General features: G+C 43.2%; 1 protein-coding gene across 6 annotated transcripts; it reads right to left on the bottom strand.

The window, feature by feature from the left end:
* EMCN (endomucin) lies at positions 9,354-52,902 on the bottom strand. Of its 6 annotated transcripts, none has more exons than XR_002438178.1 (14): positions 52,687-52,897; positions 40,358-40,417; positions 38,481-38,585; positions 38,001-38,117; positions 33,849-33,971; positions 27,142-27,204; positions 24,729-24,794; positions 23,304-23,399; positions 21,829-21,853; positions 20,713-20,774; positions 16,346-16,468; positions 16,188-16,248; positions 12,082-12,149; positions 9,354-10,935 (listed from the first exon to the last, which is right to left on the bottom strand). XR_002438178.1 is itself a non-coding variant. In XM_021395430.1 (12 exons), the coding sequence occupies exons 1-12, from the start codon at positions 52,745-52,747 to the stop codon at positions 10,930-10,932; spliced, it is 849 nt and encodes a 282-aa protein (XP_021251105.1). In that variant the 5' UTR covers positions 52,748-52,902; the 3' UTR covers positions 9,354-10,929. The 6 variants fall into 6 exon arrangements, 4 of the variants coding, with proteins under 4 accessions (XP_021251105.1, XP_021251104.1, XP_021251103.1 ...); XR_002438177.1 differs by having other exon boundaries at positions 16,339-16,468; XM_021395430.1 differs by lacking the exons at positions 16,188-16,248; positions 16,346-16,468 and having other exon boundaries at positions 38,001-38,114; positions 52,687-52,902.

The raw sequence follows: 54,703 nt of genomic DNA on the forward strand, positions 1-54,703 counted from the left end.
CCATCCCACGGTAGTGCAGCAGACAGCCTCTGCAAGCAATACCTTGTTTGAATGCATTGCTTGGCATTAAAACCACCATGGATGCAAAACCCAAGGTGAGCTACAATTGCCCGACTCCAGCAAGCCAAACTCAAGTACCAGGGAGGTGCTGCAAGCCAGCAACTCTATAAGCCCTCAAGAGCCATGAGTATTATACACACCGTCTGTCTCTCACGCTGCTTAATTAAAAAATGAAATAAAATTAACCATAGATAAAAAATAAAAAGACTAACAAGATAGGTGCAGGAGGCTGAAACACTTGCACTGACATGTTAATGCAGTTGTGGTGTCTGATACTGAAGAAGTTTCATGAAGACCTGAATATCAACACGAGGTGACTCTGTTAGTCTTTGCTCAGAAGAAGGACATCTGCCTCATCCAGCCAGGGAAAAGATGCTCTCAAAGCAGCATATTTCCTTTTGGGTCTGGTCTCAAAGGAAGTAACAGAAGAACAGCGTTTGCTGTTCTGTTTTTTTCCCCTGCAAGAGAAACCCAACAGTGAGAGTCACGCTGTTCCCTGGTGGGGCTCAGGGACACCATGCACCCAGAGCAGACACTCAGCTCAGTGGGGTTTCAGTCAGAGAGGTCAATGGGGCTCTAGGGGAGAATGGGACATTTTCCTGTATCCTGAACCACAGCTAAGCTGTGATTCCCTCCCAGAAGCTCAGCCTGGCCTCACTGAATGGCATCAGGGAATTAATTAAAGCAGGGAATTAATTGCAAAGAGCAGGAAGACACTCTGCTCAAGCCCCTGGGTGAGGATGCATTGGGTTGAGAATGATTTCCCAGCCGGTGGCAGTGGACCCCACCACGCCACATACCTCTGAAGTGCCCTGCACTGAGCTACACTTCAGCTGATTAAACTAATTATCACTGCAGACTTAATGAAGTCATTTGCCACTCCACTGCATTATAGCCACTATGAAGTATTTCTCTTCTCTCTATTTCCACCTGAGGAATTCATGGCACTGGTGAGGGTTGGGTCTCTGTATTCTTCTGGATTGCTGAAAGGAAAGCACCTCACGCTCTTCAGACAGGGACACTTTCAAAAGCAGATCAGAGGGGGTTAAACCAGCCCAGATAAGCCACATAATTTCATCTTACCTGCCGGAGGGAAGAAACACCCAGAGCTTTGCAGAAGCAAAGCTGTGTTATTGGGAAATCCAAGCAGCTGTTTTCTGCTCCAGTAGAAGCAAGCCATTTTAACAAGGAAAAAAAAAGAAAACCCAGAGTAAAAGCCATGAAGATAAAGCACACAGATGGCATCACCATCACCCTGCAGCCATGGCTCCCTATACCCTGCCATTCTCCTTACCCACCTGCACCAGTCCTCCCCACCCCATCTATCCTTACATCTAAAGCTTTCCCTGCTGTTTCTGCTCTGGGAGGGATTTGGGGCATCAGGGATTTAGGGGGATAGAGGTCCTCTGGGCTTTCCATGGCAGAGGAGGAGGAGGAAGGGAGGCCCTGGGTTAATTAATTAAAACTTCCTCTGCACCTTGAGTCATTTGGGGCGATGGAGCAACTCCAAAGGAATACAAACGATTAGTCTCTGGCTCATTAACCTTACTGATTACTCCTAATCTGGCGGCCTCCCCAGCACAGGAGCCTGCTTCCCCTCACCAGGAAAAATAAACCCCTCATTTTAGACACTAAAAAGGCTTTCCAGGGTGTGCTGCTAGAATAATTGTGGCCACTGAGCAGTAAATCCATTTCCAAGAGAAAGCATTTGGTTGTCTATGGGGATGCATGACTGTATCACAGAAAAATAAGCCAAAAAAAATAATGATGTCGAAAACTACAGGTTTTGGGAAGATAAACATTTGTTCTGTCTCCCAATTGGAAAGCATAAAATAAGATACACTTAGGCAATCAAATCTATTACTATTTACATAAAACACGGCACATATTTGCTCTGTGGTGTGTTAGCCGAAGGATAAATAGGTTGTAGCCCAAAAAATGAAACGCAGGGGTGAGTGCCAGAGATCCTGCTAACAAACTCTTGGCTTCCCAGCCCTGAGCAGACCCAAAGCGGAGAGGAAGCAATGAGGCCATGCTGGTGCTACTTGAAAATAGTTAATATAATCTAATAAAAAATGCAATTTTCTCCTCCACAAAGCGGTGTGGGGCTGAAGCCTATGAGAGCCAGCTGGAGCAGGTCACCTCCTCACGAGCCCAGTTTTGCTCCCATTGAATTTGGGAAGCCCTTTTGAACTCCTAAGCAGTTTCATCAGAGCCAGAGTTTCATTTGGAGCTCTACGTTTCTGTTATTTATTTCGACAGCTCTTAAAGGCAATGATTTCAATGCCATCTCTCCTCATGGTCCAGTGGTCACCAAGGTTTCCACGCATGACCTTGGTGCAGGGAGCAGAAGGGAAGGGCACAAGCTGAAGGAAATTCTTCAGCAGCTGCCAGTCAGTAACTGGATGGGAGTTCTTATTTCATGGGTTTCACATCTATAACTCATCATGACTGGTCTTGGGATGTGGGACAACTAGTGACAAAGCATGAGCTTTTAGAAGAACATATTTATCTTCTTGTTTCCCCTTTCTAAGGACACAAAGCATTCCTGGAGTTTCTCTGAAGTATTTCAGAAGCTGGAGTCTTTGACCACGATTTCTGGCAGTCTACTCAAAGCAGTCTCTCTGTGTGAAGTGCTGCATTACTGAATTATAATAAAAGGCAATGCCTTTGGGAGCAATAAAAATAACTCAAATATGCGACAGAAAATGAATTATAATTCAGAATAATTCTTGGTAGGCAGCATACATTTTTTAATTACAATCATAACTGCTTTTTGATTCTGAGATAAGAAGTGGTTACCATAGTGACCTGATCCTTAAAAATATTTTTTGCCCAATGCTGTGTAAACCACTGTATGACACCTGCCTTCAGAGAAAGCAATTTAGGAAAATGAGTTTTCCAAACACTAGGTTTTGTGTATGAAAAAGCAATGTAAACATTACAGAAAAATAATATGATTTTGGTTAGTGCCCAAAGAACCTTAAACGCACATTTCCCCGCAAGTGTACTCATAGATGTTTCCTCATGTTTGGTGCATGCTACAGAACTCACAAAGCTTTCAAGCCCATGCAGGAGAGCTTTGAGTTCCTGTGGAGAATTAGAAAAAAAAAAAAGAAGAGATCAGAGATATAACTGCCCTGCAGACCAATTGACCCATTATTGCCTACAATCAGAAGGCTTTTAAAATGTTTCATTTTACTTTAATTGTTCTTAAAATGGGCTGCTGAATGTTGGCCATGCACCATTAATGGATGGCAAAGGGAATACAGAAATGTGAGATGAACATAGCAGAATTTGACCCAAGAATGATCTTTTGACTTGAACTGTTGAATACTAGAGGAAGGCCAAAATGAACAAAATTAACAAACAAACAAACAAACAAAGATTTGAAGGAGGGTACTATCTTCTGCCTATGAGTTTTCCCCATGGGGAGGGAGCTGCCTCATCCTAGCCCCAGGAGATATGGCTGACACCTTTCACTATTGGTGTTGTAAATCTTCCATACACACAGGCACGTACCATTGCAATGTTATTGATGGAGATCCCCATTGCTGCGATTTCCAGATTCTGTCATCAGGCACACAAGTCATTTTGATTCAAAGAAGTCCTACAAGAGACGCTGTGCCAAATAATTGGAGATGAAAATTGCATTCACTTAAGTTCACGTTACAAAAGAGACAGCTTTTAAATATATTTGTTCATCTACTTGGATGTTTAATGAAGCTGTCCTCTCCTTAACATGGTTGGAATGGAGGCAGTTCTCCCTCTGTGTCTTGCTTAAGATAGCGTAAGGTCTTTTAGTATAGTCCTTTTTCATTTATTTTCTGCAGTGTGAGATACAGCATCATAAATGTAGTGCTTGGCTCCAAGTAAGACATTTTTTTCTAATTGCCTTGCAGGCAACACATATCTGAAAGCGACAACAGTAACATAAATCAGAATAAGCATGGTCAAAATGTGTGAGCATCAGCTGAGCCAGTGCTGCAGAGTCTGGACTTGGGGGGTAGAGGGCAGAGCAAACAGGAGAACTGCTCCAGCTGAGATGTGCCAGCTGAAGATGGCAAATGCAAAATAAGATGCATTTGTTGGAAAAGCCTCTGATTCTGACCATTTCCCAAAATTCTTGAAAATGTTCAAATTTTGCCCAGAACATATTTTCTCTTAAAGTATGGGCTCTTTGGTAACTGGTTATTTTTTAGTTTGCCTTCAATCACCAGGAAGCCACACCATGACCAATTCTGGTAAATCCATTTGGACTTAATCTCAGCCCAAAGACTTTTATTTTCCAAAAATGTTGAGTGTAAAGGGCAGAGGCTTAGCTAAGAAAATTCCTAAAGGAGATTTAATTTGCGATATAAAAATGCTGAAGTGCTGGAAGAAGTCCAAATAGATGTTTAATATATTAATAACTAAGTACCTCATACTCAACAGTCTTCAGGCACTGAACCTGAGAAATAAAGGTATGAATGTGATAGTTAAAACAAGATTTTGTTTCTGTTCCCACACCTAGGGAAGAGAGTCAGCTCCACCTGTCCTTAAATCATAGAATCATAGAATGGCCTGGGTTGAAAAGGACCATAACGATCATTGAGTTTCAACCCCCCTGCTGTATGCAGGGTCGCCAAACACTAGACCAGGCTGCCCAGAGCCATGTCCAGCCTGGCCTTGAATGCCTTCAGGGACGGGGCATCCACAACCTCCTTGGGCAACCTGTTCCAGCGTGCCACCACCCTCTGTGTGAAAAACAGAGTGTTAATATCTAACCTAAACCTCTTGTTTATACACTCCCTTTAAATATTTGAAGGCCACAATGAGGTCAATAGTTTGCCAGTTAACTAAGAGCGATGTTAATAACAATGGAGAAATTTGTGAGAAACTGTCCTCACTCTGTAGAGCGGGAGCTGATAATATCCTCATGCTGAAAGCAGAGCAGAATCAATTCCCACCATCCTCCCCATACACCGAGCCCCAGTGATTGCTGATTGTTCACCAGGGCAGGAAATGAGCTCCTAAAACCACTGAGCGCCAATTACAGTGTATTATATTAAAATATTTGTTTTGTGTCATAGTGAACCAAGCCACTGCAGGTCACAAGTAGCCATGTGAGGATTTTCACAATACTTCCTCCCACCCTATATGACGTCTAAAGGGTAACATCAGCCTGAACACACACATTTCTGGGTTGAGGGTCTTTGGTGACAATCTCTTGCCCCATTTTTCTGACGCAGGAATAAGTGTCACCTGCAGCTCTCTAGTAGCAGGCTGCTGGCTGGCTCATCCTCAGCACCACTACCAGCACCTTTATCTACCTCTCCTGGTGAAAAAGAATTATTTCCAGAGCAAACAAGGAGCCAGCAGGAGCTCTGAGACCCAGGGTGCCATCGTGTGCTGGCAGCAAGCTGTCCCATCAGTCACAGGAGGTACGTGGTGCTTTGGGAGCAAAAGCCAACTACATTGACTGCTCCATATTCTTATAAGGAAGTATTGTTGTGCTGAAAGCAGAGGTCTAATTGCCTGCAGGGCTAAGCAAGACCCATTCTTCTTACAGGATCTGTTTTCACTGCCTGTGAACATCTCCATCTGCCAGCTGGCTAAGGTGCTTCACGCCTCAGGGGCGGTAGCTGCCGAAATAGCTGCCCTGTCCAGGAGCCTCCACACCTACTTCACGTTTTTCCTCCTTTAATTTTTTTTCTGTTTTTTTCAATAGGGTTTTCATGTACTGGGGAGGTAATGGGGAAAAAAAAAGCAGGAATTGGGAAAAAAGCAAAGCAGCATGGCTAGTTATGCCTCAAGAGTTAAGCAACAGAGTGGTTCTTAGCTGTGTATTATGTGTTGCTTAACACTCAATGCATCATTAAGAAAATCAACCTGAATGAGAGCTCAGACCTGGTGAGCTGGGGGCTCACGTGCAAGTTTGGGCCATTGGCAGATGCTGATGGGGAAGTGTTTTTCCCATGCAAGTCTAAATAGGTCTTCGTCCCTAAACACCACCTTGAATACCTGGAATGCTCTCTCCAGTAATTACATCCATTAACTTTTCCTTATTTTGCTCTGTCAGATATATTGTTTATAATCCTCATGAATTCCCACTACTTCCAACACACATGGGCAAAATAACTAATTTTATATGTCAGACACAGCTACAGAAAATAATTAAAAAAAACCAAAACATATGTGCCTAATGACTGAGGCGCAGCTACAGTTAGTGTACTGCCTCAGCATTGCAGCAGAATCCTAATGATCGTGTTCCTAAAACTGGCACAGGAAACCAGCTGGTTAGGTGCCCTCATTTAATTAAAAAAAAATATATTTTTTTATCAAATGTTTCTGGTTCTAGAAATCACCTTCATTCTGCAGTTCACGGCAAGCTTCAGAAAGTTGGAGTTTTGGGGACAATTTTTTTTTGCAAGTGCAGGAAAACAGGGCCATTCCTTGCCTTCGCCCCCCAGCGCGCTGCTGACACTGCAGACTGAAGCAGGCCCCGCCTGCACGGTGCCCACTTGAGAGTGGCTGTAGGGAGTCCCATGTGCTGCCTATCACAACCAGCTCATCTCAGCCCACAGATTTCATGGGTGTTTGAGAGAGAGGCTGTCTTTCCTTCCTTGTAACCCAGTTCTTTTTTCAGACAGAGAAAGCAGACCACCAGAGGGAGCAGAGGAAAACAGCAGCTCTCAAAACGAGGAAGCAAGAACACAGCGTAATAACATTTTTTTCCTTCAATCTCTGCAGTTATTCTATGAGGTGCCCCATCAGTGTGCTGGAAGCACCAGGTGTCAGTCTGCAGCCCAGCCATTGGTGCCCAGGGCCCCAGCGGGCAAGGCAGCATTAGGAACTGGTTAATTCAGACCTGCAGTGAACCTGAAGAGGATCTCTTTGAAGAGTAACAGATCCATCCACTGGCTGGAAGAAACATTTCTAATCTGGGCCCCCTGGTCACATCCAGGCTTTGAGGGAATAGAAGAAACACCAAAACCCCCACCCTTTGCAAATAGTGGCTCTTGTTGCCACAAAGGAGTGTGCAAAGTAACAGCTGCAGGAAACCTGCCTGGGAGGGAGGGCAATACACTGGGGCCATATGCCCGGTGGTGCCACCGCAGAGGCTTCTAAAGGACAGGCACAGAGTGTTGAGGGTCTGGAACAGGGCAGCAGAGCTCAGCTCTGGCCCCAGTCATCCCCTAGCTAGATGGGCTGCGCTCGGCACGCTCCACCTCACCTTCTTCCCTTGCTTCACCAGTTGCAGCCAGATGGTGTACTTGTGTATAAAGTTCTCAGAACAACCTGCACGTAGAGCAGCGAGAAGAGGCCTGAAGAGCAAAGCTGGCAGCCTTGAGGAGACCATCCAGCCCATCTGTGTGTCCATGTACGAAGCAAATGTGCCTTGGCCTTGCTGGGAACCATGGCACATGCAGAAGGCTCCATTGTTGCTCCTTCAAAAAGCTGAATTATCTCCTGGAGCTGGAGGCTGACAATTGCACAGGTTCCACGGCATTATGCACGGTTGGATTTTTGCTGGTTTGTTCTCTGCTGTGCTGTGCTGCCTGTAATCGTGTTGCATTTTAGTTATTTAACGTTGTCCAAACAGCAGCCCTGGGGCAGTGGAGGTGGCAAAGGCTTAGTGCTGCTGATGGAGCATACAGATGGAAAGTGGAGAGGGGAGGGACAGAATAAGCTGCTCTGGAGAGAAGAACAGCGACTCCAGGCAGGGAGGTGTCCTGCTGGTGCACTAGGAAATCTGGAAGTTGATAATAGTAATAAAGGGCAAAAGAACACAGCTGTTCTTCTACCAGAAAGCACCACACCTGGGAGAACTTAAAGTGCTGTGGAATGGGCGATGAAAAGCATCAGTACTCCTGTCCTCCCTTCTGGTTTTATGTAGTTACTGGGGGGTGAAGTTTTTGAGTGGTCGTTGCACTGCCTGGTGCTGCTCTGGGAGTGCTCTGATGAGGTCCCAGCAGTGGGTGTCTGCCCTGCTGCCTGCAGTAGTGAGGAGGGCTTTGCCAGCCATGTGTTTGTTTTTGCCCTCAGCCTGCCCAAGGTCCTGACCCTAAGTGGGGAGGCATGGCTGGGTGAGCTTCTGCTGCTGAAAGAAATGGGATTTACCCTCTGTATGTGGCTTTTTGTCCTGAAGTGCATCTTGGCACTGTTCTGCTCTTCTTGGGGCTAGTGAGCTTGCAGGATGGGTGGGTGGGGAGCTGAGAAGACCCTTCAGCCATATTTCAAGAGCATCGGTGTTTCATATCCGCTGCATGCACTGGGGTTAATTAAAGTCTGTGCTTTATGGGTTACCCTTGGCTGTAAATGGAAAAAAATCTGACCCAATTGAGAACTGTCAGAGTAATCTTTAAGCTTGCTTATTTTATTAGAGTTCTATTGGAAGTAATTGAAGAGCCATAATTGATGGTGCTGCGGAGGTCCTTAGTGCTCTTTGCCCATGGCTGCAGAGTATTGGAGGGGACATGGGGCCAAACCTTGCCCATCGCTCAGCCTGGGCAGCACAGAGATCTCTGGGTGATATCTGTGTGTTTGATCACCTTTCTGAGTCGTGCCATAGCAGCCTGCACATCGCTGTGTCCACAGACATGGGGTGTCGAGTCTCACAGAGCAGCAAGCGGAACAGTGAACAGAATGGCCAGTGCTTGTGTGGGCATCTGCCCAGCGTACCAAAATGAGCTGCTTGTGGGATTTTTAGAGCACCTAATACCTACTGAAGCCCACAGACCACAGTGGGCAGTGGTCAGGCTGGGAGCAGGAAGGCTGGGATTCTCCCTTCAAACTCTTTCCACTGCTCATATGTTCCCACTGGAATAATCCATGATGTAACAGACAACTCTGCTGATGTTTCACAGGGGCAGTACAGGCCCCGTGGACATGATTTTGGCCATGCTAGTGACTAGAAAGGGTCAAGCAAGTGTTTTGGACGAGTACTACAGATACTGATTTGCAGCAAGCCTTTTTCTCTCCCCTCACCATTAACAAGGAGGAGTAGTTTTCTGCACTCCTCAGCACATCTGCAGGACCTGGTTCTCCCCTGCCCGCAATGCCCGGAGCACCTGATGCCTGAGCTCACAGCAATGTGCTCAGCTCACTCTGTGCCACAGCAGTGCAGCACAGTGGCCAACTCTGGTGCTAGGCACAGGTAATGAACTGCATTTCTGCAAAGAGAAAAAGAAGAGCCTTTTAATTAAAGATAATAACTTTTAATAGGAAGTTGTTTTCTCTTCTTGACACATCGTGGAAGTACTGAACAAATTTTACACATACACATATTTTTTCATAATGTTTCTCTGCTCTTTTCTACTGTCCTCTCAGTAGTATGCAACATGCTACAAAAATATTTTTCTAAAATCAACATGAAAATGCACAATGATTGCCTTCTTTTTTCATTGGAAACTTCAGCAATCAGGAATCTGAGTAGGTGCAGATGATATCTGGTGTATTTTAGGCAACCTGACCTTCCTAAAGCAGGTACACAGCTCTGCTCTGGAGCAACCCAAGTGATCCAGGGGCACCCGAACAGACCATAGATGTTCAGCTGCAGCATGGAGCGCCCTTGTTCATTCCTCAACTTTTACAAAACTTCATCAGAATTTCTCTTGGCGCTACTAAGACACAGGATTAGATCCATCACAGATGAAATAAGAGCAATGGTCAAAAGTAGGGAAATGAATGCTTTATCTTTGTGTATAAATATGAACTAAAAAATCCATTCAATCTCTTGCCATACTGCTAGTTAAGTTTTCTTACCCCACAGAGGGAAATTGGAGAGAGAAGTTTCCTCATGAGCATTGTATCAATGGTATCACAACTCAAATTGCTGGCCTGGCTCTCAGCCCCACACTTACACCAATTGTCTCCTTTCCTTTCCCCCTTACAACGATGGAGCTTCTCAGCACACTGCCGGACTGAGGATGAGCAGATGCTCACATTAATAAAATTTTCTAGCATTTACAGTTCTAGCAGAGTAGGATACATGTAGGTAGAAGCACTACTTGATATTTTTGCAGCATCAGCTCTGTACAAATTAAGCATCTGTAATCATCACTTGAAACACTCCTTAAACTTCCAGAGTTATTCGGTAGCCAACAGGAATCCCGTGTAGTACTCCAAATATAGGGTTCAGCTGCAGAATTGCTTTTCCTGCTGATCCCCACCATGCACCTCAGCTTGCAGACGAGTCATTCACAGCATGCACAATGCAGTGGTTAGCCAAGAAACAGGAGAAAATTAACTGTGTTGCCTGCCACATTACAAAGACCATATTCAGCAATTTATAGAACTTCAAAAAACAAAACAAAACCACCAACCTCAGTGCAAGGCATATTCCCCCAATTCACAGAAATAAAGCACACGCTTCAGCATTTCACCCAGGCATCCCATCCTGTAAACATTTATGACAAGTAAAGCATATGCTACAGTAAGGAGTCTCCAGGAAATCACTGAATTAACTTTCATAGTGGCAGTTGGCCCAGTACTGTTTCAAGGATCAGGCCATGTTTGTATTTTGCTACATACAATTAAAAGAACCCTAAATACCGTAAGTTTAACAAAGTATGCTAACACATTCCTTCCTGTATGTGCAGAAAATTCTTGTAATAATGACTACGCAAACACGTTCTTCAACCTTCTTGAGAGTTTTCCTGCTTCTACTATATGAGAACATAATAAATACATATGATATACCAGTTATTAAGCCATCAAAAAAGCACATCATTCCAGAAGGCACAGGAAGCACTTAAGGCTTAGGAGTCAAGGGCTGGTCATTAGCACAAGTGTCCTGCCTGGCAAAAAGCTTCAGCTGCTCCACAGTTCCCGTGGCATTGCAACCTTGGTGGGATGTTCCTGCACGTTGTGTTAAACCAGGATGCTTCACATCTGAAATGACAACAATATCTCAAGATTATTGTTCCAAGTAAGACTGCTCAGGAATGTAATAGCGGCAGTGAGCAATACAGAGTAAATCCAACATGGAGCAAATAACAGGCACTAAATCCATCATCCAGGAAACTGTCCTGCATCCACACAGAGTCAGCTCTGGGTTTTCAGTAATGTAGGCAACATTACATTCTGATGTTCTAATTCAAGGGACAAGTTCACTTATTTAATCATTGCTGTTGGCATCAGGAAAGCTCAGTTTGGGCACTCCGTGGGGAAATGAGAACAAGCCAGAAAATTCAAAGATGTCTCTTTGTGTTTCTGGTCAATCAGATCTCTCTCAGTGGAGGATGATGGCACATGTTCTAGGGGACTCCATCCTGTGACGGTGTGAGGTTGGGCTTCATCTGGGCCCAACACAGTTGCCTTTGCCCACTCCCTCCCATGATATGCTCTGACACCTATTTTCTCAGGACATCTTTCCCCTTTTCTTCCCCTTTAAGATAGCAACTGTATGGGATACAGACAGACTGTGGTGCTTGGGAAAGCTTCATGCATGAGGGAAAATGCAGCACCCCTATCTTAAACAGCGGATTTCATAGGTGCTCTGATGGTCCTTGCCCTTGTACATGTAACAACTTTGTCCAGCACCTGCCAGTTCTGCATTTTGGCAGTCAAGAAGTTTAAGGCACAATAAAGCATTTCAATAAGAGTACTTGCTTTTGCACAATGTGGAACAGCTACAGCCTTGTCATGAAATCAAAGGCGCTGAATGTATTAGTTCCTTTCTTGTGGACAACTGCCTTAAAAAATCTCCTGCTTCTTTTTGTAATTTCCTTTACAATTTCTAGGAAATTACAACCAGGAAATGAACAGTTAAAGCCAGTCCATGCTAAATCCGTAAAGGTCTACCTGTGCGTGGTGGCAGCTTCTTCAGCTGCCATGGACTTCTGCAGCCTCGGTTTGCCTGGGACTCTTGGTCTGGATGGATTGTGCAAGCTGAGCTTTGTTTAAGACATTTCTCACTTTGTTTTGTATTTTTAACCCTTTTGTTTAGTTATATGGCACAATACTGAGACCAGCAACTGTTACCCAGACTAACAGGTACTATCATTACAGAACATGAGACAAAAGTAAGAAACTTACGTATTTACTGCTGAAGTTTGAAGAGGAATCATCACACTGTCGAGTTTTATTCTTCCCCTGATTCTCTCCTAAGAAAGAGAAAATATGTTTTGCATCAGTTAAACATACAGGGAGAGGACAAAATGAGTCCAGCAGCAGCACATCACTGGCCACTGCATTCACCAGCCTGTCTCCCTGTCAGGCTTAGGCAGCAAAAATTGTCACACAATAGATCCTCATTGCTCCCTGGGTGCTATATAGTGTATTCTCCCTACAGTATGGTCTCAGTGGTGTGTTACTACCACAATAAACTTCACCGAGAAGCACTGAATATTGTTCAACAATAATGTTCTGGAATGTGCTCACTTCCCAAGTGTTCAATTTTGGATAAAATTATTTCAAAACACATTATAAAGTGCTGCTAAGTTAGTGCTTCAGAAGTTCTAATGGTATTAAATTTCAATTAAAAAGGCCTTCAGCAACTACTTCAATAATTCATAGGAAATTTTAAGAGAACAGGAAATTATAAGTTTCTGGTAGAAAGAAAAAAGAAACATTTCAACAAGATTGATATATTTTACCATGGGGAAGATAATATTCACTAGTTGTAATAAATATCAATACTGTGTTATCGGTTGCACTCTCAGCTGGTTGCTCTGCTGGCCTGTGAGGCAGATGTTCATGGAAGGCACATACTTTGCACAGAGCGAAAGCAACACGTCTAAGGACATCTCCCCGGATAAACACCATTGATGTCAATAGGATTTGGATCAGAGCATAAAGTGAGTGAGTCCCATGCTGCTGCAGGGTCCGTCTGGGTTTCCTGGTGCTAAACACCATGGACAGAGTGAGCTGCCATCAACTATTGCTGTGGTCAGTGTCTCCCTGTACTGTCAGTGACTGTCTGATGGGAGGCTCTGGGACTGCAAATGTGTCTGAAGGTATTTGCATTATGGTGTCTACAATAATTAGTGCCAATGAACCACTTGGTGATGAAGACAGAGTGATGATGCACTGAGGAGGAAATAATCACATAGATGTTCCCTGATCAGAAGTAACATGGGTAACAAACAGTTTTAGCTATGTGATTGCAGTATGCCTTGAGACTACACAGAGAGGCATCTAGGACAGTTTTGGAGTTTAATGGCTCAGTGCCTTAATGCTGTGCTAAATATCCAGCTGCAGCACAAAGAGCAAATTAAGAACAACATTCAGGTTAGTTGCAAGTGGGCAGATCTTTTCACTGATCTCAAAATAGCTGCAAGTGACAGAAATAAATTCCAAGGCTGCTGAAAACCAAACTTGCCACCAAAACCATCACTCACTAAAGACTATGGATTAGACCTTGTTTCCCGTGAGGGAAATGAAAACCAAACATCTGTGTTTAGTGTTTTCCTAGAACAGACGATATTTAATCTGACCAAAGGAATTATTTCCCACTCAATTGTGTGGCCAAAGGAGAAAATATGCAGCATGATGGCAGTGCTCAACCAGTGTAGATAGATTACCTGCCTGTTCTGAAGGCTATGATGAGAGAGAAAGGGTGTACAAAAATCGCCAGATACCAAAAACAGTGGAAAATTGTGTTGTATTAATTTTGGGTTATGCATCTAGTGAAGGGTGACACACACAAACTCTAGTGTTGCAAACTAGATGGAAAGTATCAAGAAAGACTTGAACCACCAGCTTGTCGCAGAATTGCTATGCAGCATCTTGCATCTAGTGTCACTTGATTCAATTTTATATGTATTATAGCAATAACTCACTTGTGGTAAGGTACTGGAACATGTTGACAAAAGAAGCTGGAGGTGTTCAGGACCAGGCTGGATGGGGCCCTGGTCTAAGTGGGAGGTGTCCCTGCCCACAGCAGATGGGTTGGAACTACTAGGTGATCTATAAGGTCCCTTCCAAGCCAAACCACTCTCTGATGCTATAACACGTTGAAAGATCACGGCATATTTATCTGTTCTGCTAAGTCGTTGAGTAACCGGGAGATGAAGGGACCCAGCAGAGACTGGATTGTACAGTGACCAAGTGGTGCTGGCTGTGCAGCTATGACTGCAACGCGACCCACGTTACCTGCAGTCCTGCCTCGACTGTGGGGCTTCTCCTGCTGGAGGAGGAGCTGTGAGCTCAGAGAGGTTGGCAGAGGGCAAGGAGAAGCCAACCTCAAATATATCCCGCACTTCTACAAAAACTGAAAAACATGATGCACAGGTTGAGAAAGAGGCCTCTGACAGAATATTTGGAAAATGAAATTAGACTAATACCGACATGTATGTTTTTATGGGCAGGTAACCAATGAATCCTTCTATCAAACCTTTACAGTCTCTCTCATCCTCCAGTGTTGCATCTGCTTGTTGATTTTTGTCTGAAACTGGATTGTAAACACAAATACATAGGCACTGCAAAGTCTTTAAACATTACTGTAATATAACAGATAGAACTGTATTTAAACTGTCTAACTTATTGCCACAGGATGCTGTAGATGCCAAAGGGGATAGGACAAATTAATGGAAGTAAAAGCCACTGAGTACCATTAGAGATACAATCTCTGGTTTAGGAGTGCCCAACTAGGTATGCATCAGTGTGCCTCTGCCCTGTTTCTCATCTTTCCTTGATATCTTGTGCCAGATATTGTCAGAAATGGGGGTTGCATACACACAGCCTCCCATGGTAGCATCCACAGGATACTTCCCCTGTAAACCCAGCTGTGGATTCCCAGAGGAAGCTGGTGGGCTCAGCTCTGGGCACAACAGAATGCACTCTGCACATATCCTACTCCAAGGAGTCACTTTTCAACAGAAGGAGGATGGGAAAGAGAGACTAGGAATTGTTTTGGTCTTTGTAGCTTCTGACTCTTCAGCGTATTTGTTCTGAATGCATGGGAAGTAGACAGCGCACAGATACTGAGGCCTCTGCAAAGCTCAAGGTTTAACCAGGAAAGTAAAAGCACTCCAATGAAAATGCAAGGCTTGCCGATGGATTAAAATTTCACTTGTACAATATTTGTTTTTTTTCTACTCTAACAAACACATTCATTTCTGACTATAATGCATTCTCATGCTAGTATATGTGATTAACTAGTGGGCGTATAGTCAGATGAAATTGCAGATTGTGTAAGATCAGTTTTGAAACCCTGAAACAAACATTTCTTTGTTTTGTCTTTGCAGCAGGCTGTTATGTTAATCCCTCTATTAAAAAAAAATTCTTATTTGATTCAGAATCTGAATATATTGTTTAGAATACACATACACTGTAGAACACAGTGATAAACGAGAGTTAACAGGTCATGTTGTCATGAGTATTAGAAAGATTTTGACCTGGGCAAAGCCAACTCTGACTTTTGTGGGAAGGCTGGAAGGAAAAAAATAAGTTGTACTGCATCTCAGATTACACTGTCTCTAAGAAAGAAATGACTTGCCATGCTATTTCACTATAATATCTGCTGCTGAGAAATCTCTTGTAAGTGGCAATCTGTTTCAAAGCAAAGAATTAAAGCTAGCTTTTCATTCTGAAGAAGAGACCTATTTTTTCATAAAAGTATAAAACTACTTCTGTAGACCCAGTAACGAAAATATTTATCTTGACTATGCAGAACTAAAAGAAAGAGAGGCAACCAGTGATGCAGGAGGGCAGTGCTGAATGGGACCCAGTGCCCAGCTGCACCCATGACCCCCAACACTACCTGCAAACTCCCTTGGCAGGACAGAGGGTGCTCCCCAGGAAAGGAACATCTCAGAAAGCAGCGTGGAAAGCTATCAGATGCTCTGCAGACACAAACATCATCACATCCTCAGCAGCCTCTGATTGTAAGGCTGCTTGGAAAACCCTTGCAAATATACACAGCTCAGAAACTGAGTTAGAAGTGCAACCACAGAAGGAGTTCATGATATTTTTTGTTTTGACTGTAATTCTGCCCCAAATTCTCAGCTGGAATATGTGCAGCCAGAGCTTTGTGGTGTGAGTAAACATACACTGAATCAAGCCATGAGAGGTAAAGAGCTGGGAAAGTTTATTCTTCTGTTTGTATAATGAAAGAAACTACAACTTCAGGTCATTATACAATACAAGGTTAAAAATGTCAAGAATGAGAAAATGAGAAAGAAGGAAAGGGAAGCAGGTACTTGCTCTAACTCTTTGATGGTGGAGTACAGTCTTCTATGAAGCAGCTTCTAGGTTTTCTACCTGATGGGAAAAAAAAAGACAGAATACTACTCATAAAAGATAAAATAAATAAATTAATATCCCCAAATTAGAAAGAACATCAGCTCTTACCACTCACAAGCATACAGCATATTGGCAGGCTGCTCTCTGCTGACCTGCTCTGCTTATCTGGCAAGGGAGATGGGGTTGCAGGGGAAGCTTCAGTAACATAGAGATACTGCTGAATGGATGCACTTGGATCCTAGACAAAATGAGAGAGACATGAAACTATCAGCAGATGCAGAGAAACCCCAGGGTGGGGTCATGCTTTGTACAGCCCAAATCCCTCTGACAGAAGCAGGTTTCCTGGGGTTGAGCCCCTAATGAGGCAAAACCAAAAGTTTCTTACCTCTTTAAAAGCCATAGTCCATGCTTGGATGTGCTCAGCATAAGAGAAACCAAAGAATAATAATCTTCTGCAACAGCTCCAGATTTGTCCCACTATACTACAGCGAAATGAATGATTTGATGTATGAGACAGCATAATTAAACATTCTCAGCCTTTGGAAATTTATGGAAAACAGAGATGAAGATGCCATTATCCGCGTCACGGCACCAAATATCAGGGGGAAGTTCTTAACCAAGAGAGTGGTGAGGTGCTGGAACAGGCTGCCCAGAGAGGTTGCGGATATCCTGTCCCTGGAGGTGTTCAAGGCAAGGATGGATGGGGCCCTGGGCAGCCTGGTTTAGTATTAGATGTGGAGGTTGGCGGCCCTGCCTGTGGCAGGGGGGTTGGAGACTGATGATCCTTGAGGTCCCTTCCAACCCAAGACATTCTATGATTCTATGATCATTCAGCCTCATCATCTCAGAATACCACAGGATTTTCCGCCTCCAAACCCCAACAACACAGTGGGATGTCTCATCACATGCTGAACTTCTTGTGCATTTCCGTGGCCAAAACAATTTCTTCTGCTGAACAAGAATAGGGTTTTTTAACTTGTTCTGTGATGATTTCAGTGCTCAGCCACCATCTGCTGCGATGGCTGGTTAGGAAGAAGTAGCTTTCGGAAGAGGTGCTGATCACATAGGAATGCTAGTTGATCTAAATCCTTGGTTCATTCTATTTTGCGCTGCACTTTCATCAGAGTGCACCTCTACAGATTGATTGATTGCCTTCTCCGGAGTGATTACAATAAGCCAAAGGTCTTTTGCATGCGACAGGCCAGGCCTCTTCTCAAGTATTCATGCTTTCCTGGAATATTTTCTCAGCTTTGCTTATTAGCAACTCTTGAATTTTCGTTTGTGCCCACAGTTGGTGTCTTGGGAAGTCCTAATGCTTCTAAGTACACTGCAAGGACCCTACTCGAGCCACCTTTCATTCCAGGCAGATCACCAAAATATAAGCCACATCAACTTTGGCATGCTTTTAATATCCTCCCACAACATTCGACGCAGAACAGACAACACCTCTGAAAACCAAGAAAGGTATGTCCTAACCTGCTGTCGCAAACAGGCACACATGGATTAGAAAATGCCCTAATGGGTCACCCTATGCTTAGGCACCAAGACTACTCCTAACAACTCCAAAATATTGTCACCTACCACATTCCTGTGAGACCTGATACTGAATAATGAACCAGTGTACTGCACTTAATACATTTTATAATGGGTACTCCAGTCAAAGGCCAGAAAATAAACTTGTCAAATCATTACTCAGGTATCCATATTTCTATCACATATCATTCATATATGTGGAGTAGCTTTACTCCAATTTCTGTTCCTCAGCCTTTCTGTTATTAAGAAATTTCTGTCCCCCAGTATTTTTTGTCATCAATACCTATGCCGGTTTTCAGTGAAATATGCAAACAGGTATGCTTTCAAGATAGGCAATACTTTATCACTAGCACCATGTATGATGGTATTGAGCTCTCAGTCATCACACAAAATCCTTCATCTTATATTAGTAGCAATTTATCTACCACTTGCAAGTCTTTTTGAATCCCAAATAAGAAATATTTTTGCAGGTAGTTTTTTTTGGAGCTCTGTATTGTATAAGATCGTTTATTTTCCCTAGGAAGAGCTGACCTAAATTTGCCTACACACACAACACAGAACGGCTGTAGTAAGTCCTGTACTTGCACATTAGTGCAAAACTTTCAAAACAATTCAGTATCCTAAGCTCTTATATCCAAGCTGAGTTTTCACATAAGTTGCATGTACAGGCACTTATCTTGCATCAGGTGCTGCAGTTTACTGGCAAACGTGCATGAAAAATTCAAAGTGTTTGGTTTTGTCTCCTTGTTTTTTTTTACTTTAGACTGCTTCTTAATAAGTAGTGCCTTAGAGCCCATAGCCATCAGGAACTCATCTTTCTAACAAGAGTTTTTAAAAACAAGAGTGATAAAACTCACTTTTACCTAGTGTCCCTGATGATATTGCTCCATTAAAATACATTACTTCAGTCCAGTCTTAATTTAACACTGTTCTCTTCCTGTATTCTTTCACATTAATTGTAGGTATTTGAAATAATATTTTGATTAAATTTAATTCATCTATGCTTCTGAAAAAGGAGCCCTTCTTTTTCTTTTAATATATGTCAGAAGCTAATTTTTTTTTTTTCAGATTCCCAAGATAGGATTCTTCAGCAGTCAGTGGACCTCTGGAGATCAGCTAAGTCCAGATCAAGATACATGTCCAAGACAGACAGATAAATAGCCTTTTGGACATACATCTCTTTTAACTGACTATGTGCAACTGGCTCAGTTGTTTAGATGTTAAAATGAGACTAAACTCACCACAAGCTTTGATCAGGATATGCCATGCACATCACTGACACAGGGGTTTTCTAGGTTACCTGTCTGAGTTGCTGCTCGTACATATTACATATTTTGTATATGAGATTTTTCTAAACATTTTTGAAACAATTGCACAGTCACAAAATCTTCTGTTTGGAAGAATAGTAGTAAAAATTAAAAAATATAGATTATAATAAAACTTCATTTGAATACACGTGAAAGCAGAACTTTGTTATTTGCATGCTCAGGTTCAGGCGATCAGACAGCCTATTGACAACAGGGAGATGCTAAGGGTCTGGCTGTGAGCCGGAGGCTTTTTCTAAGAGATTTCTCCTATTAGTCAGAAAATTTCATAATTTGGTTTGCACGTGCAACCAGAGGCCACTTGCTTTCTGAACAGTTGAATTCCCCCTTCAGTTGACCTGGCTTTTACGCATCTAGAAAGGAAAACGAACATGTAGAGAAGTGATTGTTTCAGAAGTTGTAAGAGAGACCAGATGAGTCAGGCATTTCCCAGGCTTTGTTGTGCCTGTACAAGAAGTGCTTGCCTTAACCCTGAGATTTTAACAAAACAAGCAAGTCTTATTCACACGGGCAGGCACCCCAACATATTTCAAAATATCTGTATGAGTGAGGAATATTTCTGGAAGGAAACAAGCCTTTCTTTCAGAGTGTTTTTTAATTTTAGAAGTTGAATGTTTCTCCAAAGTTGGGGAAAAAGAGGACTTCAATTTTGGTGAAAGCATGTTTAATTTTGAAACATGTAAAGCTGTTAGAATTCAAGAGAGAGTGGTAGCTGTTTTAAATATGAATTGTATTAATGAGAAGAGGGCAAGAATCTTGTCTTGTAAGTGGCTATGACTCATACCTTCCAATTATAACATGCATACATCACACTTCAGTAAAGAAAAAAATCAAGCATCCTCTGGATGGAAGAAATTCAGACACTTGGTAAGTCAGCAGCTGATTAACAGCACCAGACCTCATCTTGTGAAGGACAATGTGCCTCGGTTCTGCCTCATTTACACTCTGCAAAACACAATAACTGCTGCTGCTGCTGCTGAAGTTACTTTCTTGTTGAAAGTGTCATGAGGGCACAATCAGTCAAAAAATGTCTATGAATCCCAGTCTCAGACTTCACTCAGCTTTCAGAAAGAATGTTATGATTTTAATGCAAACATGCCCACAGCTCCATACCCCTTAAAACAGAGAAAAACATCAATTTGCAAAGACACATACTGTAAAAACACATATTTTCCCAAATCACAAGACTGAATCACAGTCGCTTAAGTGTCAGAGCATTATTTACATCCGTGTTATACAGAATTTCCCAAGGATTTAGAAGAAGAGGAATGCAGCTATCTGAAATGTTAGTGGGGGAAGCAGAAACCTTACAAAATTGGATAAAGTAAGAGAGTGGTGCTCCTGGAGGACTTCTGTAGGGAACAAAAGTAGGACTACACAGCTGACAAAGTGAGTTGCCATATGTTTAACCATAAGAAACATAAGAACAATAACCAAGAGAAGTTTAAATTTTGGACTGCTCTGTTCTTGTACAACCTATAGCTGCCTCCATCTCTTGCTTGTATTGGTGAGATTTTGCACTGTGAGGGAACCCTTGCAGCGACTTCAACCTGAGAGGAAGTGAAGATGGTTTTGCTGTTGGAAATGACATCCCCAAACACACCGACACAGAAGAATCACTCACCAGTCTCAGCAGAAGTTGTCTTCACAGACAGAAGTTTAACACCTTCTTTATCTGACTGTGCCCTGTTGGTGACAGAAGACATGAGGCACAGTGAGCACAAAGCTCTGGCATGCTGCTCAGCTAAGTACTTCTCTAAGATCATGATCTGGAGGCTTGAGATGGTTTTTACAGGGCTTTGTGCATGAGTCTTATTGGTGGCAAACACCATACACCAATGGCTCTGAAAAGATTCCTCTCTTAAAACATGTGATAGATCAGCTAACACAACTATGGGCTCAATTCAGTGCTCCACAGAAGAAGGACATCCATGGGAAAAGAGGGAGATATCTTTTTTTCCCAGCCAATGCAGGGCTTATAGCTGTGTCAGATTGCACGAAGGAGCACCTTAGATTTCAGGAAGGTTGGGGATAGCAAGTAAACCACCTGCCCAAGTGGTTTTGGTCATACAAAACCACATCCAGACCTAACAGCCTTTGGTTTGCATCTTCTAATGGATCTTACTTCATTTCACTCTCCTGCTTATGCCATACCATTTTCACAGAATCACAGAATGTCAGGGATTGGAAGAGACCTTGAAAGATCACCTACTCCAATCTCCCTGCCAGAGCAGAAACACCTAGATTAGGCCTAGATTAGGAATGTGTCCAGGCAAATTCTGAATGTCTCCAGAGAAGGAGACCCCACAACCTCTCTGGGCATTTTAACAGAGGCTGTGCAAATTGGCAGGTGGAGAGAAGATGGGACAGAAGAATATGAAATGATGGGGAACAGGAGAAGAAGAAAGAATAAAAGGAAAGAAAAAAAAAGGGAAGGGAAGGGAAGGAGAAAGGGGAGAAAATAAGTGGGCACAGTATAAGGCATTTATCCTTTTCAAAAGGATCCACTGCAAGACAGTTGCATGTTTCTGTCCATGCTATCATGGGCAACTGCTATCATGCATACAGGTGTACAGTAACTGCAAGCATGTTGCTTTCAGCAACATTGTTCTCTTTGGGCATTAACTGCTTGTTATGTTTAAGCAGAGAAAGACGAGAGAGAATCACATGCAGAATTTGTTGCATTCACAAGTGCCCCCTAACAGATCTCATAGCAATGCAAAGACAAAATTCAACCTACTGTTCAGTACCGTTCTCTTGTCTATCTGAAAAAAGAAAGAGTTAGGGTCATTTGAGCTCAGTTAAGCAAAACACTTAGACACAGCTATTGCTGGTGCTAGCAGAAGGCTTAGTTGTGATTTTGCAGTGTTTAATTAAGTATGTTAAGACAACCAGACTGGATGGTAATTGGCAGTCTTCTAGCTCATCCTCCCAAAAGATCACCATGCTGACAGCGGTTCTTGAGCATGAAACAACTCGTCCAGAAGGCAGGCTGGGGTGACACGGAACAGCCTGTGTGCTGCGGTGGGGTTTGCCCAACTAGCAACATAGCCTGTCATCCCAGTCAGTGAGGAAGGAGCTTCTCTCCAAAATGAAACATCCACCAAATCTGTTTTCTCCTTACACCCAAGTGTGGACAGATGGATGGGGTGTGGCAACTTAGCGTGTGCAAAGCCAGCTCCCATCCACAGATGGACTGCAGATCACTGTCGCTGCCTCCTCTTGTTTTCAAGTGAATTTGCCAGTACTGTGAGTACTGGCATTTGTGTGTGGGGAGGCTGGCAAGAAAACATCCTTCACCTAATGTCTTTACCCTGGAAATTAAGTAATTTCCTAAACAGGCAGCACACCTTCTGCTTTTTGTTTTGTTCTGACTTCCATGCCATTGGCTATGTCGGTTGCAATGCAGTTTGCCTTGCTCTACAGCTTCCACATCCTGCCGTGATTTTGTATACAAAGCCCCAGTGATTTCACCGTTGAGGTTCTGCACAGAACTTCTAACTCATGCCAACTCACAGTCAGGACTCAGAAATGTTTGGTTGTTTTTTCAGTTAATGGAAAATTGCAGTCTCCTGTGGCCAGCTTTGGCAACCCTCTGAAATACCTGGCAAATGAGATTTAATGAAATTACATCCTCATCACCTTAAGTATTTCATGGACAGCAGTGAAATTTATACTGGTTTTAGCTGATCTGTCAAAAGCGACTATTTCTGGAAGTACTGTTTGCTCAGCGGTTTTGTACCCATGCATACACTGTAACCAGAAAATTTTACTCATGCATCAGGTATTTCCTAAAAGAAAGCACTGATGTTTCTTTGCCTTTATTTGGAACAGAGATAAAACGAACATCAAGTGATTGTGCTGAACAGCATCTCCAAACTTATTTTCACCCTCTTTTTCTGCCTGACTGACTGATCATGTTAGTGCAGCTGTTTTTTAGCTCTTTGTAGCTGCAAAAGGCCAAACAAAAATCTTTACGGCATTATATATTCTCAAAAAAATCACAGATATTTTTGCTCCCTCTGTTCTTCCTACTGATTTTGATAATGAAGTGCTGCTTTCCCACTTCAGGTAAAATACTCTGAAATACAAGGCTTCCTATCAAACTACTGCAGCATCTCTAGTTACAGTAATCTAAAAAGCTCCAGAGGCATTTTAATAATAAGCACACAGATATTTTTTCTTCCCTTTGCTCAGAGAAGGTCAACCAAATACCTGGAGTTTTCTTGTGGCACACTCTGTACAAGGCCACCAGCGAGAAGGCGGAGAGGGTAATGACAATCAGGGCAATGACAATGGGCAGGATAACACCTGCAAGAGAGGCAGAACATCATTTTATCACTTACTTGCCTCCGCTCAGGCACTCATGTACCGTGGTGAGAGGCTCCTGGCCCCAGCCCCCTTCACCCCACGGTGCTGCCCTCACCCACTCTCCTGTAGGGTTCAGCACCTGCCCCAGTGGGACCTGTGTAATTCTAATCAATGGCTGCAAGGTTTGCCCCTGGTGTGGCTGGCGTTAAAGGTTTAGAAAAACTCCCCCGTTGCAGAAACATTTTTTTTATACTTGCAATTTTTTTTTTTTTGAAAGAAAGAATCATCTGAAATTCAGTGACTAAAGCGATTATTTCTCTTTTAGCATCGAACACCCAGAAAGATACCAAGGAATTACATAATTCAGTAACATTCCCTGCAGCACTTACAACTATGGATAGAAAATGCAAGATCTCCTTTCTAAATGAGGTCGTTTCTTCCCTTTTATTATTTCCCACCATCTGCCATTTCCTGACAGGTATTTCCCAGCCAAGAAGCAAAAATGAAAGAATTATGTCATGAAGAGAAGCTTTCCTGGGGAAACATCCAAGCCCAGCTTCTCCCCATTTATCTATTTTGCTGGCAGCAATCAGCCACGTTTGGATTTAGCCCCATGTCAATGAGGCTGCAGAGCCTCAGCATCCTCCCTCCTGCCAGCCCCATATTTTGAAATGGCATCTTCACTGATTCTTTATGCAATTAATGTTTAATATTCATATAAATGTGCATCTGCAGAACCAGAGGGAGAACTGAGAAATGAGTTCAGAGTAGAAAAACATCAAACGTATTATGCTGAGCTAGTGCTTTGGGTAGGAAATAGCAGATCTGCAGTTACACTCTTGCCCCAGAGACATGCAATTTTAAAATAAAAATTAAGTAATGTGCACCATGCAAACAACAACTGCTTGAGCAATTCACAGAGGACTCTCTCCTAGTCCTTCTCTCCCCACTCACCCTCCCATGACACTATCGACAACAAATTCATTTAATATATTCATGACAATATATTAATATAATAAGTATTCATAATGGTATGTAAATTATATTTTCACATTTCCATTTGTCTTCTCTTACAGGGTATGACTCTACTCACATTTTTTTTTTATTTTATCACTTTGACTTCAGTCCTTGGGAATAATCATGCTGCTTTCCAGTGGGAGAGATGTCAACTTGCTAAGCTGAGTTAAATTGGTTTCATAAGAGGGTCTATGGCCTGGTACAGACAAATAACACTGCCTAATTTGTTTCTTTGCGACTCCAACCACTCATCTAAAGCCATGTTCATCTACTGAAAACTGAGAAGATGGACAATGAAGTAGGAACACTCACTAGAGTAATGGATAGTATCCTCCAACGCTTTCGTGTTTTCGGAACTGTTTCCAGGACTGCCAAAATCTAGATTTGCAGAAGAAATATTGCTTTCAGGTCAACATGCAAGTACCAGAATTTCTCTAGACAACTTCCCCCACAACCCACAAAAATTACCTTCCCCACACAACTTTGGTGTCGGCAGTTCTGGAGCCATGATGTGCTCCATAGCTGTAAGTCTCCTAAGTAGCACCTGGATAATTTGGCACGAGGGGTGGAAAAGCTTTAGGACAAACTCACACTTTTTATGAACTGTCATACAGCTGTCTTCTCTGGGATCACCTGCTTGCTCACTTACAGCTTATGAGCTACATTTTCACTTTTAGGAGGTTAAGGTACTGGTCAACATTAGCAACTTCTCTTGACAAGCAAGTAAATAAACAAGTGTGTTAAAATAAGACATGCCCTCAAAAGATGAAGAACCAAAATATCTCATTGCTAATAATAAAAAACACTAATGGTAGGTGAAGAAGTCCAAAGAGGGGTAATACAAGTAGCTGGACATTTTCTTGACGGTTGAGTGTAACAATGGGATGTGTGTGCATGCTCTGCCACATTTGGGGAGAGCAGGGACTGTCAGAGCTTCTGGGGCATTTTTAAGAGGAATGCTGAGTGGAATGCATTTCTGCTTTCAGGTGCTAATCTGAACTGGAGTTGGGTATCAGCTTCCCAAGGTATCCATCAAAATTGTAATGCAAGGCAGACAGCTCCTGTCGCTCATGCAATGAAACTAGTGTGGTTCCATTGCTCTTCCAAAGAACAGAAGGGGCTCAGCTTGGTGGGTGAAAGCTGTGACATTAACTGAGCCACGACAATAAACTCCTCAGGGCCATTTTGAGGGCTAAAATACAATTTTGATTTGCTAAACTTCCAAAGGACAGGCCCATCTGTTTTAAAGAATTTTTCACGTAGGCAACATTTGTAACTCTCATCTGCTGAATTAGAGTAACCAACAGTGTCTAATGGTCCCAAGTCTGTAGGACTCCTTCTTTCTCCATTGATTTGGAACTCGGGTCCGGTACTTTTAAATGTTTTGGTGATCATTTTGTCTCCATTATTCTCCTTTTGCCCATATTCCCATGCTCATAACATTCTGATCCGCTCCAACATGTAAGAGCATGTTGTCTCCTCGTGTAAGGGAAGTAAAACAGAGAAAAGCCAGGGGCCAGCTTTTCCAGTGGAGATACTAGTATACTGGTTTTCCAGATACCTACAAGCCAGGTGATTCTAACTTAAAACACCGGGTGGATGTAGTATGGTGCCTACACAATATAGCCCGAACTGAGGCATTTAGATGTTATATACAGGAAACCATCACTGCCTGAGACCCTTGTCCCTGAAAATCCTAAAATCCGCGTTTCTTTAAAGTCCTCTCTCCTGTGGTGCCTGTCTGCTGAAGGGTGATAATGTGAGGCCATCATGAAGTAATAGAAATAATTCTTATGAATTCATGATTCTATGTGATTGCTTTGGATTTCCCAGGGAAATACAACTGTCCTTTTCACTACCCTATATGATAAACTGCAAGATATACAGGGCAGGCAGGCAATTATCATAGCAGTGAGTTATTCTGGGTACTGACTGAAAATGTCAACAGAAACAAACTACACTGAGAAATGTGAATGTGTGTCCCTGAACTTGTGCAGTATCTCCTCAGGAGAAAAATGGAGAATTCAAAGGCATTGGGTATCTTCCTACCTGTCTATTAGATGACCAAGATGTGAGTAACATAGAGAAGACAAACCCACAGGGTTAGTCTTGTAACTACATGTGGCTATCACTGAGGAAAACAGTAGCTAAAAGGAAGCACTGTTGAATGAGTGAAATGGATTAAGGAATTAAAAACATTTACTCAGTTATCAACATTATCCACTGAAGTTTCCTCACAAGTCAGCCCACCCCTTCCACTTTCAAGAAATGGAATCTGGAAGATGTTTTCCAGCACAACTCATTACAACAACAGACCCATCATGGTAACAGGTGGGACAGGCTGCTGGCGACAGCAGCTAGAGGTGCAAGGAGCAGTGCAGAAATGACTGCTTCCTGACAAGAGCAAGGGAAGGGAAATAGGACAACTCACTTTCACTGGCACAGGAAGACTTTGCCTTACTCTGGGATCTGTTGCTTCTAACCACAGGACAAAGAAGGAGAGCCACTGACAAGACCTAGCTCCTTGGTGAACACTGTTTCTGTATTAATTGCCTATTGCACCTTTCAGTATTCTGCCACTCTGTTTGCTTTGAAACATCTCCTGGTACCACATGGCATTCAGCTGCATTCACTGCAAAGTTACACACTGCAACTACTTGAGCATCTCTTGTCTCCTTCTCTGTACCATGTTTCAGGTTGCGCCTGAGGTTCCACTTCCACCTACCGTCTGCTTTCCCAAATATTTCCTTTCCCTCTTTTTTTATTGCCGGGGTGCTCACAGAAAGTTCTGAAAGAAAATGAAAGGAACAGAGTTGTTATTAACTCGTTTAGAGATCCTTGCAAAAAGGAATGCAAGGAGGGTCTTCACATTGTACAAACTGGCAGATTCCAGTGATGAGCTTGGTAACTGGACAAGAAACTCAGACAATTCTGAATTAACTGATACACTCCTCAAAAACATTCCTCGTGCCAAAGCCAAATAAGTGCCCTGGGGCAAAGATATGGTATTTAACTGACAAATAACTTCTGTAAGAAAAGAAACTCAAATGCCTAACTGAGTCACATCTTCAAGTGTTGCTACCTCTCAGTAACAAATCTACATTAATTACCCTAGTGCTTGTGGCTAGCAGACTGCTGAACAGTGGGAATGAGGCCTTAGTAGTGAAGAAGAACTGGACCTTGCAGTGTCTTGTGCACAAAACTTATGGTCTTGCTGCTGGCAGCATCCTCCTTTCCATTCAGAAGATTTGGGTGCAGAACACCATGTTAGCATGCTGCTTGCCTGTATCAAGGCTGAGGCATGCTTGAACACTACAAAGGCTGTGAATATTTCACATCTGGAGCCTAGAGAAACCTAACTCCCACAGTGACTTTATTGCCTTACATTAAGTCTCTCCCACAATCAGTCTGAAGCCAAAAGAAGCCAGACACCTAACTCATCCCTGTCTTTGAAAACATCCATCTTTGTGAAGTGGCAGCACAACACCTCTGTGCTTGCCTGAGGCCAGCGGGGGGCATGGCTTGGGGATGCTTCTCACTGAGTTGTTGGAGCTGCCATGGAAGAACATCCCCTAGGTGCTATGTCCTCAGCAGTTCCTCCTTACTTTGAGTTGTAGTTTCACAGCACCATAAAACCCCCTCCAGCCTCCTCCAGGGCTGGTTCCTGGCACATCACCCATGAGGAACGTGGCTCATCCAATTCATCCTGAGAGCTCCTCAGGAGGATGTATCCCACCATGGTGCTTCCTGTGCTTTGTAGAGACAGCTCTTGCAAGAGGAGCTGCAATGTAGATTAAAGACGTTATTCTACTACTGTGAATGTTTGTTCACAGTAATACGGCTGCTGTTGTTTCTCCTCCTCTCTACACTCAATTAAAAACAGAGATCACTTGAGCCACTGGCATGCAAACAGTCATTTTTGCTAGTAATATATGTGACAGAGCTTTAATGACACCTTAATCGCAAACATGCAAGAAAAGTTGAAAAGCCAAGTACTTCAAGTCAGCAATGAGAGCTCTTCTTGAACATACTAAATAGTGGCAATGCTAGGTAATCCTGAGGGCACACAGTTATTGCATACTGGCTGATAAAAATTCAGAAGAGATGTTTTTCCTAAGCTATTTACCATCTTGTCTATTCATCTGCACAGTGTCACCATGCTCAGGGAGGATCTCTGTGATGGCTCATTAGGTGACTTTTACTGCATGTTTGGGCAACATGAATGACAAGAGCCAAGGAAAGACTTTCGGGAAGTTAATAGCTCTCCTGTCAAACAGAAGTGCACAGAAAGCCACAGGACACCCACCTGCATCAAGGGAACATCCAAATGCGATATGATCAGTTGTTACCTGAACCCTGTCTTTCTTACAGAGTGAGAGCCCATGGAAAAAAATGTGAGCACTCAACAACATTTGAACACAAATAAAATGATGTGGACATTCATGGAAACATGCAGAGGATCTTGTCAAGTATTTCAGGTAGGTCATGTCCCTATAAAACACCAAGCCTTGCCCTCCCCCTTCTAAGGGGAGCTGAACTTTCCTAAGAAAAACTCCGAAGATGTCAACGTAACATTTCTCCTTATCTTCACTTTTGTAAACAAAGTGAACTATCTTGGCTCAGAAAGCAAATTTTCTGATGGCAGAGTTGGGCGCTGCTCTTCTAGGGGAGGAGGACAGAAAGGCAGGCAGCCCTTTGCTTGCTTCAGTGTTGGTTGTATTGTTCTGGCCATCTGCTTGGCCCCTACCACATCCCTGAGGCTGTGAGCTGGGGGTGCGGGTTCTGCCTAAAATATCCAGGAAGATTTCCAAGACTCGTCACAAGAATTGAGGTGTACAACACTGGCTGTATGGTAAGGAGGACAAAGATAAAGAGGCTGGTGTATGAGCAGGTGATCTGACAACACCTGCCTGAGCAATGGCAGCACTGGTGAGAAGGCTGACAGATGGAGAGGAGCACCAGCAGCTCACCTCTCCCAGAGCTTTGCTACCTGAACAGCCTGTGCGCCCTGCAGCTTACTGCTTCTGCTTTTGGAGGGTAGCCACATGGAGCTACGCTCGCTGGCAAAACAAGTGAATAAATTTGGCTGATTACTCAGAGGGGATACCACAAGATAAATCACAGCAAAATTAAGAACCTTAAAACATCCTCCTTGCTCTGACCGTGCTGTTGTTCTGCAATTGTGTTAGCTGAGGCTTCATTATGTTTTCCATCTCTCTGACGCTTCAATTTGTGTCTCTCTCTGTGCGGAGAAGCTAAAGCTATGGTGGGCATTTTCACTTAATACCACTATCCAGCTTTCCTGGACAGTTTATGTACAGAAAGAGCCAAACCCTCCTTGTCTTACTCCTAAGGTTCTTTCTCAGTGAGACATCTCTGTGAATCAGGTAAGTAGGATTTATAATTTGAGGAGTGCATTGATAGACGCAGCAAGCTGATTCTCTTGCCAGCTTATTATAATAGATTTTCTGATCTTACCAGCCTACTGGATGGACTTAAACTCATCCCACATTATGGATTTTTTGTTGTTCAGGTCACAGAATAAAAAGCCAACTTGCAGATCCTCAGAGGAATTTAGACTCCAACAGATCCATTAAATCTCCACTTCTTCACAAATTAAACAAAAGGAGAAAATGAAATATTAACAAGCAATCCTTTGTGGAGGTGGAGCAGGGGTAGGAGGCATATGATACATGACAGCCAAAGTTGAAGAAGCGTAGCATGTCGGTTGCTCTCTTTGCTAAAAACAGCTCCTCTTCCCTCCCCCAACCTAGGTGAGCCCCACTCAGCCCCTCCTCCGCAGCTGCTGGCTTCAATCCTCTGTGATACAGTGATGCTGCTCTCTGATGTTTCTCCAAGCTCTTGCACAGGCTCCCCCCACTCGTTTCAGTTCTCTCCAACTCTCTGTGGCACTTCTCCCACTCCCTGATCTTTTGATACGACAGATTAGAAATTTCCCTTCAAAATGTATTTTCTTTTTTTTTTCTTTCTTTTTTTTTTCCCCCTGCAGTAAGAAAGGGGTTTTTCATTAAAATGACATTTTTTTTTTCAAATGGAAAATGGTCTCAAAGCTAAATATATTCTTTTTGTTTGAGATTAATCAGCTGAATTATTGTTGAGAAAACCAAATAGAAATGTTCATTTCTGGGTGAATTTCACATTAATTTGTTTTCCCACACAGAAGATATGGCTTGGGTGCCTTCAGCTTTTAAGCTCTGTGATCCCCTGAGGGCTGCAGCACGAGCCCATTGCACACACCACCCCTGTTCCAGTGAACAAAAGGTATCCAGACCCTATAGAAGATGAAATTTCACAGTGCTGCAAAGAAAGAATCTCACGGCAGCAAGAGTCAGCATTTCCTCTAGTCTCAGTACAGCCTGAAACAACTGACTTCATGCTTGCATTGCCTGAAAAGTTACTAGGGTGCAGCCTATGGCACCCCTTGGCCTTGAGCAACTGCACATAGAAAGAGAAATCTGCTTATAGGGAATCAGATTATTTTTTTTTTTCCTGAAGACTTTAATGAACAAAGAGAATATGGAGCAAAAATGGTCTAAAGGTGCACCCATCCTAACTCACTGGAGTGTGGAATGGGACTTCATGAATATTTAAGCTGCGAGAAAGCAGCAAGGAGCCGGTCCTGTGTGGAGGCAGGAAAGGTGCAAGGATGAAATCCCAGTGAGGGAGGAAGTGATTTTGAAATGGCAGTATTATGGGAACTCAGTGTACTGGCTATGCCAGGGACCTAGGCTGAGTCCCCCAGGACAGATGGGCCCTTCCTTCCTCAGCCAGGAAATTACAGTGCTGGCTCCTTGGGTAGTCCCTGAGCTAAAGATTTATTGGCTTTACACCACAGTGAGGTGAGTAAGATGATGACTGTCACAAATAGATGCAGGAAAGGATGTTAACCTTTTTGGGTATGTTTTAAACAAAAAGAGCAATTGTACAAATAATATTTCAGATAATTCAATAGATAGAGTCCACAGACATACATGTGTTACAATTTCATTTTAACCTGGTCAATTTGCCTGTGAGAGAGAATCTTTCATTCAAAACACTGTAATTTATTGCTTTATTGCAGTGTACCAATGGTAAGATTCCCACACTGAGTCTGCATCTGCCAAAAGACATAAAATGTAACAGGATAGCAATAGAATCACAGAATGGTTTTGGTTGGAAGGGATCCTAAAGATCAACCAGTTCCAAGTCCCTGCCACGGTCAGGGTTGCCACTCACTAGATCAGGCTGCCCAGGGCCCCATCCAACCTGGCCTTGAATGCTTCCAGGAATGGGGCATCCACAACTTCTCTGGGCAGCCTGTGCCAGTGCCTCACTACCCTCTGAGTGAAAAATTTTCTCCTATTATCTAATCTAAATCTTCCCTCTTTTAGTTTTAAACCATTCCCTCTTGTTCTATCACTATCAGACTGTGAAAGTTGGTCTTCATCTTGTTTATAAGATCCTTTTAAGCACTGGACCACAATGAGGTCTCCCCAGAACATTCTCTTCTCCAAGCTAAACAAGCTCACCTCCCTCAACTTTTCTTCATAGCAGAGGAGCTCCAGCTCTCTGATCATCTGTGTGGCCCTCCTCTGGACCCTCTCCAACAGCTCTATGTCTTTCTTATGCTGAGGACTCCAGACCTGAACTCTGTTCTCCAGACAGGGCCTCACCAGGGCAGAGTAGAGGGAGACAATAACCACCCTTGCCCTGCTGGCCACCCCTTTTTGATGCAGCTCAGGATACTGTTGGCCTTCCAGTCTGGAAGAGCACACTGCTGGCTCATATCCAGCTTTTTGTCCACCAGGACCTCCACGTCCTTTTCCAGAGCTTCTCTCAATGAATTCTTCTCCCATATCACTCATGTCTGGGATTATCCCAACCTCAATGCACTTGGTCTTGTTGAACTTCATATGGTTCAAGTGGCCCCATTTTCAAGTTTTTCCAGGTCCCTCTGGATGGCATCTCTTCCTTTTATTGTGTCAGCTGCATCACTCAACTTGGTGTCATCTGCAAACTTGCTGAGGATGCACTTGATCCCACTATCTATGTAACTGATAAAAATTTTGAAGAGCACTGGTCCCAAGACGGACACTTGGGGGGACACCAGAGCCATTGATTACAATCCTCTGGCTGTGGCTATCCAGTCAATTCCTTATCCACTGTATAGACCACTCTTCAGATCCATCTCTCTCTAATACAGAGATAAGGATGTCCTGTGATCCTAGCTCAAAGATCTTACAGAAGTCCAGGTAGACGACATTGGTCTGTCATCTGTTGTTATCTGAGGCATCATAGAAGGGCACCAGGTTGGTCAGGCACAATTTGTCCTTGGTGAAGCTGTGCTGGCTGTCTCAAATAATCCCTTTGTATTGCATGAGCCTTAACATTTCTTCCAGGAGTAAATACAACTCACAATATATGTATTATGGGGAATAGGTTTATTAAAGTAATTAATGACTCCTGTCTAAATTAATGGCCATAGCTTAAAAATGAAAAAAAATCTCAACATCCCTAAAACACTTCTCAGCATTTCAGCATGTACTCAGCATATGATATTACTATACATGCCTATCCAATCCCATCCTCTATGAGAAGAATCACAGTAAACACCCATTCACCATACTAAGTTTTAGCACAACAAAACATTACTGAGCACTCGGTTATCTGCTGCAAACACAGTCCGGGGAATTATAAAGAGTCTCTTATCCCTCTGGAAATGTTAAACATTAATAATAATTGGGAAATGCTAACATAGTCAATGTCCTTATTGGGCTTATGTATGTGTAGCTCAGAGTATTGAGTAAAAGCTCAAGAGACCTTGAGAAAACCTAAGTGATTCTTCAAAATCTAGGAAAATTAAGCCTGCTAGAAATGTAATAAATGATCACTCTCATTACCTGGCATCTACATTTGCCAGAGTTTCTTAGTGGGTAAATGCAACAAAACATACTCAGAAAAACAATAAAGGTAGACAGGCATTGGGAAGGACTGATATCTTTTTGACCTTGCATGTGACTGTGTTGTAGTTTGAACAGTGTTGTTTAATTTGGTCATATGCCTTAGCTTGCTGTACAGATTTATTAACAATTGTAAAAATTATAGCTGTTTTCTTCTTTGCTTTGCAGCCAGAGAATTTATCTCAATGACCTCCTCTGGCAGTCAGTGCTACACAATGACCACATACAGCATATATAAAGTTTGTATTATCTTAATTTATATCCTTTTGTAATGACATTGAGTTTCCTATGAATCTTTTGAAGTTTATCCATCACTTATAACTTCACAGCAGGGTGACATTGTACCCTGCATGAATAAAGAGGCAGATCTCATTCTGTGACAATGCATGATATATAAAGAAGAGATTTAAAATCTTTTGCATCTTTTGAACTATTTGTATAGGAAGATGAAGTGTATGTTTTCAAGACATACTTGAGGTTCCAGGAGCAGTAGTGTTTTCTTGTAAAGAGGCTGTAGGAGACAAAGTCCTTGTCTTAGCAGTTGTAGCACTCGAACTCTCATTTTGTGTGGACTGTGTTCCATTCACTTGTGAAGCTGGAAACAAGACAGACATTTGGGTAAGATACACCAGAAGAAGGGTTGCCTCAGATCCTGAGCTATCCCCCCTCACCATCATGGAGGATAGTTCAGGTCAGAAAGCACTGTGCCTTCAGGTAAACCCTTGTCAGAGTTGAGCCATCCCTATGAGGTTGTTAGGACTGGCATAGTTTAGGCATCTTTAAAGAGCATCCTTAGCATCCAACAGCCTCACGCCTGTGCCAGAAGACAACACTGACTTTGGTGACCAGGTTGACAGGGTAGATAGCTTCCTGCTTTCTATCCCTTACCTTCATTTAAAATAAATAATAAATCAAATACAAGCTTCTGCCACAACTGTCACATAATGGTAATGGGATACTTTATAAAGTTCTAAGGATTGTAATTAAGTGCAGAGTTAATTACTTCATTCTCTGCTGTTAAGGACTGAGAAATAATATATCCCTGAAAATTAGCATATGAAAAATTTAAGTGCCTTTTTGCTGCCCTTCCTCACAGTCAGTAGAGGATTGAGGCCATCTGCGCCCTGAGATTTGCTGTCCAGGGTGAGTCTGATACAGGCACCATCTGGCCACGGAAGCGAGGATGACAACAGCCATGCAGAAGAGTTCAAGCTGTTACAGCACAGCAGGTGATTTCTGTGTCCATCCTCAGACCTCAGCATAACTACATGCAAGATTGTCATGGTTTTGTGATTTTCGGTTATTGGTATTCCACATCATAACATCATGTAGTGGATGTACCTAGTTCTCAGAAGAGAAGGACTACTACAGTCCCCATGGTACTTTGCTCCTCTGTTACCATTTCCAGCCGGAGGGAAAAGATAAAAGCTCACAGTATAGAAACTTGCGGATCACGAGACCTCGTCCCTTTTTCCGCCGTCTCTCGTCTTGGCAGCACCTCGCTCTCCAGCCGTCTTATCGTCGGTAGTAGAGTAAGGCCTACCTTGATTTTGGGACATTCTCTCTCTCTGTATTGGATTTATCAGCTTCAATTGTAATTATATTGTATTATAGTGTGTTGTTTTGCATTCCGATATTTTATTTAGTAAATTAGTTTGTTTCTCCTCAGATTGTTGCCGCTGTTCTTTGCTCTCAGGGCCATCTCCCTACCCTTTTCCCCTTTCCCCTTTTCCCGGGACGTGGGCCCTTGGGTCTCCCGTCCCCTTTGTCACGGAATCGGGCCTAACGCCTGTAAACCGTTGACAAAGATGGTGACTATCAAAAGGACCATGGGTAAGAGAGACTGCAGAACAAGCTCCTGATGCAAAAAGGCAGAAGCAGACATGTCTTGTACCTAATGCAATGGCTTCTGTACACAAAGCCCATGGAGATAGCAGCATCCATATCCAGCAGCTGCATGCATGCACAGCAGTGGCAGCACTGTATCCCACAGGAAATCAGGGTCCCGCCTGCTCTGGGGGAGCACTAAAATCACCCTGCAGCATGTCTGCTATCAGTCACTGCTGATGAATAAAATGGCAATGTAAAAATAAAATGGTAAGGACTGTAAAGTAGCTGTCTGGACAGGGTGACTGTGGTAAGGCAGAGCACCCTGGAGGTGACATCACTCTCCCCACAGAAGCTTTGATGAGAGAAATGGCAGCACACTGGCATACATTTGTCAAAGGAATAATCAAAGAGGGGAACATGAAGCTGCCCTGCAGGGCTGCTGCCCAAGCCTCAGCTGTTTCCTTGCTCTTTGTGCTCCCACAACCCTTCATTTTCTTCAACCAGCTGAAATTCAGCACGCATCCTCGCTTGATCTTAGCAGGATTTTCTACTTAACCTACATATAACCCACATGTGTTTCAGCATTTCCCGACAGTACTCTAAATCTTCCTTGCAGCAGGCTGCAGCCTAATGAGGTCTGACATCACATGGAGCTTCAAACAGGCGGCAGATGTGCAGCAGAGAGACCAGACATCTGTAACAGCATCACTCAGCCAGACAGTGAATCCGGGATACTCCTTTACAGGGAACACCGTCCCTTTGAAGCCCTAGTGTGAGGACTTGGCTAGGTGACATATACACCTCTCCCCAGAAATTACAGCCAGCAAAGCCACTTGCATTAAAGACTGCATTAATAAAAGGTTTGAAAAATTGCAGTGCATCAGAAGCAGTGAAAGGTGCTCTCTGCTTAGCACATCCCTGCAGCCAGCTGCTGCACAGGGCGTTCCAGAAGCACAGCAGGTACCTGCAGCCTGTGACAGAGACCTGAGCACAACTGAGCGGTGTGCTGTTAGTATAACCCTCCTCCTGCTTAGTTATCAGCAGTTCGGTATGAAAATTCTCTCTTCCACTCTTTCCTTTTTAATATTTAATGTTTCAGTGCACCATGATGTATCATTGTCCAGGAAAGAGGCACAGGATAAATAAAAAATATCACAGCCCCAAACCCACCAGCAGTTTGCAGTTTAATATCCTGAGTGCTGATGTTTGGTCTACAGTTGGGAGAGGAAGAGCACCGTCTCGTGCTGCCTTTTGTTTTGCAGTCTCTGATATCACCAGGTGTCCCAGGACATGAAATCCCGTATGCAGGTGTGACTTGCTGTAGCACAACACCATTTAAAATTATTGGACTGCTCAAGGGAGGTCACTCTTTTGGCTAAATGTGAACTCTTGGCTTTGATCTCTTGTACTAATGAATAAGAAAACTATGGAGGCAAATCTAAGTGTTGGCTTCCTATATAACAGTCAGGGCAAGAAAGCACGGAAGGAAGGGGGAAATTTTACTTAAGGCCTGCAGAGGGAAAAATACAGAAGATTTAAGAGGAAAAAAAAAAAAGTCCTGTGCATGACTTCCCAGTGTATGGAGCACTGGGAGCTCTCTCTGAATTTGTAATGGAAGGTGACAGCAGCCACAGAAATTGCAGTGGGGACAGGAAGCCCTGTCACATTTCTGCTGTGTGGATAATATCATTTACTGATGCTTCTAGCCAGGATTGAACAAGGGGAAGTGATGGCCTGTGTTACAAGACCAGCAGAGATGCCTGTGTTGTATTAGAAACCAGGTGTCATGAAAGAAAATCTGGAAATTTCATCCAGGCACCATCAAATCCTGCCTCAGTTCTTTAAGGCCAACCACAAAATGAGGGAGAAGCTTACTGCTAGAGGGGAAGAAAAAAATGAGCAGAGATAGCAGACAGCTTTCATGCTTTGTCCATTTTAATAGCAAAAATCTCACTAAGCCCACATCCACTTCAGGGAGTGTGACTGTCCCAGCCCTGCACTGGGGAGGACTTTTAGGCCGTGTCTTTAATTTTCCTATTTATGTGAGGGGAGTGGGAATCAAGTAAGCCTTGCTTTTAGGTATAAGCTCATTCATCATCCATTTTCATTGTGTTTTTTAATATATATATTATTATCTTGCTTAAATTATTCCAACTACTTGCTTGATGCAGGGGATTTCTGTTTTTTTCTTTTTTTTTTTTTTAATAGAATCCCATCTGATGCACTGGCCCAACACTCATATCTTTCTGAAGATTTATGGGAAGATTGACTCAGGGTAATTAGTACCACCTTGCCGCTTTCAATATGGTGACTCATAATAATAAAGAGAATAATTATTTGTAACATTGAATACATGTATTATTTTCTATTATATATATACACGATATTGTATATGTAAAAAACTATATGTATAAAATAAAAAACAAAGGGGAAAGTTCTGACACCACTCAGATCTCGTACAATAATTTTTGTTGAAATACATATAAAAACAGAAGAAAATAAAAATGAAAATCTCTCCAAGTACAGATCTCCCAATTACAGGTAGATTCAAATCCTATGTAATGGTGTCAGATCACCTCCACTATAAATTAAAGTTATAATATTCTCTGTAAGTTTCTGCAGAAGGATTCATTGAGATACGTAGTTTGTAGGTAGGAAGAAGAGCTCTGCTTTCCCAAAGCTCTAAATCCATTATCCAAATTACTCCTTTTGATCTCTCTCTATTGCTCCACATTGCTTTACAGAAACGCAACATACGATGAATCAGAAATGGCTCCATGAAATTGTCACTCACCACTTGTTGTGTTGTCACTCTCACTTCTTGCTGTAGGGGTCACTTGTGCTGGCTGCTGCACTATTGTATGTTGTGTTGTACCTTCTGTGGCATTAGCTGGAATAGTTGTGTTGCCTACTAATGGAAGGATGTTGAAAATTATTCCTCAGTTTTATATGCACACGTTTGCACACATGAAAAACCAACTGCTTTGCTTGCAGTAAGACTAAATACTGAATTTAAATTGAAGATCAACAGGAATGAGAATCCCTTCCCTGTAGGGAAACCCAGCCGCATCAGTGGGACATCCCCATGAGCACAAGCCTGATAGCGTAGTTATCAGACCTGGCTTGGATCTTCCTTGAGCCTGATGGCTCTGGAGATACTACCAAGGATGTGACCGTCTATAAATGCATTCCCAGGCCAAGGGGCACTGCTGCTCAGTGCCCTGATTGACCACTGGACCAGCTTCAACCATTAGCACAAGAAAACATCACTTACAGCTTGTTGTGACGGACACAGTCATAGTTGAGGCTGTAGTGGTTGTCAGCTCTGTTGTTTGCAGTGTCATTGCTCTTGAAGTGATCATGTTCACAGCTTTCTCTTCTGCAAGAGAGGCATTTGTTTTGATTTATCCCATATAAACATCCCATACCTCTAGCTGCCTTCTCTCACAAAGGCAGCGAGTTTCTCTTTAGAGTCTGCTCTCAGGGACCTGTCTTGCCCACGAGTGCTTCTAGAGGCCTCAGAGCACGCACAGTTTGCATCTCAGGGAGCAATCTGCAGGTTGTCCATCACGTCTGCAGCAGCACCCATGAGCCAACCCCTATGGGAAAGCATACACTTTTTGAGAGGTCACAGAGAGCCTGGCAGGCCCTTCTCCAAGGTGTGCAGCCCAGCCTTGGACATGTGAGTGAGAGGAATAATGCTCTCTAGCATGTGATAATCCCCAGCATGAATTCAATGCTCATGTTACAGCAGTTCCTGGAAGCTCTCTCCTGCAGAGGGACAATAGCTGGAGGCGGAGGTAAGGGCACCCTTGGGCAGCAGGGATCTGCCAGCTGCTGCTATGGGAAGAGGGTCGCAGAGTTGGCCACACATCATGAAGATGGTGGGAAGCTGCCCAGCATTCTGTCCCATCACTTAACAGAAGCAGAAGGCACTTCTGTCAGTCACAGGGGCTTGTTTCTACAACCCAAGCCAGCCTACAACCAAAGCCCTGTCATGCTTCCTCTTCTAGCACTTTTCAGAGATGGGAAATATGATAGAATAGAAACAAATTACAACCTGCCACTTTCTCTCATGTGGCTGGAGTACTTCTAAATACAATGACAAGACCAGAACATATAACCGTCTCCCTTTGCTCCTGCTTTTGCTGGCTGTTTGCCTAGAATAACAGTGCCTCAAAAAAAGAATCTCCCTGGAAGCTTGTTCCACACCTACAAAGGGCTTTAACCTCACTGGGGGCTTCTGTTGCTTTGCTCATAGGCATAAATAACAGTACTGCTTTCTCCTCTGTGACAAAAAGCTGTAAGAGAAGTTCAGTGAAACATCTGAAGAGCTCATTCACCATGAGATGTCGGTTCTTTATTAAATGCTTTCAGAATAGACATAAATATCAGGGTTTTTGAAACATAAAAGAACTACAGCACAAATTGAAAATGTCTCATTCTTCTCATAAGAAAAACATTCAGACTTTCTCTGGCTGCATCTTATTCACTTTCTTTAATAACACTGCAAATGTATCCATCTTTTTTATCCCACTGCTCTCAGCTCCAAAACAGATTATTTAATATCTTCCGTTATCAAAAAACAGGGTCCCATCTCCAGTTTTTCTTCCTCAGATGCATCACATTCAATGCAGCCATTTTCAACATTTGAACTAATAAAGGAGTTGATATTTAGCCCACACAAATGCAACACAGTCAGTTGCGACCTTTCATAAAGATCCTCCCCTATGAGGACAGGCTGAGAGAGCTGGGGCTGTTCAGTCTGGAGAAGAGAAGGCTTCAGGGCACCTTACAGTGGCCTTCCAGTACCTGAAGGGGGCCTACAAGAAAGCTGGGGAGGGACTTTTCATAAGGGCATGTAGCCACAGGAAGAGCAGAAACAGCTTTAAACCGGAAGAGGGTAGATTTAGTCTAGATATTAGGAAGAAATTCTTTACTTTGAGGGTGGTGAGACACTGGAACAGGTTGCCCAGCGAGGTTGTGGATGCCTCCTCCCTGGAAGCATTCAAGGCCAGCCTGGATGGGGCTTTGATCAACCTGGTCTAGAGGGAGGTGTCCCTGCCTACAGCAGGGGGGTTGGAACTAGATGATCTTAAAGGTCCCTTCCAATCCAAACCATTCTATGATTCTATGAATTTGAACTCTTACCAGTTTTTGGCATCGATGTAGAAACATATGCATTGACAGTAACGTTTGAAATTTCACCTTCTGAAACAGATGCAGAAAGGAATACATTAGTTTAGCCATCTTCCAGATCTATCAATCATTACATAGGCATGTAAAGCAGACAGCAGCAAGGACTTTCATAGAAAATCAAGTTTAAAAGCCTGTAAGCAGGAGCAACAACTCTGCTCACAAGCTATTCAACCTGTTAGCTTTGCACTCATTGCTTGAATGGGGAGCATCTGATATGGCCCTTGAACTGCAGGTTGTTTGCTAACAGGTCTTACCAACTTTTAAGAGCGTTTTGGAAAAAAATGGTGCAACTGTAGTTTTTTTTTTTTATCTCCTCTCCTCAAGCACAACCACAGCTGATCTTAGTCTTCAGGGCACAGGTAAAATAACTGCTTGCAGGAGTGAGCACCTAATTTCCAGCTCTAGAATAGGAGAATTGCTGCTGCCAGCAACTAAAGGTGGTTAGTAGCTCCCTGGCTAGTGCAAGCACTTCAGGAGGGCTTTCCAGCATCACTGTGATTCCTGTATGCAAGGTGAAGAAGACAATTCACAGAACGTGGTTCAGAAAGCACTGCCTTGAGCAGTAATTGACTTTCCACATTGCCCTTGAGAGTGCTCCAGCTCCAGGTATTTTACTGCAATAAACAATGGCAATCTTAAAAACATGAGATCAAGTTAGCAGGTGAAAATCTCCCATATTACAAATCTAACAAACAAACAAAAAAACCCTGACAAACTATCAAACAAAGAGCTAAACAGTTTCTAGATTTTCTGGCTGTGAAAATAATTATAAAAGCATAACTCACCTAGAGTTTTGGTTTCAAGTAAGAAAATGTTCTGTCTTATTTCTGGGACGTCCAAATATTTTACTAAAAAGCTAAGGGAGTGAAAAAACTACAGTAAAAACCAGTGGCTCTCTGCAAGCGTTGCACATCACTGTGCAACCTGGATGGGTGTATCTGGGGAGGAAGAGCTCAGCTCAGGGTGAGAACAGAGCAGCCAAATCCCCTGGTGCTGTCAGGTTCAGAGTGTGACATCCTGCCACATGCCGTGAGCATGCTGTAACGCAGACATCGCAACACTGAGTCAGGGTGGCACATCGCTGTTCTCGTGTGACTCCATTCATGGTAATATCTGCTGGCATGCTCTCTGCCTTCTGGCTGTGGGGCAGAACAGTCAACTTTGTCTCCTCTGCTCAGCATGCTGTGCTCTGTTAACATTTCACAAGCTCCAGCCGAGGCTTGCCAGAGTCACAAATCTAATATAGTGGAAAAATACCTAATGCACTTGCTCATTGGTTGCCTACAGGCCTGCTTCCCATGCAGTCAGGCCATGCTCAGACCCTAGCACAGAGCATCTAAAATACTGTTTTTCCTGCAGTTTAGTTATCCAGTCAGAATAATGCTTCACAGTCCTCACGTGAAATATTTGAAAACAAATTTTACCCAAGCAGACCAAAAAGCAGCCTTGTTTAGGAAACTACCCTGAACACTGAATAGTTCTCCTCTTCATTGTCATTAAGAGCCGGTAACAAAGCTCCCATCACTCCCCACACCACAAGGCTATAGCTCCGAACCAAATGTTTCTACAACAGAGCCAACACTTCACATGGCTCAGTGGAACATCTCCCAGTAACGTCTATAATGTCAGCTGAAGGCACTCGCTGGCTGATTAGCTCCTTCCCTAAGTCAGCAAGGCTTTGTGGAAAGACTTTTGTAATGCTTTATGTGCAAAACTTTAAAATCTCAAAACGAAAAAAATAAAAAATAAAAAACAAATTAATTTGCAGCTTTGATATGAATCACAAATTGCTGATTTTGTCACAGAGATGAAGTAGATTAGCAGAGTAGAAAAAAGTTTTATGAATTAATTGCTGCCTTAAAATGGTGGATAATTAAGTATACTTTAAAAACAAGTTGAAAGTAGCACACAGAAATGCTTAAAGCTAGCCAAGATTTGGGGGGCATCAGCTGATTAAAAGTAGAGATAGATGGTGGATTATTATGCACTTATTTGAAATGTTAAGGATAAAAACAAGGGATTAAAAGTGATTGAGAATGGAACTTCAGCCTATTAGAGGCTGTTGCTTGATGAAAAGAGAGAAATATTTGTTTTTCTTCTCATGTCAGATTGGCTATGGTCTCAAATGAAGAACAACCAACCCAAGATACAACTGCACAGTTTTGGACAAATTTAGATGCACGATTTGAGAGAGAAAATCTTCCATGGGAGAACCCCAAATGTCCTTGGCAGCAGCTCTCTCACACAGCCCCTTCTCTTTGCTTGGCCAGAGGAGCGTGGGTGCCCTGCGAGGCTCCATCCCTGTGCCTGAAGAATGTGCGAGGAAAGGGCTAAGACGCAACATGAGGTAGATTAGAATGGTGTGCTTGCTGTCAGTGGGAGGTCCACACAGAAAAGGAAAAGCACGACCAGAGACCTAGGCAAGAAGAAGTCAGAAGTGGAAGGAAGATAAGAAGGCAGGAAGAAGATGGGAGGTCTGGGCAGGAAGGCCCAGAGACAGAAAGACAAAGGGCAGCAGGAAAAGATATGAAGGAATGAGAAAGAAGAGCTTGATAAACATTTGACCTCTGACCAAAAGGCCAAACTGAGGAAAGTTTTTTTTTTTTTTTCTTTCAGATTCAGAGGATGTGCCTTCATTGTCTCCTCTGGCTTGGATTTAGGTGGTTCATTTGTTCTAAAATTAAAACAATAGTAAATCCATTTGTACCTGGTCTTCAGATACGATCTAAGAATGATCCAGCTGAAACCCCGAGCTAACTTCCTTTCTTCAAAAATTCCAACAGAATTCCTGAACTCAGCCAGAGCTGACCAGTGGCCACAGCTGTCCTCAAGCTGCAGTGTTTGATGTGGGCTTCTATCTCCAAGGTCTGAGCCTGGAGTTTTCACCAGCACTTCCCTCTCTCTATCTCATTATTTTCAACTTTACACTGGGAAGACTAAGATAAGCAAGTTTTAACTTAACTAGGCACCTGCTATTGCTTCAATAAATGGAGGGAAAAAAAAGCAGACAGGGCTGCATGATATTTCATTAACAGTGCTGTTAGTGTGCTACAAACTACAACAGGACACAAAGAACTAAGTAAGTTTTAAATGCCTTGTGAAACAGCTAATATGAAAGTGAATGGAAAAAATCAAAATGTAAACACTTTTAAAGATGAATGAATTGCTCAAAATATGTCTCGATTATATTTCATTACTCAATGCTGGCTGCTTTGGTATCTAAATCTGATTTTGAAAATAAATGATTTTTATTGGAAAAGTCACTATCCCTACAGAAATAGTAAAATAGCCTGTCTTTAACTTGACTTTCAACTTTTTAATTTTTTAAAAATTGCTCTTGCAGTAGACTGATAGGAGATATGTTGGCATTGAACCCTGTTCCCCATTTAGATGAGCTCTGGTGAAGCCACAGCTGAAGATCCAGTTTGGGGAGCGGGCTGAGGAGTGGGTGGGTAACAGGATTGTAGAAACAGTCAGGAGTCTAGGAAGAAAAGACCTCTCAGGAAGAATGGTGAGAATTACATTTATTTAGTCTAGAGAGGAGAAGGTTGATGGAAGGTGTGATAGCAGCACTCATGCATGTGAGGGGCTACAAGAAAGGCAAAGGAATGAGCTTCTCATTGCAGCTGCTGAAGATTAAACTAGAGGTAACAGACAAGGGAAATACGAACTAGAAACATTCCAGGTTTTCAGTGCTGTATGTGCTATTTCTCTACTTCAAGTATATACTGCAGAATCTGCAGGTGGTGTTTCCCATTTCACACGTCTGTCTGACCCTGGGCCACTGCAATTGTACAAAAGACATGCAGAAGTCCAGGTCACTTTCTTGCTTTCTAGCTCTCCACACTGGCAGAAATAGACTGTGGCCCTTTCCTAGGGAGCACACGGTACCCCCATGAACACCAAGCGCTGCCTGTACAGCTGCTCCAGTTGCCCCGCAGGCAGGCTGCCTGCCTCACCTCCCTGCTGCAGGAAGGCACAGCCAGCCTGGAACAAGAGCTTTTGTTCTAAGTACACAAATAAGAGCTACTTAGTATTAAGAGAAATGCATTGCCAGGAAAACAGCAGGTTCAAGACATGCGTGGCTTTAAGAGCAGAGAATTTTATCTACACCATTTGGCTAAATCCTAAGAACCTCCAATTTAATCAGAAATATTCTGTTCAAACTGAAATCACGAGATGAAACCTCCAAAACCGAATGACATTGAACTGTGTCAGGATGGAAAAGCATTTCTTCAGCCTGCTGCAGAACAATAGGAGCTGCTTTCTGTGCTGAGAACCTTACTGCAGTGACTGGAAGGACAGCATGGGCCCTGAGCAATACACCATAGGTCATATTTGAGGTGAAGCCCTGCAAGGTGAAGTCAGATGCTACAGGCACCGCTAAAAGCAAAATGCAGGAAGGGAGGCCCTGTTTTCTGTTGCCTGAGGCTCTTGCCTCCCTTTCACTCACACCTCTCAACAGCACGCTGAAGGCACACACAACACATGCTGAGCTCTTCTGCTAAGGTTCAGCCCGGTCCTCCTCCAGTGGGGCTCCTCAGCAGAAGGAGGAAGGAAAGGGAGGGAGCTGCAGCCATTTCTCCCAGTGGGAGCAGGAATGGAGCTTTGGTTCCTGCATGCGTGGCCACCAAAATCTGGGCCAGTTTCCTGATTTCGCATGTAATAGAAACACAAATTCCCAGCCAAGTGCTCCTAACTGCAAGCTTCCTCAGTGCACTTTCTGCTCCTGTGTGAAGCTTGGTGAATACCTTCAGTGCTGCATGCTGAAGAGGGATGAGAATGTCATTTGCACTCCATAAAGTAATAACTGTGCTCAGCATGCTTATCAGGATTCCAGCCTGCCTTGGACAAAGACTCCAAGCTCTGTGATTCTCTTTATTTAAACCTGTTAAATCTATTTAAAAGGTTTTAATTAAACCCTTTAAAGCTGTTTAAAGCAGCAGACTGTCACCCTTTGATGGTGATGTATTTGCCCATCTCTGTGTAAGATAAAAGGTAGGAGTTACTGAGGGTTATGTTATAGGATGAAAAACAAACTGCCATCCCCCTGCATTAGTCATGCTAAATCAGTTTTTAAATGTCTTCAGTGAGTGCGCTTTTATATCAGAAAGAGCTTTTTACATGTTGTGCATAGCTGAATAGAGAAGGAAAAAAGATAAAAGGAGAGCCTTTGCCCTGCACAGGAAAGAGCAAGACGTTGACGCTCATGGTGCTGTGCTCTCACCGTGCCACTTGCAGGCCTATTTTTGTTTCCCAGGAAAGGGAGTGCTGGGGTAGGGCAGACACGAAGGAGTGTGAGGGGAAGTGGAGCCTGGGTGGACAGGCAGTTCTCCCCCCGATATGCAAAGTCATAATTATTGTGTTCTGTGTTTCCTGAGCCCAGTGTGGGCTACCCAAGCGCATCTTCAGCAATGTGAGTAATTTACAGATCAGGAAAGGCCACTGCAGCCTTTGCTGCCTTGTAGTCATTTTTAGCACATCCGGGACCAGCCCTGCACTGGCTTCAGCCACAGCTGCCCATGCTCTGCTCCTGGCAGCACTCCAAGAGCATCTGCAGCCAGAAAACTCCTGTGGAAACATTGTGCATTGCTTCCATCCCAGTGTAGTTCCACACTCACCCAGGTCCCTCCTCACCTCTTCACAATGACCAGCACATAGCCTGGGTGGGACTGAGTGCCCCAAGGGGAATGTCCAAAATGGGGACGGGAGTATGGTTGTTGATGCCTCATGCAATTTTATGGGCAACTTCTTTCTTTATGATAATTACAACTATTGCAAATCAATTATCATTCCTTTGAAAACTCTTCTCACTTGACCATTTCCTCCTTAGGTGATCAACCCTCATTTTCCAGTGTTAGTCCTTGAAAATAGTGTTTTCTACCAGTTTGTGGAAAGGCCAGGTGAAAGCAGGTGGGGACAAAGCAGACGCTGCGCTGCAAGGAAGGGGTCATGAAGCCTGTAAGGTACATTGTGTGCTGGTTCACTTGAATCCAGCAGCATGGAGAGGCACTAGCTGCACGATTCCACTGGCACAATGAGCAGTGTGCAGAGGGAAATAATAGATATGCCAAAGCCATTTGAACCAGAGCAGATAAAAAATGCTGAGAACAAAAATAAAGAAGTCCTGCACTCATCAACTTTCACCTCTAATACTTGTGCCACATACATTTCTCTTTCTGTCATTGGCATATCTCATGTATGGGGCTATTTGGCATTTATCTTCAGTAAGTTCTTCCTCTTGTTACACACTGGAGACTACATTAGTGAGTTGTTCCAAGGGCAGCCCACCATATCATAAATACATTTGCTGACTTCTGAATCACAGTAAAGACATTAATGCACTATAACAACTTGCTCCTATAAGAAAAGAGTTATCAAAGGGAACCTAAAGGTGCTCAACCATAACAGGACCTCTGGGCATCCAGCCTTGCAGTGCTCAGCGTCTATCATTACCAAAACCTATGTGTTTTTTGGCAAAGTGGAGTTAAATTCTGCAGAATGTCCAAAAATCTCCACATTCAAAGAATTCAGTATTTTCCAGAAAGAAATTTCAACAGTCCTGTGCATAAAAAAGTAAAAACTACCAAGTTCTATACTGGCCCCAAATACTTCATTTGATTTCTGCCTTTATGACTACCTGCAGGAACTAGGGGAGATGGACAACAACTGTGACTGTGGGGCAGTACTTTGGCTTCTGGGAACCCTGAATGGCAGTGGAAAATCAGCCATGAATCATGCCCAAAACCCTCCCTCAATCCCAGGCATGGTACAGCCCAGAATCTTGAATTTCTCTTTCTTGCCAGATCAATCATTGACTTTTTCCCCATTTCATCTAATAATGCGTGGTGGTATTTTTGCTTCCACAGTCTTTGAATGAGTTCACAAACACTGATATTTACTTCATCTATATCGATGTGATATATAATCCATGCCAAGATGAGGAAGAGTAGTTCATCTTTCAAAGAGAGTTGTCCTCACAACAACAAAAAACCCACCTCACGTACATCTAGAAAGTTATCAACATTGGATTTCCAATAAAAGCCTAGGCTCAACACTGAGCACATGAAGAAGTGGAAAAACACATCAAAAATGACTCCTGTCTATTCAAACAATTTTACTGTAATAAAAGCATGCCTCAAAAAGTAAGTAGTGCATTTTACAGAGGAAAGTAATGCAAATCCTTGGCCAAGGACAGTAAGTATGCTGGCACTTTTTTCCCCAGACTATCTAAAATCCAAATCTTTTGCTGTTCTTACTAGTTGTTACCTCAGTCGCCAAACCTGTCAAGCCCCAGTATGACGTTCATCTCCTGCCGAAGATTAAGAAAGAAGAAATCTTCAGGAAGCACTAACATCTCATTAATATAATCAGGGACTTAATTAATTTAATCCTAAAATTTTGATTACATTGACTCAAACCAAGCACTACCCTAGGAACTCAAGGCATTAAGACAAACCGATTGTGCTTTTGGGAACGAGTATGTATCTTGTAGAAATCTACAGACAGCAAAGTGGGGGTAGTGCTCCCATACTGGCAAAACATGTAATTTCATGAGAGAGACAGCCAGAAGAGATAAGGCAGAAAGGTTGCAGCAGATAAATGTGAATGCCAACCATGTGCCGCCAGCTCTGCAGTTTCAATGACCTGAGACCCATTGCTATCTACAACGTGCAGATAACACCCAGGTGCAGGTTAGTGCCATAGGAAAAAGAGATTAAAAGCTGCTGTGAAAATACTCTGTTGATAAATAGGCTGGGATTTTCACCTGTAGCAAAGTCAGGCAAGCATCCTCTGTCCACTTAAAAAGAGTTAGAAAATCCTTGCCCTGTTAACAGCACAGAATTGTCAAAGCGTGTCTCCTCCAGCGGGTTAGCCTGCCTGACGCAGAGTGCCAGTGACAGGGCATGCAAGAGCACACCTTGGCAAGACAAATGCCAAGCATCACTACTCTCCTGAACACGTCAGTGGTTTGCATGGCAGGTCATGGCGTGACCTGGGATGCCGACTTCTCTCGTGAAATCTGGGATACCTATTTTTAGAGTTGTAGCTGAACCCAAAGGTAAACATTTACCTTCTAGCAGAGCCAGGTCTGTAATTCCTGACTTGTTTTTTTATTTGGAAATAACAGCTGCTACCCATACACAAATCCAACACATACTCTTGATCTACAGAATTGCCATATAAAACCATTAAAAGGGTCTTTCTTGAGTCTGTCTCAGCAGAAAATACAGACAAAAAAGCCCCTCCTCATGAGACACAGAAGTGATTATGCCTTCTCTACAGGATTGTGCTGTGGGGCTTGACTCCCCTTTGGACTGGGATGTTAGTCTGGCAGCCAAGAGGTACCAGTTCAAAGTGTTCCCTTCTTCAGGCTGAAATTTTCGTAAAGATTATTTTTCATTTGTATTTTTGCATGTTTTTCCCCACAGGACCCAAATAGATATATAAAAAACGAAGACAAAAATCGAGGTCCTTCCTATTTAGAGAAACAAGACAAAATACAAGCTTCAATGAATCTTTTTTCCTTATTTGAAAAGACTGAGGATTGTTTTTAATTCACATGAAAGAAAGAGCTAAACAAAAAAGAAAAGATACTAGTACATTTTCAGATGAGACAACCATTGTTGAGTCTGTTACATGGTGTTATGCATCCAGGTTTGGAGCTGAAGGCTGCAGGCAACGTGCCCTTCACTATCAGTTGCTATTTATTTTGGCTGCAAATCACTCTCTTCTTACCGAGCAGGTATTAAGCCATCTGCTCCTCTCATCAGTAAATGCAGCAAACTTGCATTCAGGTTTGGGGCTAGAATACACGGTTTTCTTTGCAGACTGCTAGAAGCGATGGAAATACGTAGAAGACTTTTTTTTTTCACAACAGGCAAGCTCTCAAGACATTCAAGTTTGGGTTCCAGCATGGAAAGGCAGCTATCTAAACCCTATTCACATTTCTCACATTTTCAGAGATAAGCACAATCTGACTGTGAGAGCCTGCACACTTTTGGTCTCTCCCAAATCACAGCCACAAACAATAACCAGAGAGAGGGGACGCCCTGCTCAGGAACTTTAACTGCTCAAAGTGGTTAAGTTAGTACTTAATTTCATTTTTTTTTTAAAGAACTTGAAGACATGTGAAATGAGGTGAAAAAGGGAAGGCTCCCCATCTCCTCTAGTTAACACTGAGAAACGCAGAGTTCAGGCAATTGCAAATGCACGTGCTTGCTACAGGAACCCTGCTCTGGTGGGACTTCCCTTGGGCTGTCATAACCACGGTGTGATGGGGTCAGGGTGATACCCCAGGCACTACAGCATCCCCTAACAGGAAAGGAGTTGGGAAGTGTCTAGTTCAGGGTTGTTCCGCAGTGCAAGGAGCAGCTCCAGACACTCCATGCCAAGTTTTGCTCCCAAAGTGAAAAGGGCCTTTGTTTTATTTCATAGTGCCATCAGTTTCACAGGCAGCAAAGGTACTGCTCACTGTCAACAGGGGTCACTAATCAGACATTAATAGGCACACCCATAGTGCATCCACAACACCAGGCAGCACGATGCAGTGTGCAGAACCTGAACACCTCCAGGCTTATGCTAAGAGAAGCACGAGCCCTCTGTTTTCTACTGTCATTTGTGTAGGAGAGAAACTTGGGTTCAAAGGCTGGAAGGAAGTTGTGTTGCACTAGGGACACATCACAAAGGCGGATAAGCATTTATGTCAGGTCACTGACCTCTGGCGATTAAGACTCATTCTAGTGCTCTGTTGTTTAAAGCTGGAAATGTCATGAACTGATCCTGAAAGTGTTTCTATTGAGATGCATTTTGGAGCAGGCAAGAATGGAGGGCAATATGTTGGAACAGAGCATCTTGAGATGAGCAGGAAGGAACTCCTGCCTACACTGCATCATTTTGCTCTTAAAGGATGGAGAAAATCCTGGGGAGAAGAAAGAGGCTGTCAGAAGGCCCTCAGCCTCTCCATCTACACCCAAATCAGCTCCATTAGCTTGCTGGCAGAGAGTAGTTCCCACCAAAACAGAGGGACTCTGAAGATGCAAGATCCCAAGGTGAGTTAGAAAATTACCAAGAAAGCCCCACCCTCACTGAGGCTGAAAGCAAGGCATAAGACTCAGAATGCAGGAGCCTGGGCACAATCTGTACTAAACACAATGGAAACACTCATGTCCACCTCTGTGTGGCTTGCAAACGATGCAAAGACAGGCAGCGTGCGTGTTTTTTTGTGAAAAGGATGCAAACCCACGCATTGCTCATCTCAGCAAACTTTGAGATAAACTGCTCCCAAACCTGGGAGAGGGAGTATTAAAATGCTTGAGTGTGACCTGACCTTCTCTTTTTTCTCTTTTTTTCTTCCTTTTTTTTTTTTTTTTTTAACTGAGCATAATTTTAAAATTCTAAAGGTGTTTCTAAGCAACTGGAGCAATGCCTTGCTGCTGCTCAGCAAAGGGAGACTGCACACTTAGGAGGCCAGTGTCAGCCTCCTTGTGAGCCATCCTCTTTCCAGATAATCAGGTCCTGCTACTACAGCCCAGATATACAGAATACCTCAGTGATCACAAATAGCGGAAATCCAAATATTTTGGCTTGGCTGCATAAATTAGACAATAAAACTACATAAAGCTGTTTCTGCTTTGCCAGGTAATGAAATGGAAAAGTTCAGGCTTTCATTATTTGGTGTTAGTGATGGCACAGAAGAAAGAAGGATGTTCGATCAGATTGCATTCTTTTACTCGGACAATGAAGAAAGAGACATATAGTCCAAACGCGTATTTTTGATTTCCTCATGTTTACCAACAGAATTATTGTGATTATCTTGCAATAAAACATTTAAGTAAACACTTCTAGAGAATCAAAATGGAGTGGAATACAGAGGTACAGAGCAAATGTGGCCTATGGGAAATTTGCTTATTCACTGTCATCATTTCTGCTCCACTCATATCACACAGAGGAGGGGAAAATCCTTTTTAAAGAAAGGGTAATGTAAAACTGACAGAGTTCCTCCCACCCCTGTGTGCTGCCTTCTGATAAGCTTTATGGACTCCTGTGTTACATATGTTCCTTTTGATCCAGCTCAGCTTTGCTTTTCAGAAGTTGTGAAATTAAAGGTTTAACAATGACAGGAAGGCTATTTTTACTGGGAGTAGCAGACAGAGAAAATATAGTACCTCAACACAGACTTCCAGGGCTCATACTTAACATAGTTTTAAAAGCATTTCTTTCTCTAGCACTATGTTATTTTTAATCTCATGTATTGATTTTTTTCTAACAGCGGTGAGCCCAGACAGTGACATAAGCTACACCACGAAAGTCATGTCTAGATTTCACCACATCATCTAAGAAAAAGTTAATTAAATGAGCAGTTAACCTGGTGTTATCATTTTTAACTTCTGACTCACAAAATCATTTAGAGAATCTACAATTCTGGTTATGCGTGTGCACACCACAGGGTCGGCAAGTTAAAGCACAGATAGAACACAGATTTGACTTCAAACACATCTTTTGACAAAGATGATGGTAGACTCTAGTCATTGTTACAGTTTCTCTCACCCTTCCAGGATTTACTAGTTAACTTCCCCTTAAAAGTAACATCTCTCAGGCTGACCAATAATGCAAGCAGCAGTTCAGTGACCATGTGAACACAGACAGGCTTGGTTCAATCTGTGCATCTCAGAATCGCTTTTAAAAGATACCGCACTCAGTTACTAGTATTGCCTCAGGCTTGCATCCCTTATTATTTGGCACATGATAAATGCCCCAAGACCCCATTTCTCTGAGGGTAAATCCAAGCCTGTTCCCAAGAGACACCTCCAGCCAAAATTACTGCTAGTACAGAGCCAGGGAAATCCACCAGGATAGGTGTGATCTGCAAGAACAGCGTTCCTACAATCTGACAGATATTTCAACCCCCTCTTTAAGCCCTCTCTCCAACAGATGCTTCAGTTCAACAAAGGAAAGCAGAACAGAGAACATTTGTTAATACACTGCTTTTAACTCCTCTCACACTGAGGAGCTAGCTCCGTGATGCCCAGAAAGGAAGCTGTCACCAAAAGCACAATGGCAGGAAAGTTTTCTCAGAACACACGCAGCTCAGCTACCGGCAAGTGCCTTCTCCTCCAGCACGTGGTCTTTCAGTCACTACACTGCAATAAAAAAAAAAAAAACCAAACTCCCAAAAAACTCTGAACAACAACCACCCACAACTCCTTCCAGCTAAGCCTTTGCTTGCAAAACACCCCATAGATGTGACAAGCTGAGCTGAAAAAAGCCCAAAAACTTACGACCCAGAGCGCAGGTACAGAGTGCAGCAAGGAGGAGGCAGGCAGTCCCCAGAAGCTCCATGCTGGGTGGTGGCAGGCAGCTCTCCCGCACACAGCTGGGCAGGGAGTGCTCCTGTGTGCTGCTGCAGGCCCTAATTACTCCATGGAGACCATGCCTAGTCACTGCCCATTCCTGCTTATTTTGGGGACTTTGATAAAGAACAGGAGGAAACACAGCATACTCCCTCTGGGAGTTCAGCACGGAGGAGATTTATTGTTCCAGTCCTTACAGGAACTCCTTTTCTTTGGCAGCCAACTGTGTTTTTGTTAATACGTTATTTTGTTCTTCTTTGGCCAAGAGGTCAGGGAAGTTTCTGAACAGAGGCAGATCTTTCTTTAGAATAGGCTATACATCGCTGCCTTTCATACATCTGGGGGTACTTTAAGGGGACATCCAGTAACATCAAGGCAGTCTGGGTGTTGGGAATAAGGCAGTCAGGGATGGAGGGGTGAAGTGAGCAGCAGCTTGTGTGCTATCCAGCGGACTTGGGGAAGATCACGTCAGCAGTGTGCCTGCCTGAGAGGCGTTATCCCTGAGGGACACCAGCACTGGTTGGAGACACAGCCGCAGCAATACACCTGGTGGGAACAGGCTCCAGGCCTGATGTTAGGCGCACTGCCCCTGGAACAGCTTTGACCCATGGGGGTCCAAACTCTTAGGCATGAAGTCTTCAGTGGGTGGTGACATACTGTCCTGCAAGCACACAGGAGCAAAACTCACCCACATCCACAGCAGCCCTTCATGAGTTCCAGCATGAGGTACTCTTCAAATGAGTTATGTTTGGTTTTATCACGTCATGTTGCTGCAGCGAGAGGAGCATCTTTCTCCCTGAGTCTGGTCCATTAGCAAAGGAAAGAATTTTGTATCCTGCAGAGGTACCCGCAATGCTGACATGCTGTGCTGTGGTAAGGATGTGGCCCTCAGAGGAGGATCCACCTAAGGGGCCAGAATAGGGCTGGAGCCTTCTCCTCAGGCCCAGCTGATCAGAATAACAGCAGCATCCCACCTTCCCACAGCCTTTTCTCTGGAGGATGTGGAAGCAACCCCAACAGAGCTCCAAAGTTAATGGAATTCAAATCACTATCTTACAATGCTCTCATGCTCTACACCCTAATGATTTTATGCAGCTGATGACAGTTAATCACAGAGCTTCACACCTGATGAGAGCATGACGCAGTATGTTTGTTCATGTCCCTCTCTGCCAGTTCTCAGGAAAATTAGGAGGCAAAATTGACCTCATAAACAGCCTGACTCATTAAATAATCAATCCTAACTACTGTAGTAATTAAGATATTCTTTCTCCTCATGACTCCTGCTCACTATAAGGGGAAATTTTGGAAGAGATTCACATGCAGGAACTCCTAGGAGCTCAGCTAGTGCTTCCAACAGCAGAGCTGTTTGATTCATGCCATGAGGAAAACAGCAGTAGATTGGCATTTGGCATGGAATAACTTTTGTTTAAAGAAATTCCACTTCTACATCTTAAAGCTATAATGTATCCTTTGCCTATTGCAGGTGGCAGAAGCTGGTGACCAGTCAAAAGCTAGTGGCAGACAACAAATCGCTGGCACTTCACTTGGACAGGCTTATCTGTTAGCAGCTATAGGAGATGAAAACCCACTAGTTCTCCTTAGCAAGGCTGTGTTTTCTCCATCATTGGAAAGGATCTCACAGTAATACAAATTTGACTCAGAGCAGAGGTGGACCGCATTATTACACTCGTCAAGTGGGTCGGAGCATACAGCAGGGAGTTGTTGCCATCCTTCTGTTCTTATGCTCATTTTGTGCCATCGTAGGACACGAAGTTAGGTTGGTCCAGAAAACAGCAACCAGTGGAGCAGAAAGCCTTCAACCACAAAGGTAAATAAGACCTTAGAGAGTGAATTCATCCCAGGTTAGTGACAGTTCTGGTCTGATAAGAGGAGCTCTAGCCTTTCTGCACTGCCAAACCACAACCTGAAATTTCTAAGAAATGAT

Source organism: Numida meleagris, chromosome 4 (assembly GCF_002078875.1).
Source record: "Numida meleagris isolate 19003 breed g44 Domestic line chromosome 4, NumMel1.0, whole genome shotgun sequence".
In the NCBI taxonomy this organism is placed as follows: Eukaryota; Metazoa; Chordata; class Aves; order Galliformes; family Numididae; genus Numida; species Numida meleagris.

Bases quoted from the DNA above. Each gene is read 5' to 3' on its own strand.
- EMCN (XM_021395428.1), bottom strand. From the start codon at position 52,747: ATGGAGCTTCTGGGGACTGCCTGCCTCCTCCTTGCTGCACTCTGTACC. The intron at 40,418-52,686 runs GTAAGTTTTTGG...CATCTGTTTCAG, and splicing joins CTGTACCTGCGCTCTGGGTC to AAGGTGAAATTTCAAACGTT. The intron at 21,854-23,303 runs GTATTTGGTTGA...TTCTTTTTTCAG, and splicing joins GTGCCACAAGAAAACTCCAG to ATAGACAAGAGAACGGTACT.